Source organism: Ischnura elegans (genome assembly GCF_921293095.1).
Source record: "Ischnura elegans chromosome 13 unlocalized genomic scaffold, ioIscEleg1.1 SUPER_13_unloc_1, whole genome shotgun sequence".
Lineage (NCBI taxonomy): Eukaryota > Metazoa > Arthropoda > Insecta > Odonata > Coenagrionidae > Ischnura > Ischnura elegans.
Window position 1 is genome coordinate 347791 of NW_025791657.1, and position 72089 is coordinate 419879.

A 72089-nucleotide genomic window follows, 5' to 3' on the forward strand; every position below is an offset into this window, starting at 1 on the left:
CCTTAAACCCCCCGAAACCCCCTAATAATTAAAATTTGTATATAAGTAGCCTTTTCGGGTACTTTTCGTCACAATTCCGCCGCTTTTCCAAGCCTTTCCACTCATCGCTACGGAATTGATGTGAACGATTGATGACCCCTGGATTTAGAAACCTATAAACCCCCGGTAAGCCCATATACACCCCCCATAAAAAAAATTTCTCGTGTAAAAAACTTTTTGGGTACTTTCCGTGACTATTCCACCGCTGGTTCTTACCCAAACGACTCATCCCTACCGAATTTATGGAATCGGATGGTGACCGCCAGGGGTACACACATATAAACCCCCGGTTACCCCCCTGAAATCCTCCCAAATGTAAAATGTGTTCCGCCACGTGTCGTCGCTAGGATGACAAAATGGCCGAAATCGCGCTTTTTCCGGGGACCGTCTTTCGGTTTTTATTTTACTGCGCGCGAACCGTGCGTGCCATACGGATATTTAATGCATTTTTTGAAAGCTGATAAATGTGGGCACGTAATTAAGTAAATTTATTAGTTTCCATTTGAGAAAAATGCAGCCAAAATGGCGTGAAAACTGATTTTTCGAAAAAACTTTCATACCTTCCCCTCCCCTCGACTTAATTTTAGGTGTTGGATAACGAAAATGATTATTATATATGCTCATAACATCGACTACGAAATGTAGGTAACAATTTTCTTTCGTCGTCCTTGGTTACTCAGAAAAAAATTAAAGTATTCCGAAAATCACCGAAAATTACGATTTCCATAATATTAAAACAAGGTTTTATCAATTTTAACCTGACCAATTTCTTTTAAACTTTGTAGTTACATACACTTCTTTATTGTCTTTCAGAAAACATGAACGTTCAATAAATGATTCAATGGATTTAACCGCGAATAAATAAAAATGGCGGGCACTACTCACTTTTTTCGGACTGGTTTGCTTTTTATTGTATTACTCTCGAAATATGGATGTCATAGGGCACACTTCTGTTAGATATGACAGTAAAATGAATGTGACCATATAGTATTGTCATCTTCAAACCCCCCGAAACCCCCTAAAAAATTAAAATTTGCACATAAATACCCTTTTCGGGTACTTTACGTCACAATTCCGCCGCTTTCCCAAGTTATCCCACTCATCGCTACGGAATTAATGTGGACGATTGATGACCCCTGGCAGTACAAACCTATAAACCCCCGGTAAACCCACATAGACCCCCCAAAAAATAAAAAAAATCATATAAGTCTACTTTTTGGGTACTTTTCGTGACTATTCCACCGCCCCCAACGACTCATCCCCACGGAATTTATGTGAATGGATGGTGACCGCCAGGAGTACACACATTTAAACCTTGGTATCCCCCTGAAATCCCCCCAAATGTAAAATGTGTCATTTAGTCTCCTATTTGGGAACTTCTCGCAAACATTACGCAGCACTACCCGTCCCCTCTGAGCTCTAGATTCGGATTATTTGGTGAGGGCAAGCCACCGTAAACCATACAGGAAAAAATACCAGAAAACCCCCGATCACCTCCTGGAACATCGCCGAAAAAAAATAAAAAAATTTAAAGTCGCCTTTCCGAATAGTTTTCGTCACAATTTAACCGGTGCCCCTACCACTTATTAAAACCCCCGATAACCCCGTGAAATCTCCCAAAAAATCTGTAATAAATCGCCTCTTCAGGTAAAAGAATCGTCAGACCACTGTTCCGGACCCCTAGGACTTATCGGCACGGAATTTATGAGAACGATTTGTGACCACTGCTTAATAAAACAAGTATAAAACTCCCGGTATTCCGTTGGAACCCCCAGCAAAAAATGAAAAACTTGCCATTAAGTCTTCTTTTATGGGTACTTGTCGCCACTATTACTCCGCATTGCACTACCCTTTACAATCATCGCTACGTGATCACTGTGGACGATTAGTGACCGCATGCATAACACATTAAAACCCCCGAATCCCCCTAGGCACCCCTCTCGGTGGAGAAGAGCATTAATGAGGACTAAGCGGAGCAGCCGCGGGGGGCTCCTCAACCCCAAGGCGGCGAAGCCGCCCCACAACGAGGAACGGCAAAGCAGTTCCGAGGAGTAACTGGCGTAGGCTAGGAGGAGCTTCAGCAACCCTCGGGCGGCGAAGCCGCCCCGATGTTCAAGCGTCGCAGCCGCTGTAGACTCCCTCCATCTCAACTCACACTAAACCCTGGGCGGCGAAGCCGCCTTTCAGGGAGGAACGGCGAAGCCGTTTCTAAGAATAAGTGGGGCGCCTCCCTTCCCCTGGCCGGCGAAGCCGGCCCCTAGCTGAGGTGCGATTATTCGAACTTTAAAAGTCTTCGAGCGACCACAAATGTAGACGGCGAAGCCGGAACCGGGGTTTTTAAGGGGCGGAGCCCCTTAACGAGCGCGCGGAGCGTGCGAGTCTCTATTATATACAGCGCTTGGGGTAACTGACTGACTGATGGATACAAATTCCCGACCACTTCCAGAAGTGCTGGAGAGCTGAAATTTGGCACGCGTCCGGGGAACCCGAAATGATTCGGAGGAAAAATCCGAAAACCGGAAGTTTACGCCACGTGTCGCCGCTAGGACGACAAAATGGCCGAAATCGGGCTTTTTCCGGATACCGTCTTTCGGTTTTTATTTTACTGCGCGCGAATGGTGTGTGCCACACGGATCGCTAATGCATTTCCTGAAAGCTGATGAACGTGGGCACGTAACAACGTAATGTTGTCAATTTCTTCTTAAGAAAATTGCAGCCAAAATGGCGTCCAAAAATTCGTTTTTCTAATAAAATTTCATAACTTCCGCTCCCTTCCACTTAATTTAAGGTATAGGATAACGAAAATGATTATTATATATGCTCATAACATCTTCTACGAAATATAGGTAACAATTTTCTTTCGTCGTCCTTGGTTACTCAGAAAAAAATTAAAATATTCCGAAAATCACCGAAAATTACGATTTCCAAAAGATTATCACATGATTTTGTCCATTATAACCTGACCGATTTCTTTCAAACTTTGTACTTACATGCTACTATTCATTGTCTTTCAGAAAACGTGAACTTTTAATAAATGATTCAATGGATTTAACCGCGAAAAAATAAAAATGGCGGGCACTACTCACTTTTTTCGGGGACTGGTTTGCTTTGTATTGTATTACTCTCGAAATAATGATGTCATAGGGCACACTTCTGTTAGATATGACAGTAAATGAATGTGGCCATATAATTTTGTCATCTTTAAACCCCCCGAAACCCCCTAAAAAATAAAAATTTGCACATAAGTAGCTTTTTCGGTTTCTTCACGTCACAATTCCGCCGCTTTTCCAAGCCTTACCACTCATCGCTACGGAATTGATGTGGACAATTGATGACCCCTGGTAGTGCAAACCTATAAACCCCCGGTAAACCCACATACACCCCCCAAAAAATAAAAAATTTCATAAAAGTCTACTTTTTGGGTACTTTTCGTGACTAAACAACCGCCCCCAACGACTCATCCCCACGGAATTTATGTGAACGGTTGGTGACCGCCAGGAGTACACGCATATAAACCCCCGGTATCCCCCTGAAATCCCCCCTAACTGTAAAATGTGCCATTATGTCTCCTATTTGGTAACTTCTCGCAAACAATATGCCGCACTACCCGTACCCTATGAGATTTAGATACGGATAATTTGATGAGAGCGGGCCACCGTAAACCATACGGGAAAATATACCAGGAAACCTCCGAAGGAAAAATCCGAAAACCGGAAGTTTCCGCCACGTGTCGTGGCTAGGACGACAAAATGGCCGAAATCGCGCCTTTTCCGGGGACGGTCTTTCGGTTTTTATTTTACTTCGCGTGAACGGTGTGTGCCACGTGGATAGTTTATGTACGTTTTGAAAGCTGATGAATGTAGTCACGTAAATATGTAATGGTCTTAGATAATTTTAAAATAAATTGCTGCACAAATGGCGTCCGAAAATGTTTTTTTCGAAACAAATTTCATAACTCCCTCTCCCCTCGTCGTAATGGCAGTTGTAGGATACTGAAAATGATTATTATATATGCTTATAACATCGTCTACGATATCTAGGTAACAATTTTCTTTCGTCGTCCATGGTTTTCCAGAAAAAAATAAAAACGTTCCCAAAATCACCGAAAATTACGATTTTCAAAAGATTGACACAAGATTTCTTCAATGTTTTCCCGACCGATGTCTTTTAAACTCCACAATTACATACATCTGAGCATATGGTTTCCGAAAATGTAAGAATTTAATAACTGTTGCAGTCGATATAACTGTTGCAGTCGATATAACTGCGACAAAATAAAAATGGCGGACACTACTAATTTTTTCCGGGGAGAAGTTTACTTTTTATTGTACTTCTATCGAAATATGGATGTCATAGGGGCAACTTCTCTTAGGCATGTGACCATATGATAAGGTCATCCTTAAACCCCCCGAAACCCCCTAATAATTAAAATTTGTATATAAGTAGCCTTTTCGGGTACTTTTCGTCACAATTCCGCCGCTTTTCCAAGCCTTTCCACTCATCGCTACGGAATTGATGTGAACGATTGATGACCCCTGGATTTAGAAACCTATAAACCCCCGGTAAGCCCATATACACCCCCCATAAAAAAAATTTCTCGTGTAAAAAACTTTTTGGGTACTTTCCGTGACTATTCCACCGCTGGTTCTTACCCAAACGACTCATCCCTACCGAATTTATGGAATCGGATGGTGACCGCCAGGGGTACACACATATAAACCCCCGGTTACCCCCCTGAAATCCTCCCAAATGTAAAATGTGTTCCGCCACGTGTCGTCGCTAGGATGACAAAATGGCCGAAATCGCGCTTTTTCCGGGGACCGTCTTTCGGTTTTTATTTTACTGCGCGCGAACCGTGCGTGCCATACGGATATTTAATGCATTTTTTGAAAGCTGATAAATGTGGGCACGTAATTAAGTAAATTTATTAGTTTCCATTTGAGAAAAATGCAGCCAAAATGGCGTGAAAACTGATTTTTCGAAAAAACTTTCATACCTTCCCCTCCCCTCGACTTAATTTTAGGTGTTGGATAACGAAAATGATTATTATATATGCTCATAACATCGACTACGAAATGTAGGTAACAATTTTCTTTCGTCGTCCTTGGTTACTCAGAAAAAAATTAAAGTATTCCGAAAATCACCGAAAATTACGATTTCCATAATATTAAAACAAGGTTTTATCAATTTTAACCTGACCAATTTCTTTTAAACTTTGTAGTTACATACACTTCTTTATTGTCTTTCAGAAAACATGAACGTTCAATAAATGATTCAATGGATTTAACCGCGAATAAATAAAAATGGCGGGCACTACTCACTTTTTTCGGACTGGTTTGCTTTTTATTGTATTACTCTCGAAATATGGATGTCATAGGGCACACTTCTGTTAGATATGACAGTAAAATGAATGTGACCATATAGTATTGTCATCTTCAAACCCCCCGAAACCCCCTAAAAAATTAAAATTTGCACATAAATACCCTTTTCGGGTACTTTACGTCACAATTCCGCCGCTTTCCCAAGTTATCCCACTCATCGCTACGGAATTAATGTGGACGATTGATGACCCCTGGCAGTACAAACCTATAAACCCCCGGTAAACCCACATAGACCCCCCAAAAAATAAAAAAAATCATATAAGTCTACTTTTTGGGTACTTTTCGTGACTATTCCACCGCCCCCAACGACTCATCCCCACGGAATTTATGTGAATGGATGGTGACCGCCAGGAGTACACACATTTAAACCTTGGTATCCCCCTGAAATCCCCCCAAATGTAAAATGTGTCATTTAGTCTCCTATTTGGGAACTTCTCGCAAACATTACGCAGCACTACCCGTCCCCTCTGAGCTCTAGATTCGGATTATTTGGTGAGGGCAAGCCACCGTAAACCATACAGGAAAAAATACCAGAAAACCCCCGATCACCTCCTGGAACATCGCCGAAAAAAAATAAAAAAATTTAAAGTCGCCTTTCCGAATAGTTTTCGTCACAATTTAACCGGTGCCCCTACCACTTATTAAAACCCCCGATAACCCCGTGAAATCTCCCAAAAAATCTGTAATAAATCGCCTCTTCAGGTAAAAGAATCGTCAGACCACTGTTCCGGACCCCTAGGACTTATCGGCACGGAATTTATGAGAACGATTTGTGACCACTGCTTAATAAAACAAGTATAAAACTCCCGGTATTCCGTTGGAACCCCCAGCAAAAAATGAAAAACTTGCCATTAAGTCTTCTTTTATGGGTACTTGTCGCCACTATTACTCCGCATTGCACTACCCTTTACAATCATCGCTACGTGATCACTGTGGACGATTAGTGACCGCATGCATAACACATTAAAACCCCCGAATCCCCCTAGGCACCCCTCTCGGTGGAGAAGAGCATTAATGAGGACTAAGCGGAGCAGCCGCGGGGGGCTCCTCAACCCCAAGGCGGCGAAGCCGCCCCACAACGAGGAACGGCAAAGCAGTTCCGAGGAGTAACTGGCGTAGGCTAGGAGGAGCTTCAGCAACCCTCGGGCGGCGAAGCCGCCCCGATGTTCAAGCGTCGCAGCCGCTGTAGACTCCCTCCATCTCAACTCACACTAAACCCTGGGCGGCGAAGCCGCCTTTCAGGGAGGAACGGCGAAGCCGTTTCTAAGAATAAGTGGGGCGCCTCCCTTCCCCTGGCCGGCGAAGCCGGCCCCTAGCTGAGGTGCGATTATTCGAACTTTAAAAGTCTTCGAGCGACCACAAATGTAGACGGCGAAGCCGGAACCGGGGTTTTTAAGGGGCGGAGCCCCTTAACGAGCGCGCGGAGCGTGCGAGTTATATTTTATGTAACGGAAATTGTATTCATGTTTTTGAAACTAATAAAGGATAAGTCACGTCACGTGACCTGGCGGTACATACCCACTGCCGAAAATCCGGCCGGCCATCCTTCCCGGAATGTCCTGCCACCGTATGCCTCCTCGGCCTCCTATTCTCTCTTTGATTACGTTTCAAATCCGATGATCGCCACGAGACTCCTCGATGAAGAAATCGGCGGTATGTGAGAGGTATTTTATTGCATTTGTTGTTGTAATGATATATTATTAGTCAGTTAAGCTTGAGATTTCGAGATGTGGAGAGAGAATATGACTTCTAATGTGAGGGCACGTTGTGAGTGAACTTGCCGGTCGAAGCATTTCCTTTCTCATTTAGTATTTATTACAAGTTATAAAGATTTATTTGTCTTTTGCATATATAGTTGATACATTGCCTTATTATTAGTTATTTAAGCTTGTGATTGTGTGAAAGGGAGATAGAGTACGAAATGGAGATAGGACGAACTCGCATCAAGTCATCCCAAATTGCGGGATAGGAACACCGCAAATAGAATTATTTTGCCAGTGGAACTTCACTGCACTGAGTATGAGATTATTGATTGCTGACACGTGACTACTTGTGATCACTTTTTCAAAATTATAACGTTGTCAACCACTTCCCACTGTATACGCAGGCTTAAAAACTTGAAACTGAGAGAATGAGACCAAAATGGAATCAAGAACCTTATAAAAACAACACCTAAAAACGTACATGGCGAGAGTAAAAGATGTAACCAGTTCATTGTAAGCAGATGTTTACATAACTTTCAAAACTTTCGAAATGAGGAGACGAAAGTTCATTGACCGATTGCAAAAATCTATGATTGGTCTATGAGTGAGACAGAGGAAGCACATATATGCCATATTTCCTATTTATTATAAAGATACAATCTTTATACAGACAGACATTATGCTAGATTAAGAACCAAACAGTCTATTACTTCTGCCGGTGACTTTCGGAACGCGCCTTGATTGAAGGCCAGCTATGTATATGCGCTTTTAACGGTAGAAAAGAGAACTAACACTCAGCGAAAGCAAGCCAATCTTTGCTTGCATGATCTTATATTAACGTTGATTATTACAGAGAACTGCAAGGTCAAACGTAATAACACTTTTGCTGTGGTGTATTTTTTCGTTGATGTGCTTATTAGTTGTTTAAATTTTAAAATTTAAACTTGTCTTTCACCGTGAGAGTTATTAATCTATGTCGTACAATCGAAATGTATGTAATTCCCGTGACGAATCTGGAGATCTCAGTGTGTTGTTTGTTGATGATATCCTCGACTATTAAACATATTTAAAGATTGAATGAGTGATTGAATTTAAAACATGAGTCGTACCGCCGGGATTTTCACCGCTTTATCAGGAAGGAATTCTGAGGGTACCGTGTGCAGACTATGCCTGAAGAATAATTATTATTATTACAACATATTCACTTCCAACGTTGCTTACCGAATAACTGTGGAGGATTCCCTAAATGATTTACTCGGTTTACAAGTGAGTGGCACGATACCTGTATCTTATTGATTTATCTTTTTCATATTACTTGCATTATTCCGTGTTATAAGCATCATTTCGCACTTCTTCAATGTTTAGCATGTTGATTGCTATCTTAGGTTGCTGTGGGAGATGGCCTGCCCACCACCCTGTGTCCACTATGTTTGAAAAAGCTCACGGAATTCAGTGTTTTCAAAATGACTTGTTTAGAATCGGACGCAAGGCTGAGAAGAAATTCTGGGAGTGATTGCTTAAGAGTGAGTACTTTCGTTTATTCTCTTTTGAAGACTGGTGCATGGTATGTTTCGGAAAATGTTAAGTGACAGTCCTTGGTTCGTGTCGACAGAAGTGAGAAATCCTGGTATATTGTTATATGTGGATTCAACTAGTTATAGCAATTATATAATTGGATTTACTCAAAATTATGATTTATTATTCAGGGATGCCCTAACTTGAGAAAATAGTATGTTGTACGACTTCTTGAAGGTGGTATAGGTAAGAAACTTTTATTTAAAAAGTACTTGGGTTAGAGATTGAAAATAAATAGAGCATTATTTTTGTTAATTGATAATATTGGAGAAATTTAAAGGCCGTCGTAAATGGTTGACGGAATAGTGAAACTAGCCCCGTTTCCCGCAAGCTGTGTTTCTCAATCTAGGACTCCGTGCGAAGTGCTTGTTATATTGCATGTTTCAGTGGTGATAAGTTTAGACGTTTTGTTGTCTGATTCAATTATGTGTTTGTAAAACAATCAGTGCTAACAAACTAGGGCATTCAAGTTCGCCAACTCATAAAATGCAATGCACCCTCTACGCTATGAAACAATCCCTTTTAATATATTTACTCACTTGTGTTACCGAAGCATGTTTAAATGAGCAAAAACTCTCATACCGTTTTCCGGTAATTGTAAGTGTGAACTGTAAGTTATCCAGTGAGCTGCAAGTTAGTGTCCAATCATAGGTTCAAATGCACGCACACAAAATGTGAATTCTAGAGGGTTTCTTTATGTATAAGAAAACATGCCTGCTGACGGTTCAAAAACTTCTCTCAATTTTCACGGGTTTCTATACGGAGAGATGAGAGGTAGAGTGAATGCATTGGTGGCCCAGTATTTAAAATTACGTTTAAGCTTTGAAGACGATAGTTAGACAAAAAATAGTCAATACAAACGTTTTAAACTATCGACGTAAGATTAAAAACGAAAAGAAAAAAATTTGACATTTATTTAAAGATAATTTTTTAAAGTTTGTTTGTTACTTTGTTACAAGATTATATTACAATTTTTATTTTTGCATAATTTTTTATTAATATGAGTACGCTCTATTTGCAAGAACAATACATGTCACTTCAGTTATCACAACTAATTTTATTTTTGAGTAAAGATAAAGTTTCTTTGAATAATTTGTTAGTTTAAATTGCATTCTGTGTTTCAGATTTTGGTTTCAAATTCCTAGGTTCTTTTTTTATGAATACCAACTAAGGTATTGCCGGGTCTACACTAGTAACTTTAGTGACTACTTTAGTTGGCTCTGTATTTAAGTTGGTAGTGTAGGTGTCACCAGCTTCATTTAAGTACACCTCCACTTAAGTCATCTTAGAACCCAACTTAAATTGCGTAGGCAACTGTTTCCGCACGGTTGAAGCTCTTCATGTGTTGTAAATGGCACATAATACCCTTCTAACATCATCCCGTTGATTATGTTCTAAGTTGTGCTGTATTGTATGATGTGGTTATTGAGCGTTCTATTTCGTTAGTTAATTTCTAGTGTTGGGGATATTAATTCGACTAATTTATTTTGTAGAGTTTCTCGTCTTATTGTTGGTTTTATTTCCGTGAAAACTAATTGCTATGCCTGTTGCTCACGGTGAAACTCGATTTATAAAACTTAGAAACGTTTTAAGGAATTTTAAGACTGACAATGAGACGACGGCAGAGGATCCGGTAAAACAGTTTATTTTCCATGGTGTCATAATCGAAAATAACGTAAACGAATGCACTCAGTAACTTCCCACGCTCTGTTATTGAAACTATTGCATAGGGCTTTAATGTTAGTCCTGGGGATGCCGAGGGAGATAAGATGTGGCGATTTCATTGGACGTGGGAGGAATTAATGCTTGAAATTTAACATCAATGGTTTTAATAAAGCAGTGGAATTTGACTAGCAATAAGTGTTTTTGTTTACGTTATGAATATGTCATTCCACGAAGTCACGCTTAGTAATTCTAAATTCCTCTGGCTCCATCACCTCTCGCCATATAGCGTTCCCTCAGTAACTGAAATCGGTCTTTCCTTTTAACCTTCTAAATCCAAAATGGTTAATTCACGGAGTTTGGAAGTTTATTTCAAATAATATTCGCTTTGGATCAAAGAATCACTAATTGCTCTCCTTGACCTTCATCTGTCAACATAACTGTTTCCCGATATAGACAATCACGGTGCTGAAGTCGACTTAAAGCTCAAGTGTAGCTACCGCACCACATTTAAGATTATATTTAAGTGAAGTCACTTTAGTTAAGTGTGTAGTGTAGACAAGGCATATGCAATGAATGAATGTCAACTGTTTATTTGTTTTACAAGATGTCGAATACCATATTTCATTTATTTGAGATGATTAACCTACATAACAGTCTTCACAATCGTGGCTTGCCATATGATATCCTGCATTTTAGGGGTTGTTGAGGAAAGTTTTTTTGTGTAAAATTGACACTTGTTATTTTGATAATTATGATAAATTTTGAGGTCTGTTTTTATAACCTAAGTATTTTTCAGATAGGTTATTTTGTTAAATTTTTACATTTTGAGGAAAGGTTTTGGCAAGTGTTCCGATTTACTGGGAATGGATTGGTGTTCCACTTTGTAAGTAAATTTTGTTTAATGAATTTTGAGTATGTAGTCAGAAATTATCTTTTGAGCACAGAATGGAATGAATTTGTTATTTTAGATTTTTTTTGTTATACTTCCCACTTGATGCAGATCTTTTGGTGAAGAACTTTTCACCTAAATCTAGGGCTCAAAGAGCATGTTAACTGTATTTACTTTACTGAGTTATGAGATTTGAAAATTAAAAGAATATCCTAAATTGTTAAGGTTTCATCCAACAGTTTATTGATGTGGAAGTGTCAGAATTACCTAAAATCTTGTTTATCTTTGATGTGCTGTACACTATTCAATGCGTTGGCTGTTCAGGCATTGCTCTCTTGCCTGTTGAAATTGGTGCCAAGTATCTTTAACTGCTGTCTCTTCTATGATGTTTTGTGGCTGTGAACATTTTTCTCCTCTTAACCACTTATCTAAAACTCTCCCATCCAACATCAGGATGATAATTTCATACTTTTCTACCTCAGAAAATGGCCAACATATGAGATACACCTCTTCTCTCCCATAGTTCATATTTGAGTACATATAAACAAGATGTCAATTAGAATAAAAATGAATCAAAAACATATACTACATGAAAGGTTCACATTTTAAGACAACACTGTTGAAAATATTTATGTTATGCTTATGTTGCCCCAAGGATGATGTAATACGGCCACTTTGTGAACTGAGTACACGAAGTATTTTCCTGCGTAATTTGGTTTCAGCAGCTATTTAGCTTTTTAGTTATTGATTAAGAGACACATGTCAATTTTTATATAAACGCTTGGATATCACATTGAAAATCCTATTTCATCAATATTAGGAATATGCTTCATTTGTTCACATTGAAGGAGGTGAGTTTATCATAGTTACTTTCTCCACAGTGTATCCAAGGGGATGAGGCATCTGATGAGGAGTTGGGGTCTTCTGCTGACACAAAAGACTTCATTGAAGATGAGATACAAGGCTCCTCAGGTCTCACATGCTCAGTCCAAAGGACTGAAATATACATTCCTGTGTCTGACTCCCAACAACCTGGAGCTAATATGTTGGTAAGTTATAATCTCATCCACAGTGAAACCCTAGTTTAATGACCTTAATTTATAAATATTCACTAGGTTCAAGATGAAATTCGTTTTGCCCAGTGTAACTGAATGCATTTGTACAGGCAGTCACCCTTGCTTGTGTGACTAGGGAGACCAGATACCATGAGGTGAAAAAAGAGGACAGCACCCTATGATAAAAGGGATAAGAGTTAAAGTAGGCCACTTAAAAAACAAAGTCAATTTTATAAGTTGGATCAATAAAATCAAAATGCTGTGTGAATTTACCGATATATTTTTCTGTGGATCTAATTTTCTTAAGCAATTTATGTACTTGTATCAGCTAGTTAGCTATTAACACATTCAATGCGGATGTGACTCCTATGAAAGTCGACAAAATTGGTTGATGAAATAAGAAAGAAAAAGGTAGAGTTTTCACAACATATCTTCGCTTCAAACACTGCTCTTACCAAATGGTGCTTAACCTTTTCGCGCCGAGCTCCTTCGCGGGAAGTTGCTTTTGGCTCTACGAAGGGTTTGAGATTTTCTTTTTCGCCCCATATGGAGTTTTTTTTTGGCTTGGGACTGACCAGGTAGTCGCTTCCTCCCCTTACTGACCTGTCCTAGGGGGGTCTTGGACCCTTTCCTTGGCAACTGGGAATATATAATCCTCGACCCTTTTCCCCGAAGGCAGCCCATCCCGGCGTACTTTTGCGGTCAGTTTATTGTTGCCAGTGCAATTTTAATTTTTTTTAATTGTTACTGTTGCATTAAATGTCAGTTCATCAATGTATTTCTTTCATTTGCAATTCCTGTAGAACTTTTAAAAGAAGTTCTACGGTTATTTTTAGGGTTTTCAGCAAAACGGCACTATATCATAGCCAAATGAGCTTTTCCGAGAAGAGTGAGGTTATCATCTTCCACGTACATATTTCAGTAGGAGAATACTTACACCAATGAGAGTACTTACAATATTAGAGTTATTACCTGGGTATAGCAGTTCTTATTCCTGCAATAGTATGGAATGCTTCTCACAACATGTGTCTACGCAAAACATTCCCTATTGGTACTTTAAATTTACGAATTTTTAGGATATGCATTAATCAGTGTTTATAGCGAAATTTCTTTATAATACCTTTGTATTTAAAGGTTGGTAAGAGGTTATTAAAAATAGCCGCTCTAATTTTTGGCTCACGACAAAGAACTGAGAGAATCGTACTTTATTACATTACGAGGGCTTTTTTCATAGAAGTTAAATCGAATATTCTATCGAATCTCACCGCAAATGTACACTTAGAATGTAGCTAACAGAGTAACGTATATTTTTAGATGTAAATCATTACAATATCGCTCCTATAAACTTGCTAGTAAGTTATAAAAATAGCAATTAAACATCTAACCTTAGCGTCTCCAAAAATTGTTCTAGGTGATGATCAAGTCCGTTAATATGAACGCTAATTTCCGTTTAAAATTTGGAACCAATCAGCAGAACATACAGAATGTAATTCGCATTAGTTTTCAAAAAATGCTACATTTACGTTTTTAGTTATTCCACCTTATGAACAAATAAGTGACCATGAGCACCTTCCTTGAGTGGGACACTGAGAGCCGGAATGGGCTGAGGTAATCCCCACACGGACAATAGGAAAGGGTCGGACCTCTCGCGCCGAGGGACCCTAGTGGTGGTTGGGACCCACTTGGCATGCTTGACCGTGAAATCGTGAAAACACGGCCTCTGGCCTTTTACTTCGAAAAATTCAAGCCGTGAAAAGCCGGCCTTCCTTCTTTAGCATCAGAAAATTCAGGCCGTGAAATCACGCTCTGCGTAGGGAAGAGGTTAAGGTTCGAAAGAGGGGTCCTTGCTGAAGGTCATACGCACAGTCAAAAAACTCAGGAGTTAATATTAACCCTCCGACTCCACCTGGGGTCTTTTTTGACCCCAGGGTTGATAAAATGCCTGTATTTTTTTACTCAATTCAGATTATCTTGCCATGTTACAGATATGCCTTCCCGCATGTTTTGTCTTTAAATTCATGCCATTTTTTAATTAAAATTTTGAGTTATTCACGGATGGGATTATTTTTCCTGAGTGGGGTCAAATTTGACCCCCGGTGGAGACTGTGTAGGTATTAAATTTTGAAACGTATATCTGTGGAAACATAATTGATAAAACGTTTTGAAAGGTAGGTAATCCTTATGTAGGTTTTCATGGTGGGATGAAGATTTAGATGCAAAGTTTCCGGGTTATACACCGCGTGTGTCTTTCTTCATATACAACAGTTTCGCCGACATTGCTACTAGCAGCTTTAGGTCACTGGAGTGCATAGTGGAGGTAGAGATCGTCTTTTATATCATTCATTCAAGGCTGGGCTCATCTCATTAGTCAATCCTTCCTCGTGTATTCCTTTTTTCCCTATAAAACTTTTTCCGGATTTAGTTGGAGCACTCTGTTCAACATCTAAATCTACATGATAAACTCCTAGCCACCTCTAGGGTTTTGGGCAGGGGGTGAGTATTTTTTACTCAACGTACACTCTTTTCCATAAGTTGGGTAGCTAGTTCCCGTCTCTCCTGCTGAAAATGTTCGTAGAATCCAATATCTTTTCCTCCGTTTGGAGCTATATTTTGAATATAATGTATCACAGATATTGTAACGTGGGCCCAGTGAAGATTGAGTGAAAATAGCCACCACCTGCCTGAGTTCTCTCGGAGGGTATCATGTTGATGTATTATCCTCATATTATTTCATGACAAACACTTGGCATTTTCACTCATTAAATAATAACAGCATGGAACGCCTATGTCAACGGCACTATCTGGCCTCTTAGACCATCGTAACCCTATGTCATCAGCAGGTGCATTGAGCGAAGGAAAAAAAAATACTCTAGGGGACAATTTGCCTCAACTGTGATTATGATTCATCACCTTTACTTTGTCACAGGATTTCCCCTTCCGCCTAATTTTCGAACTAGCCACCGCTGTCTATGCGCAATTCTCATGTCAAGGAGGTCAGGCCTTATTTTCGTTTTAGCTCTGCAGGTGCATAGTCCACATGGAAAGAGATTTTTTGGGACCAGTAAAAAACTGTACCTTCAAAACGTTGTAATAAGCATTGAGTTTCATCGGCTGAGCTGAGGATATAGTGCAGATCAGGTACTAAATGAAATTTTTGAGAACAATGACGAAGACATACAAATGGACAGTTGTGAATTGAGTAGTGATGAAGAGGAACGAATTGAAATACAAGAGGATGTCACAGACGTGATAGTGGAAGAAGAAAACTCGTCAGAGAGTTTGAGGACAGTGAAGATGAGGGACATTGCACCACCACTCCACTAAGTTCAAATCGCGTAGAAATTCCGAGGGTGATGTTACCCGCCAAAAGGCAGTTATTCTAGTTTCAACTCAACACCGCTCATTTGATGTTAGTCGTGGTGAAAATAAAAAAACTAATTTTATTTTATTATCATAAAAAATCCGGCGTCGACACTGTAGATCTAATGGCAAGGCATTACTCAGTAAAGCGTAGGACAAGAAGAGGACCTCTTGTTCCATTTATATATTATTTATATTGTAGCATTTATTACTTTTGTTTGAAATTCAAAGAGGTTCAACGGGGAAACAGAAAAGGGAGCAAGGAGAAATTTTTTTATTGATTTGGCAAAGGAGTTAGTAGAACCAAAGATAAGAAGGTAATTGAAAAATCCTCAGACACGAATGAAAGTAATTAGGGAAGCAGTTAACTCTACAGGATTTGAACATTTATTCCACTGCAGCGTAGAAGGGATTTGCCACTACGTAGAAAAAAACGTAGGTGCTGTTCATTTTGTCCGAGAGAATCCGGTAGGTGATGAATCGGAGGTGTGAAAAATGCGGTCTTTGTTTGTAATGATCATTCAAATATCATTATATTCTGCAGAAAATGTGAAGGATTGTAAGATAGATTAGTTGTAATTTCAATACTTAATTTTATAAAAGTAATTGTTCTTTTGTCTTGGGCTGAAAAGAAAAAATTATAAGAGAAATTTTCTGGATTAACAATAATTTTTTGAGTTTTCTAGGATAAATGTTATTGTATTTCAAAATGTTAATATTACTTGATAAAACAATAAAATTGCCTATTTATGTCTTTATTATAATTTAAAACGGTATAATTCAAAATGTCTTGAAAATTAACTGTTTGTTTTTAAATTTACGGCTTGGGGTCAAAAAAGTCCCCAGGTGGAGTTCATGTAAGTATTGCGCAGGTGGAGGCCGAGGGTTAATTATGTACGGAGGTGGATAAAGGACTCCTGGCCTGACTGGCGGAGCCTGTCAATTGAATGTGTTTAAAATAAGATAAGAAGAAAATAGGCATCTTAAAAATAGCATCCTTTCATAATTTAGATTAATAAAAATTGATTAGACCTATAATTTTATATATATATGTATTTCGTGGACCTAATTTTTTGAGCAATTTTTGCATTTTTTTACTGCTAGCAAGATACTGGTTAAGAGATTTCCTATGCACGTAATCAATATTTTCAATGAAAATGACAATTTCCCACTCTTCAAAATTTGCCTGGATATCGAATGAATATCCGCACTATACCCACTGGCAGGTGTTCTATGAATAAAAATGCCCACTGGCTCCTCCCGACATCAAGGTGCAAAAGGGTGAAAAAGAAAGGATGTATGGAGGAAAAGCAGGACACTTGACACGTAGTTGCAAATTCATAATTTGAGAAAAAGAAATTATCAGCATTGTGATTTTGTTTTTTGTTTGTGTATATTACTTTTTCAAGCAATTTTTGCATTTTTACAGTGTTCTATATGTAGATATTTATTGTGGATATGTTTATTTTGTTTCTCTCGGTGGACCATAAGGATGAAATAGGTCTCTGAACACCTATTTAGGTAAAGACGTTTCTGAAAAGTAGGTGTAATTATTAAGCTAAAAGTTATAACAATATGGCTGTAAAGTCATCTATTTTTTTATTATGAGCATTTAAAATACGTCTTACAAGCCATCAAGGAAAAACGTATTTCGCACCGCCGCCATCTTGAATGACGTCAGCTCATGCAATAGTGTTGTTCTTAACCACCTTGACCGTGCACATTATTGAAGTTTACAGCGGAGATATTGTGGTTACTACGCCGTATTTTTCGTGTCGTAGTTATTCCTCGATATGTCGCAGCGTATAGCTTCAAGTACTGCATTGTGCCTAACTGCAGAAATACGACTAGAAATGCTCCAAATAAATATTTTCATACGGTCACCCAAGACGTACAACGAAGATTGTTTCGGATGAGAAGGTGCCGACGACTGTGAATGAATGAAAAAAATTAATTCTAATATTAACGCATTGTTTATCAGATTTGACACAATCCTATACCCACTCATCTTCACCAGTGGAAATTTTTTTCACTTGCTGGCTTTATCCACTTCGAGGGGATCTCTGTCCGACACTTTTTGAAAATATTGTGTTCCTCAAGGAGACTAATGCAACCATATAGAGCAACATTTGAGAAGTTTTACTTTAAAAATAAAATATATATTTTTAAAACATACCTTTCTCGTGTACTATTTGTAACTATCCTTACGAGCAAAAACAGGTTAAATATTTTTAAGATATCTTAGTTTCCATAAGGTGAGGTGGGGTAAGTGCGACTGCGGGGTAAGTGCGACTCCCCTCCAGGAAAATCGTATTTCCGTTCTCGAAGCAGGTGGCGGTCGTGCAACATATTCCACACATTGTTATGAAACCAGAGCCAACGACTTAGTAATACTTATCCCTTAATTTCTCGTTCCACATGCTTAGGAAATATACCTGTCCGTTCATCTCGTAGTCTTAGTTGGTTGTGAGGAGAGTCTATACCGCAGTTCCCTCTGAATCAACGCATCGGAGGTGTTAGGTAAGAACTATATCTTGTTTTCTCTTCTTCATGGATTGGTTTTCCTTGCTTTACTTAAAATTTAGGAACTTGGGTCATTATATTTAGTTTAGATGGGGGTCGCACTTTCCCCGTCGTAACCATTCATTCCTACCTTCCGGGGCAAGTGCGACCCCGTTACCTGAGGTAAGTGCGACCCCCTGTCGCACTTACCCCAGGCTACGAGGTTGGAGTATGGATTGAATTTTTAGTTTCTGTCTAACAGATCTTGCGTTAAACTTTTAGTTTCTGTCTGGCAGTTCTTGCGTTAAACTTTCTTAAATAAATATTGCAAAACACCGATGTTTATAAAACTAGGTCTTTTAAGAGAGTCCTCTCATTAACTCTTATTTTGAAGGTTTATCTGATAAAGATAGCTTACTTCAGTTTGTTGATTGATTATGATAGGGCATTGGATATCATGTCTTCTGACGAGAAGGATGTAGACGACATGGTATTAATGCCTGAAACAAGATAGCATGAGTCGAAAAAGCTTAACAAGTTCGGTGACTAAATATTTTTTAAGATCTCTTAGTTTCCATAAGGTGAGGTCAGTGAGGTGGGGTAAGTGCACTTAACTAAAAATTTTAGTCACCGCAACTCCGTAACATTCAAAGTGGAGATTGGATTCTGGCTAGATTCAGCAGCAAAAAGTCTGTTGCTCACTATGTAGGGAAAATTCTGGAGATTAATGAATAAGGTGATGCCGTGGTTTGCTTTTTGAGGACATTTTTTGGAACTGAAATAAGTTTCACCTGTCCATGGAATGAGGATTCCAGCGAAATACCTAGGGAAGGTGTTTTAAAAATATTAACGAAGACCTCTGTCGGCCGTCGACCGGCCGGCTTACAAATGTTTTTTTTCTTTTTTCAAAAAGTATTTCAAATACTGTTTTAGATTTCAAACTCCCAAGTCACAGGTATTGTGCATTTCAATTTTGCCCAGCCCTACTTACACAATACTTGAACTGCTCTCAGAACTAGCTATGCAATCATTGCAAGAAAGACTGTTAACTTCCACCTCACCGTCCTCCTCAAAAACTCGTGCCTCCACATAATAGGTTGTGCTCGGGGCACACACGAGCTCGAACGATACATTCGTTTTCATTGTGCATAATTTGCACGCAACCAATGGCAATCTGAACATATGTTTAGATTGTGCGAATGGCGTCATCAGCGTAATCTTCTCGTCCGACCCTAATAAATGGAATTTCATTGTTAAATTTCATAAACACATTTAATATGTATTTTACAAGAGCCGGTGATATTATATTTCCATAGCTATGCATATTCACTCCCCGGCTTTCAGCATGCACGTAGCAATTTCTGTTGCTTATGTAAGTAAACATTGCTGCCGTTGTAATTTTCGGCTAGTTTCCGGTGTCAGCCTTGGTGAAACCGGGTTCCGAGGCGTTTGTTTTTTACGATAAAACCTCCGAAAGATATATAAGAAATAAAACCTCACGTTAAAGTCGTTAAATAAACCGAGAAATTTGGTGACAATGCGCAACGCCACTGGATTTCCCACACGGTTGCATGAGCTGACGTCACTTTCCGGCTGGCCAATGGAATTACGTTTTGAAGTGGGTGTGTTTTTGGAACTGTTTCGGTCATTTCTTTTCTAAATTCTTAAGAAAATATGTGAAATGAGTGCGTTAAAGTGGCTTTTATGACAATTTTACTATATTTTACGATTTTTAGTTAGTATTTGAAGGGATATTAAAATTTTGTCCAGAGACCTATTTGAGAAAATACCCTTTCTGCAGTTGTATTTTGCCATGGTGGGCTGAAGAAATATGTGGAAATTTTGAGAGGCTCTGAGTTGCTATTAGCAAATTAATATACTTATTATAACATAATTTTCAAAAAGGAGGCCATTTCCCCATTCTTAAAAAAACCAGTCGAGGCACCAGATGAACAACATCTACAAAGGATTACATGTCTGGACCAACCCGGATGTCTTGTCACCCTATATTAAGGTGTCATTAATGCATTATTTCTTTTCATTTATTTACAGGAAAACCAATTAACGATATTCTTATTCATATTATCACAGATAATAGAACATAGAAAAGAGTAAACAAACATTTAATGAAACCATTAAATAATAAATAAAAATATCTATAAAGAATTGCACATCAATGAACAAAATATGTATGCAGATAGAATGATATAAATATTAAGATATATAAGTGTTCTCTTAGTAGATTTTTTTAAAATTGAGGTCATGTCCGAATTGACATGTCGAGATTAAGCCTAACATCTGGTCACCCTATGTGTGACCATCAGTTGCACAACATGAGGCAAAAAGTCTACCCACCCTAATCTTCTTAAGTATATAGGTAAATCTCAGCTTTGCTAAACCACCATTCTTGTGAGAGAAATGTCAAACGTCCCATGGAGGAGTCCAATGGTGGACTGTCTTAATTCACTTTTCTAGCCTATTGTCTTTGCTACAGCATAGCTGAATCTCAAGATTGCTCTCTTTTTCTTCAACCAATCTTCCTGCTTGACCTCAACATAAGAAGTAGCAAGAACCTCATATAACATTTTTATAAGCAAGGAAAGTACAATGGAGAACCAAATTTAACTTCTTAATTTAGTAATTGAATCTACAATTGATAGCAATTCGAATAATGAAAACATGAAGGAAACATGTTACATCTTTGATGAGTGAATGTTTCTCTCTCGACCAAAGGAACTGTTGCAAGATTCCTTCAACTCTTGCAGTTTCCTCGCATAGTGTGAGTGCACATGCCTCAACCGAAGAAACCCTAGCAAAGTACTTTCATATACTGCAAAGGCTTAGCTGAGTGCTTGTAATAGGTTGTTGTCACTAAAAGCTTATGTAAACATGATTTCAGCCAGCTTGAGTGGTCTCAGGTGAAAGAGGAGGTTTTATTGTAATTATTTATAATTATTTGCATTTTTATTTTGCCCCATTGATTGGCACCCAGCATTATCTTCTAGGAAACTCTGAAAGAGGAGAACGAAGACCCTCTCAGTGAAGGTAAATATACTGAGATATGCACTCTGGATCCAGCTGGAATTTCAAGAAATGCTTTAGACCCATTGGCAACTGATGAATTGGTAAGTTCACGTTTGCTTTGTTAAGCACAGTTTTGCTACTAAACAAATTCAGTCCTCCATGTTATATTCCAATATCATTTGCCATAATAACAATACCTTTTCCCTTCCTTTATCAAATATGGAATAGGAATAGGATTACTGGATTATTTTCTATGTGGAATATTCCTGTATCAGTTGCCAGAAAAGCAAAACCTTTACCTTAACTTTGTCAAATGTGAATAAGTAAACTTGAGTTGTGTCATAAGTCTTCATTAGAACTTTCACAGTTAGTCATATCAGCTAAAGAAAAGCTTCTGGGCTATGTTGCCTTGCAAATTTTTGGGTGGCCTCAACGTTTCCTGACCGATTCTGGTTTCTTTTTCACGGGAGATTAAGGGAATCCAAGTCCCAAAAGTTTTATTCCACTGGCCCAAAAGTTTTTCAACTAACATACAGATGTGTCGTTCTTGAAGAAATAATTCAAAATGAATGGTTCATTGTTCTGAACAGAATTTGGGCATACAGCTGCTCTGATCACTTACCTTAACTCACTGAGCAAGTGAGGGCACTGACGTCATGGCATTTCCCATTTATGTGAGCACAGGAGCACAATGCTCTCTTCCAATCACCACAAAACAGAAGGATGGATCATTATCATAAGTCCTAAGATATGTTTAAGGCATCTCTGCTGTCTGCTAACTATTTCATTGGGATGTATTTCTTCTCTATTATATCTTTTATAACTTTTACTATTCTTCCAGCAGTCCTTCTACAGCTGTTTTTATCAGGCCATCATGTCTCATTATGTGGTCAACTACTGGTGAAGTCGTTCCAAATGAGAAAAACCTTTCATGGTGAACGATAAATCCCGTTGTGTTGGTTCTGGTTGGCTGTATTGCCACGTAATCAGGTGATGCTGTTTCTAGCCAAATCTAGCAAACATGAATTGCTCCCAAAAAAGAATTTATGTAAGGTGTATTCTAACTGTAGCAGATGTGGATGTGGTGAAAACTGTATGGAGTAAATTGTATGTAGGACTCAGGATTTGTCCTTCATTATCTGTGGAAAGGGTATTAGATGTTGGCAAACCAGAGTAGTTGTCAACAGGCATCAATTTCTTTCTGTGAGCTGATTTTAATGGAGCTTGTTATACCATATTTCTCCGAATATAGTCCCCCTCTGAATAAAGTCCCCCCCCTCTAACTTGAGGCTTTAGTTTTGGGAAAAAATTTTGAAAATGCATTTGCATTTTGTACTCCTTCCACACAAGTAGACAATGATTCTAGGTTGTTGATGAAATATGTCATGAGACCATGATGTCTCAAATTATTGCTGATAAATTTGTTGTTCCTTTTTAGGAAGATTTTCTTATGGCTAATTGAAAAGGCAGAGTATATTAATGGGCCATATTTTGTTAGTCGATGAATTTCCCCCGTCTTCCTCTCTGAGGTCAGAATAGCTTTTCAGGGAATTTTTCAATTATGCATACACCCTATATTTGTTGTTTTGGTTGTGATCTTTTTGCTTATAATACCAATTGGTGCAGACCTGTATCAATGAAGTGTTAATTCTCTTTTTTCTCAGAAAGGCATGGGAACATGTGGGTATCCTTCTGTAAAAGCAGATCAGTTCAGTGATGATGGAAGTGGATATGCACACAATAATAGCACTAATGGGGCCACAAATGACCTCGTGTCCCAAGCCTCTGATCAGGTAATCATAATAATATTAGATATTATATACAGAATTATAATATGTATTAGATATTAAAATGAAATGGATAAAAATGCATCGCACGTACGGCTCAGGCATGGGCAACTCTTCCCAGAAACAGAAGGATTTATGATCGCAATACAAGACCAGGTGGTGAAAACAAAGAATTATGAAAAATATGTAATTAAAACTCAAGTTTATTTTATGACAGATGCAGAAAATGTGATAATGCCTCTGAGATGATACAGCACATCACACGTGGATGCACTAACTTATCCCAAAAAGACTATCTGCACCTTCACAATCAAATTTGCAACTTTGTCCACCAGAAATTAGCTCTTAAGTATAAGCTCATATAAAATGGAGTTCCTTATTATAAGTGCACACCTAAAATCATTCTTGAAAATGATCACTGTAAGATCTGTTATGACCGTTCAATTATTACCAATAAAATAGTCCATAGCAACAGACCTGATCTAGTAGTGCAAGACAAAACTCACAACCTAATTCGCAAAATATCACTACAGCCTACACAAGCAAAATAGAAAAGTGTGAAGAACTTAAAAACGAAATTAAGATATTGTGGAAATCAGATAAAGTACACATAAAACCAATCATTATCTCTGCCACAGGAGTAGTGCCTCATTCAATCCATCAAGGTCTTCAAACCATTGGACTGCCAAAAAACTTGTTTACTACAATATAAAAAGCAGCAATTTTAAATACTTGCCGGATTTTCAGAAAAATGTTCGACACAGAGTAAAAAGACGAGAGTACTTGGTGATACCTGTACCTCAACTAAATCCAGCAAAAATACTGTGAACATATCTATTTTTTTAAATAATAATGAAAATAACTATATTTTAATTGGTCCAGTGATTTGTTTTGACAAGCATAAGACATGTCAAGGAGTATGTAAGATACAAAAACAGTACTAATGAAGAAAGAAATAAAATTTTATAGGAAGAAATTCGTCGTAAATATGTATATAGTGTTTTGCACAAATAGTTGTATTATGAATGAACACAGAGGGGTGATGTAATATAGTTAATTTTTGAAGTAGAGGGTGACATGCTGTGTAAGGAGACATTTTACCTAAGAGCTGCAGTATCCTCTTTTGAATTTAGAAAATTATTTTATAATAGGGTCTAGGGCCCCAATGAGGATACTAAACATCACATTCAGGTAGAATTCACCATAATAAATTGGCGTTAATACATCAGTGACTAAAATTTATCTGATTGAATAAAAAAACAAGTAGATGTAATTTTTCTGCAGAACTTCTGAATATGTTGCTCCAAGGAGTCTTCATTATCAAGTTTTACATCCAGATAAGTAGAACTGAAAAATTGTGGAATATATGTACATAAATATTTACAGAGATCATTTAGTGAGGAGCTGGTTGCATACACTGTTGAGTCACCTGCATTGGTAAACCTTAAAATTTCTTAAAATTACATATTTAGATTATTACCTTAAAAAGTTATATTCGTTTGCTTAAAGTAATATACATTTAATACAGTTACTACCTGTGAATCACCCCTAAAAAAGCACCAAATATCAAAATGTTATGATAATAACATGCTAACGATCGTTTTAGGCTTACTTCTTGCATGTAAAGAGGGAGGTAACTTACCCACTGTACTTCCCATTCCCATTGTTGTGTAAACGCAACATTATATACAACAGCCATATTTATACCAGTACTGGCGAAAGTTAGTGACAAAAATGAACATGATCAATAAAGAATCTTAGAACTTAGAGAAAAAATTTCCTCTTGTAGGATTACTCAATAAATCTGTGTAAAATATGATTTACAAGTTGTAGTACTTCAATGCGTCTAAATTTTCAAGTAAAATAAAAATTATTATTTTAGTGAATTTTTTTTACAAAAATAGCTGATTAAGAACAAAAGATATTTCTGAAATTCAATAACCTGATAAAAAAGTATCCTGTAGAAAGGATTTTCCTAATAATTACGATTCAATAATGTTGCGTTTACGCAATGCTTAGGATTAATGGATGAAAGTGATGTTTGGGGGAAATCCTGAATTTCAATTACTGTGAACACGGGCACTTGAGCCCAAATTTTGAGATGTTTATCATTATTTTTAAATTTGTGCACGTCATATTTTAACCATTGCCGCATGGAATTTTTCATGGGTATATTTAAATCAGCGTTCATTACATTTAAATCAGCGTTTATGGGTATATTTAAATCAAGGTTAGGAGAACTGATACAATATCGTGTGTGAATATGTTTGCGTGTGTATACAGTGAAGATTGAATGGAGTGTTGAGTGTTTCCCCCTCCCCCCACGATTCCCCGCTTTCCTGATTTAGGGGTTTATCCGTGATGTGTACGTGACCAGTGATAGGTCCACATTTTTACCAATCCCCTCCCTCCAAACAACACATGTTAGCAGCTAATGGAGGGTGACAAAATCTGCACCCCTCTCCTCTACAAAATGAGAACATGCTTCGGCAAACCACTCTCCCCGTGGTGAGGATTCTAAGAAAACCCGCTTCTTCCCAAGTTTCCCCCAGTTGCCCCAACCCCAGATAACTAACCCAGCTGGGTTGTAAAATACGGACGAATTTCAGCTTGAGGAGACATATCGGTCGCATCTTCATGTTGCAGCCAAAGGCTATGCCCGACAGCTGATTGTGTTGCCTGTCAGGTGGAGGAGAGGTAGAAAGAGAAGAGAATCGTAGAGGTTAGACTGTGAGGTGAAGAGTGGCGAACAAGAGGAAATAGGATAACTGAACGGTAGATTTCCGGTGCCAAGAGGAATAAGGTCAACCCTCGACGACTTGAATTAAATATTCTCTCAGCCCATGGTGAATGCCCCCTGCAGGAGACAGTCGAGGAGGTCATCCGCATCCATGATGGAGAGCCGATAAGTAAAACTGTTAGTATACTCACGTTCATACGAACAACGTTATTACGAAGATCTCGGTTTTGCGAAGCAAATCGTTGGTCCCAACGAAAAGGCCTATCCAAGCTATAGGAAAAGAAACGTTATTACGAAATTTTCGTTTTTGCGAAACTACGAATCTCAGTCCCGGTCCTGGCGGATACAAAATGAACTTTATTACGAAGTTCCACACATAAACTATGGCATTTAGATGCATATTCACTACGCTAAATTTTAATAATCACGCCACGTTTAAGTTCTCTTCGTGCGCTGTGACCAAGAGCGTCAGTTATGGTTATTTCTTCACCATGCGTGCAACACTATGTAAGAAGCTTCATTCATGGGGAATCATGGCGACAGACTCATTACAGCTCGTAAATTTGATCTACAGTTATTTATCTTCCTACGCACATGCGATTTACGAACTTTCAGAGATTTGCGAACTTTCGATACTTTCACTGAAAAATTTCAAATTTAGAATTTGTCTCCTTTTTATTTGGCCGTTGCTACGCGGGGCGGCGTAGAGGAAATCGTACTCTGGGCATAATCTGAACAAAGTATCATTGAATCTGGTGTGAAGTTAGGAACCGTTCAGCGTTTCGCCCGTTGTTCCTTGCCGCGGAGAGCGATTTTTTCGGCTCCTGCTGCATTGCACGTCCAGTTAGTCACAATCGTGAGTTAGCGCACAGTAGTTATGAAGTGTTGTATTCTGCGGGATAGCCGTTCTTTTCAATGCATTGCATACAGTGCGGCCAGCGAGAGTTGTCCGATGACGGTACAATAGGGGGTGCGGATAACCCTTCGCCAGCACGGTTTGCAGCCGATCGCCCTCCCCCATACGCACTTCACACCATCGCCTAGTCATACAACGTTGACAGATGCATAAAGAGCAGCGAAATAAGTCTGATCCACTAAAACATGCCCTTTCTTCGAATCCCCAAAACAAGTGATTCTTCCCCTGGGTCCTTCACGCTCGTCGTCATTTCCGTCTCCTTCCTTCATGGAGCCCTTTATAGGCGTTTCACTTTCTTAACCCTTTCGAGACCGCGGAGTTTTCGTCTTAGCTTGACTGCTGTACCGAGCCCCAAGAGACTCTTCTTTCTCGTGGTATGGAGCATTTTTGGAGGGCATTCGTTAAGAAGTGTCTCGCTGAACCTTTTTCGACCCCTCCACGGTGGGACTCCGCATTATCTCGGACTCCGAGAGTAGTTGTGCTCCCTTCTTTCCGGGTTTACGAGCATACCTGCGGCATTGGTTCGCGGTCAACTTATGTATTGCTTATATGTACTTAGCAAATGGATAATTGTTACTTGCACGTAAATTACAGACATGGAATATAATTCCTCATTTTTATCTGAGCATTGTCCAATTTTAAACGAAGTTCTAAGGCCATTATCAAAGCATTTAACGCAGCAACAATTTCCATGTTGATGTTTATACATAGCTCGAGATATAAGTTAATATTTGTCGTAGAATTTCGTATAAAAATTGTAAACGCTGCTCAAAAGACAAACAATTCAATTCTTAGTCTATATTTGTTGAGAAATGAACAAATATTTATTTCGAAAATTGACTCTATAAACAATTGTATGACCGCTGTCCCTTACCGCTGAGAGGGGTTATAAAAGACGAAGGGTCCAGGTACCTGCTCCCGGATTCGGAGGGTTAATCCTAAACCCCGAAGCGTTGGGTCCCGAGACAAAGGCGACCTAAACCCACGACCGTCCTGAAAGGGGGAGAGCTAGAAAACGTATATATACGGGTTTCGTTTTCTTGACCTGGAAAATCTCACACGTATATATACGCCCGTGGTCTCCCGGGTCAGGAAACGTCCACACGTATATATACGTGTACGGTAGGGAAAAGGTTAATTGGCAACGCTGCCCCGACCTAGACTATTTGTAATCTGAAAACTCTCGGGGGCCGCACCGTAGGTTTATCAACTTAGGAACAATGTCTTGGAACGCATCTAGTTCGTAAATCGGACTTACTGTACTCGGGAGAATATCCACCTTCGATTACGTCATAACGCATGCCGAAACTGAAACAAAATTTCTTGTTTTTATATATTTCCGCGTAATTTAATCGCGTTTATCACATACGGTTTATTTAGAAGATTCCTAAAAGAAATGATCTAACGAACTTCGTTATTACGAACCTCCGGTTTTTCGATCTCGTGGAAATTGTATTAACTAGAGTCAACTGTATACCACATGACTTCCCCCGCCCCAGTTAAGAAGATTCACGGAGAAATTCCCTATATAATCAAGAATAGAAGGACAAACTCAGAAAAAGACCCGTTGCCCCGCAATATTTGTACATTGCATTTTGTTTATTCTTTTGGCCCCTCCCTTTTTCCCCAGAAAGGTGTGCATGGACGAATATTATATTTTATAATCCAGGACAGTGTATTTTTGTGAGTGTGTTTGGGATTAGTGTCGGTGTTGTCCCTTCATTTGTTTTTGTATTCACGCCGGAGGTTCTCAAGAATTTAATTTAATTTTAGAGATATCATTTGTATTTGGTAAATATGAAATCTGCTTACTTTCAGCCTATTGATACAGAGGATGGAGAACTGGTTCAGAATCCCACAATGGCCATGGCGTCTATGACAGAGGCTGAGGGTGAGTGATCTTTAGTGTTTGAAAATGACTCTTCACTGAAAAGACTTATAACTAATTCTAACTAGGCGAATGTCCAAGAACTGAATCTCAAAATGCAATTAAATTTTGCAAACACCACATAACATTTTTTATATATTGTTTCTTTTGTCTATCTTACAAATGAATCCATGATCCAGATGATCTTTCAGACTCAGAACTCAATAAAATTAAGATTTTTTTTCGTACTTTTTTTCTAAACTCTATTTTACAAAAGCTAGTTTTTTGTCAGTTTTGTCATTAAGTTCAATGAAAATTTTTTTATTACAAGTGTCTCGACCCCGGGTCCTTGGCGTGACAACTTTAACCACTTGACTTATGCTCACCAGAGTGAGTCTTATACATGAATATTTTTGCCCTGTAAATTTAAAACTGCATTTCAGTTTAAACTATTTGGTTATATAACCCCATATGGGGGCTGATTCAAGGACCGCCCCTGGTGTTGGATGCTTCCCTAGTGAAGGATGTAGCATCTGTATTTTTCATCCATGTATACATTCTTTAGTTTATGATTTATAGTTCTGCTTGAGAATGTAATCAGGTCGGCAAATGTCTAATAAAATTTTCGTCATGGTTCTGGGACATTAACCAATATATGCAGTCATGTGCATTCATATGAGAATTCCAGTGTACTTTAACTAACAATTTTGCCTTTAAGACTGGGTTATAGAAAAAAATTCCCAATAAATTACTTTTTAAGAATAATAAGCATAAGTTTCCAATAATGTACCATGTCAACTGTGGTGTCCATAGACAAAATGAACTGTTTTGTGCTCTAGGCAACTGTGCTTTAATAGGCCTAACAGTTGTTCATGGAAAAAGTGAGGTAAGGAAAATAACTGATTTGGCTAAAAACGGGCTAAACTCAGTTTCAATGCCTTGTGTGCAGCAGTTGTAGTTCTGCAGAGTAATGACAGTGGGTTACCGGGCCATGCTTACTTATTCTCGTTAGCTAAGATTTCAAGGTTATAGCTTCATCCAAATTGTTTAAGGTGTTAAAGCGAAGTACAAGGCATCACCCTCTTTGAGGATACATGTGGACAACCTGGAAATCAGGTATCTGTGCCAATTTTTAAGCTTTTCATGATAAGTCTATGAATGGACAAAGTGAGGATATAAAAAAATATTCTTACAGACTTACTCTTGAATCAGGCTTCATGGTATTTGCTTACTAGACTTAATCCATGGTGAATTCAACCCTGAATACTGGGTCACCCGGTGAAACCAGAGGATTGTAGATGGACTCAAGACGGAGTTGGGAAGTAGTGTGGGGGAAGGCTGCTGATATGTTACAGAATGTACTGTCTGCCATTTCAGTGCGTCTTTGCATGCAAAGACTTTTATCAAAATGTTGGATTCATTGTGCGAACATGACACTCTTTTTATCATTTTAACATTCTGTGTAACTGGTCTGTTCTAATGGCTTTTGAAACAAATCCGTTCTGAACCATCCAGACTCTCAAACTGAGACTGGCAGAAAGAGATATCAGCAGAACTGTGAGAGCACATTCAAAGAGAGTTAGAACCCTACCCACTCTTCTCATATGGGTCCATTTGCTGAAGCCATAATATAAAATTTCGGATCCAGATCCGATTCCCTCCGCTACTTTGGATCCGATATATCTGATTAAGGGCAGTAACAGCAGATATTTGAATATGATGCATCCCATCTGACCACCCCTATACATTATATAATGGCATGAGGTATGAGATAATTAATTTCCTCCTTCCTTTATACTTGAAATAATTTTGTAAATAAAGCAAGGTGTTGTGGTTATGCAAGTTTAGTTGGAAATGGAGAATAGTGCCCCTGAGAGAATGTGATCTTCAATAACTGCTATTGTTTCTCATACGAATATTTCTTTTTTTAATATATGTAGGCCTTGAAAGTAAGTTCTTATAATATGCCATATTATTGGCCCTCCATCTTCCTCTCTATGATTTATTATGCTGGCAATGATGATTTTGTGAGCTTTAGTTACCTTCTAGCCCCCAAAGTTATTGTCCATTTTTATTGTATATTGCATATTTTTAGTCTTACATTGCTAGAAAGTATTTGCATTTAATAATGTTGGGAATTGTTTCAATTCAACATTATGTGTATGCATGCCATTTGTAAATTCCGTTTATGTTTACTTCTGTGCATGAAAAAAGTACATTGAGGTGTTTTCTGGAGTTGATACTTGAGGTTAGTATGCAAATACTTAGCTCAATTTCTCTGAGGAACAGTGCCGCTCAATATGTGAAGAAATGTATGGAAACCACCTTTACTGACATCTTGTTAGGTGTATAGCATCAAAACGAAGGATCGGTTTTAAGTAGCTTCCTTGGTATCTGTCTAATGGCTCCTATAAAATAGTTCAACAAATCATAGATTTCATCCCTGAATTTGCTTATTTTTAATGCGAATTTCTTTTCTAGAGTCCCCAGTTCCTGAAAGAGCCTCAGCCTTGTTTGCAGGGAATAAAAATGAGAGGGAAGTGAGGATAAGCTTAACTGTAGATGGGAAATCATGCACAGGTAGTCCACACACAGCAAAGAAGCCTTATTCATGCGGTGAATGTGATAAGTCTTTCCCTAAAAAGAGCCGCCTTGTCCTTCACATTCGAACTCATACGAAGGAGAAACCGTATCCATGCAATGAATGTGATAAGTCTTTCTTACATAAGTCTTCCCTTGTCATTCACATTCGGACTCATACGAAGGAGAAACCTTATTCTTGCAATGAATGTGATAAGTCCTTCTCTCAAAAGGGTCACCTTGTCTATCACATGCGGACTCATACGAAGGAGAAACCTTATTCTTGCTATGAATGTGATAAGTCTTTCTCTCAAAAGAGCATCCTTGTTAGTCACATTCGGACGCATTCGAAAGAGAAACCTTATTCTTGCAATGAATGTGATAAGTCTTTCTCTCAAAAGAGCACCCTTGTCCGTCACATTCGTACTCATACGAAGGAGAAACCTTATTCTTGCAATGAATGTGATAAGTCTTTCTCTGAAAAGAGTCACCTTGTCAGTCACATTCGGACGCATACGAAGGAAAAACCATTTCCATGCAATGAATGTGGAAAGTCTTTCACTGACAGGAGCACCCTTGTCCGTCACATTCGGACTCATGCGAAGGAGAAACCTTATTCTTGCAATAAATGTGTTAAATCATTCTCTCGTAAGAGTTACCTTGTCTGTCACATGCGGACTCACATCAAGGAGAAACCTTATCCATGCAATGAATGTGATTAGTTTTTTTCCGAAAGAAGCAGCTTTATCTGCCACATGTAGATTCATACTAATGAGAAACCTTATTCGTGCAATGAATGTGAAAAGTCCTACACTACCAAATAAAACCTTGTCTTACACATGCGGGTACACCGGAAAGAAGCCTTATTCTCGCAATGATTGTGAAAATACTTTCTCCTGATAGATACACCTTTTCTTTCATTGGTATTCCAATAAATTGGTCTAATTAATTTGTATTCATTAGCAATTAAGGTAAATAATTCTTAATATTAAGAGTTTTGCTTGTATGAAATGAAAAAAATCTCCCATAATGTTGAAAATAAGAAAATATTCAGTTAGGTCTGTGACCTTATTTCATATATTTTAAGTATATTTATTTTGCTACATTTTCAAGGACTTTTATAAGTTAATCCCATATATTTATCTGCTATTGTTTTTACTGGTAGAAAATTATTTATATTTAAAAGTAAGACAAGCATTTCAACACTTTCAATAAAAACTTGAGGCACTTTGTCTCAAGAATGATTTTCAAAATATTGTCTATAATCATTGTGTGATTAATCAATGTTTAATTGTCTCATCAATGTCAGTTGATATAGTTCTTCTGTGTAATTTATATTTAAATATGATGTTAATAACAATATACGATTGATAAAGAGAGTGGTTAAATGAGTGACTGGTCTGTTTTAATTGTTGATGTACCCACATGCCTTTCAGTTGCTACATCAGTATTGGGTTGTAGTCTGAATGGCTGCACCACAATCACACTCCAATTATTTGTTCAAATGACAATAATATGTCCTCTTGAAACCATTGCTAGCCATGGTTAATGCTAAAATGATATATGCAAGGAATGTTTTCCTCAGGTGAATGGCCATATATTTCCTGGTAACTGTCCCATTTATAGGCACGAAACAAATAACTTCCAAGATGTGTACAAATAAATTTTTTAGATAATTTTTAGGTATTACACGCGTGGTTTTGCGTGTTGAGATATATCAGTTGAGATGATTACATCATGGAGAAAATATTTATCGTAAAAATTGGACAAAATACGTATTTTTTATCGCAGGGAATGAAAAGCACGGTTTCTAAGTCCGCAAAGGCATTGCTGTCATATTGATTTTTTGGAAACGAAGTCTGCTTGCACTACATTGTGATACTGTATTACGTTCAAGTGGTTGTCTGTATTCACCGCTTTACAAATATCTTACCGTCAGCGTCAAAATGATGTGCCGCTGCAGTTTGCAAATTTATATCTAGATCTTGGTGAATGCCATAATAATGAATAAAAGGACATTTTTTAGGAAATTTAATTATAAATCCTTATTTCTTTGTTATGAAAATTTCAAAATTCGAGACACGCGAGTGCGAGTTTTGTTGTAAAATAACGAAAATGTTTCGTTCACACTATCGAGTCCTATATTACTAGTTAGCATTTTGTTGTAATATTTGATGTATGAGTTCCCAGGATCTAAATGCAGAGAAAATTGAATAATACTTAACGTTTTCCTTTCAAATACAAGTTATATTTCTAAATATATGAACAAGTATAAAATATCAAAATTCAATAATCTAAAACGGTTGAAAATTTTAAAATTTCAAAAATGCATGGTTTTTTGGCAAAATATCAGTAGTTATTAACCCATTACGCCGAGTAAATAAATACCTAAAATATACAATTTTCTCTCTTCATTTTACCAAATAATATTCTAAAAAATTTAAATTGAAAATATGGGCCTTCAAAATAAAAGAATTCCTTGTGGTAAAGAATAATTGTTGAGTTTTCACAAATTTTGCGGAATTTGCTATTCATAGGCTGTTGTGCACCCGCATTACCATGTATTGCTCTTTCGTAAGAATATACCGTTTTTATTTTCGGATATAAGGCTACGCCATTTTTGCCAAGTGTATGGCTTATATCGTAATATTTGATAATAATATTCATTTATTTTGTATTGGTTCAACGTCGGTTGCCCGGATGAAAACCGCGAAAACCACCCACAAATGATAAACCTCCTTAAGTTGCCAGTCAGGACGATTTATTGAAAGATTTAATTTAGCATTACAATAGATGCAGGGGATTCCCGTTCGCAGCTTGTTTCGTGGAGAAGAGATCCAAATTGTAGTAAGGCGCGTGACGACTCGGTGGCAGGTGAAGGTAGAGAAATAGGTTTCGTAGGAATACCCAAAGAAAAGCAAGGGCCTTTTCATTCAGCATTCGCACAAATATATTAAAAAATAAGAAACATCTTGCATGAAATTTTTAACCTGATGAGTTAAATGATTGGGTTAGTGATGAATGGATGAAATAATAAATGATTTATGCAATGGACATTTGAAATTACCAAGAAACAGTAAAAAAATATGTAAAAAAAGCCAAAATGTATGCCGTTAAGCGGACTTATTTCAATTATTAAACTTCGTTACACTTTTTATATCTGGGAAGTAATAAAGTCTGTCCCAATTACACATTTAAGTTCCGTTTATGACTAAGTCTGAGCATAATGAGAAAAATCACTGAGGCGTCGAATTGCACAAGGTGCCTTAACAGTGGCGTATTGCTGCATACGGGGACAAGTACTTGTACACATGGGTGGTATCACTGGGGTCTGGGCAATATAACTTTACGTGACCTGGATGACCACCGGATGACTCCATTCCTTGGTGCCGTGGTTCGGGCTGGACGCAGGCTCGTCTATCTTTGTGCGGCCTCCTATTTTCTCGGAGACGGCAATTTGCGCGGCCTGGCTGCCCCTGGAACCTCCATGGCGACCACCTTTGGATACCGGAGTTGATCGTCCGACTTGTTTTCCCGTCTTACACCGCTCGCTACCATATGTCTTCTGCCTCGTAATTTCACTTTTTCTCGTAGTGCAATCACTTTCTGGATATCGCACAGTCAGCAACACAATTAAGGATTCCCTTTTTTCTTGCGGTGCATTCGGCTTATATACACCTCCAAGGGAAGTGAGGACGCACACGCATACACACAAAAAATGAAAATAGGGGGATACCTTGGGCATTCGTCATAGCTGACCTTCACTCACACCGACTCACTTACATCCACTCCACCTTGCATACTTGGGTGAAAAAAGGGAGGGGGAGGATAGGAAACGGGTGAGGATGGTGAACGAGGAGGTGAAGGCCAGGGTTGGGACGGCCGCAACCGTCGCAATATATCATGTTTCCAATGAGATTCTGCATAATTGAACCTAAAGTCTATAAAATAGGCATGTTTACGGTTTGAAAGAAATGAGTCATAGCGAATATTTTTACATGAGACCATGAATTTCACATTTTTTCATTGGCATTAATTTTATCATTGCAGATTAAGCCATTGCAGATAAACTCTATGGCAAAATTCGTCCCTTCTTACTAGACGAATCCGCGAAGAATTACATGGCCTTTCTGTTTATGGACGTAAATTGCATAGGGGTACGTCAACTACTCATTCCTTTTCTTCACTTTTCAGATGCGTCCCTGCTAGATACGACTTGACGTCTACCAGTGACATTTACTTCCGTTACATAACGTGTACTATTTCCAGGCGGTAGTGCAAAAGCTGTCCAGTAAAATGATCGAATAGGACCTTTTTTCCCTTGAATTCCAGTACTGTAATTTGAATTCCTATTTCGTTTAGGTCCTCACCTGCAAGGTATTTATATACTCCCCCGTAACTCGAGGCTGTGGAAAGTATTTATTTTTTTACTTTAACGTTTCCTTGCGCCCAATGGAAGTGCAGAACTTGTAATGCTGTCTACTGTGACAACGGAATTATCTTTCCATCGGGCATTACTAAGACCTACAGCTTCATGAAATGCTTATTTTCCTTGTCCTCTCAGTCCTATGCCCATAGTTTTACTAAATTCTATCAGGCACTTCTCCGTTATATTTTCACGGTGAAATCGATGCACCCATGTAAAAATAAAATTTACACTTGTATTCAGTTTCTGATCCCAAAATGAAATACCATCAAGGAAATATTGAATTTTCTGCAAAAGGTGAACTTCAAAATGATTTAGCGTCATTCATGATTTAATTCAATTCATTTATTTACGGGATAACCCATTAACCATATTCTTACATATAGTTTTACATATGATAAACAATACAAAATACTGAACAAACATGCAATAAACCCAGAAAAAGAAGAAAAAAAAATCTATACAGAATTGCACATCAATGAATAAAACATGTAGAGAGATACAACAAAATAAAATTTAAAGTATAAACATGTTCTCCAGTAAAAAATTTAAAAAAAAGTTCATCTTTGCCACAGGTGACATTTGAATCTGGAAAAGGACATAGAGAAATCGTAACTTTGGCCGAGTCTATTAAAATTCCTCATCATTCTGGATAGCGGGGAGTTAAAGGCATAATTTGTTCTATGGTAGTTAATAACAAATGGGTGCGGATTTCTGGAATTATGTCGGGGTGCGTTAAAATTTACTAAAGAAAGAAGAAAGGAACAGTCAATATAAGAATTAATAATTTTGTAAAGGAATAGGGCATCAATGGAGGAACGCCTGTCAGATAAGGATTTCAGATTTAAAAGGGATAGAAGATATGAAGTATTGTAATCAGAATGAGGTATTCCTAATTTGAAATTAATAAATTTGAGAAATTTGTTTTGGACACGTTCAAGCCGTATTGAGTCTGTATTATAATAAGGTGACCAGTTTACAATAGAGTATTCTAATTTTGAGCGTACCAGAGCTATATAAATAGTCCTTAAAGCATGAAGATTGTTAAATTTTAGACAGGTTCTCTTTATGAAACCTAAATTCTTTAGGGCATCGCAGACAGTTCGGTCTAGATGTACCTTGAATGAGAGCTGGCTGTCAAACCAAACACCTAAATCACAGACAGCAGTAGGTCTACCTAATACAGTGGAATTAATGGTATACTCATGAAAGTAGGGCGTGCAAGAGTGATGGAAAGTCATTACACTACATTTTGGTACATTGAGTGATAACTCATTTGCATCAGCCCACTGCACTAGTTGGTCAATGTTTTTCTGTAGCACAAGAGAATCCTGCAGGGAAGCAATATGCTTATAAATCTTTAAGTCATCACCAAAGAGCAAGAAGTTAACGTCATCGAATATATTATAAATATAATTTATAAAATGACAAAATAGTAAAGGTCCTAGATGACTGCCCTGAGGTACACCAGATAGACAGGGAAACGGCTCAGAGAAAACATGATTAATACGGACCATCAGAGATCTGGATTTTAGGTAGTTCTCAAACCAGCTTAAGAGCTTGCCATGAATACATAAGGAATTCAATTTGGATATCAGTAACTTGTGGTTCACTCGATCAAAAGCCTTACTGAAGTCAGTGTATATCACATCAGTTTGATAATTGGACTCCGAACCACTAACTATAAAATCTTGCAGCACCAATAGATTAGTTGAGGTTGATCGACCACGCATAAAGCCATGTTGCTGTGGTACTATAATATTTTTGAAATGAGGAGTAATTCGAGAAACCAGAATTTTCTGCATGATTTTAGGTACACAGGAGAGAGTTACTACAGGCCGGTAATTACTAATATCAGTTTTATCACCAGTCTTAAATATAGGTGTAATGTAGCTTAATTTCCAGTAAGAGGGGAAAAGACCATTATCTAATGAATGGTTGAAGAGCAGGGTGAGTGGAAATGTGAGTGATTGCGATCAATTCTTAAGAAATATCGGTGGAATACCATCTGGCCCTGATGATTTGTTGATATCCAAATTTACTAACACATTCAACACTTCTGAAGAAGTAATTTTAAGAAATCCCAAATTAATAGATTGAGTGTCGCTAGGTACAGAGCTTGCACTATTTAGGGTAGTGTATACTTGGGAAAAATAGTCAGCAAAGAGGTTAGCAGAAGACTTTGGGTCAGAAGAATGAACATCTCCGTGGTGCATTTGTTTAGGTAATTGATCCGACCCAGACAAGGTTTTGACATATTTCCAGTAATACTTCATGTTGCAATTTATGGAATCCTCAATCATAACTATATGATCATGATGACACTTCTTAATAAGATTTTTACACTGAGATCGTAGATTGGAGTAAGATAAATAGTCAACCCTTGAATGTGATAATTTGTATATTTTATGGGCTTTCTTCTTGGCAATTATCTTTTCCTTCAGGTCTTTAGTAAACCAGGATGGAAATCTATTCTTACTTTTTTTAGATTAATTAGAGGCACAAACTGATTAACTGCACTGTTCAAAATTGAATAAAATTCCATCACAGCATTATCAATAGACATTGACAATAAGGGTAACCAGTTAACAGCAAAGAAATAGTCGTTGAGTAGAGCATAGTTGGCCTTCCTAAAGTTAAAGAATGAAATATCACAAGAATCAGGTACAACATTAGAATCAACATTGAAGTGGTGGATGGTGAACATCAGCAGTTACAAGTGGATCATCACATTCAATGGAAATATCATTAATGTTTGAGAGACAAAGATCCAAAATGCGTCCATTTACATTAATCACCGAGTTATGCTGAGACAAACCCAGAAACTGAAGCGATTCGTACGTAAGTTTCCCAGTGGACGAGTACCAGTCTGGGAAAATACCTAAATTACTTGAAGGTAAGATATTGTCCGGGAGGTTGTAATCACCAAATACTAATACAAAGGAATCCGGATATTTCTGCAAGTACCTGTCAATCTGCTCAAAATGCTCCTCGTAGTGTGCTAAAGGCGATGCCGGTGGGAAGTAAACACATCCAAGAATCAGTTTTCTATGCAGTAAAGGTAACATCACAAAAATATGTTCAATGTTGTCACTATCAGACGGCAGCGTATAAGCAGGCAATCCAAGTTTCACTGCAATCATAACACCACCCCCGCGAGTTTTTTTCACCATTAACAAGGGGTCTATCTTTCCTAAATATATCGTAATCAGCAAATCCAAGCTCAGAGTCGTGGATATGAGGAACAAGCCAAGTTTCTGTTAAAAAAAAACAAGTCCGAATTCAAGAGAGGAACATTCAGTCTTAATTCATCAAGTTTGGTCCGGAGACCTCGCACATTTTGGTAAAAGGCGAGGAAAGATCTTGTTGACCTTACTACTTTGTCATAATGTGAACAATACACCCCAGCCCTCAATCTAGGTAATTTTGACCTTAACCCTCGAACATTCTGGTGATAACAGTTAAGAACTGATGTGTTTATACGTTTTTTGTGGATTTGTTTACAATTTTTGGGACACCGTTCACATACTTAATCGTGATGTCAGACTCACCAGAAGAAAGACGAGTACTCAGTTCTTCACGCACTTTGTTTATGTATTGCCTTTCCGAGATGGTCTTATCTCGCGAAATAGCAATATTTTTCAGTGGCCCCTCAGGGTTGCTTGATTTTAACGTGTTGAAAGCCTTAAATAGATCTGTTGGTTTGAGACCCTCGTTTAATCGTAACTTCACCGGACGGTTTTTCCCGTTGACGACCTTACCTAATCTATGCATAACGACGTTTCCATTTGCGATTCTAACTTGCGACTTATGTGAATTACCAGAGTAAAGCAATGGAATAGGTAGTTAAGAGGTAATCATATAAAAAATTACTCTTGTATAAAATACATCAAGGCCAAGTAAACACTGACAGAGGTGATGCTCTAATAACTAGCTATGTGGAGCAACATCAAACACTTGCTCATAAATAAATAGTACAGATGACACCCTATGGAATCAGTTTTAACATAATAGAAGTTCAATATGATTTATACTGAGCGTTGAACTTGAATATAGAAAAAACAGACAACAAGTTTGAAAATTTATGAAAAAATACATTTTGCTACTCCAGATATATTCTCTCATTAAGCAAAATACATGGTGACACCACAATGCCAATGCAGAAGATGATTGCTGTGAATATAACTCTGCACATGCTTCTTCTGCTTAGGTTATTTGGACATGAAATGCAGTAATTGTATCTAATCGTTGTAGAAGTCGTTCCATTATATAGCCATCAATTCATAACAAACATGATACAACAGGCAGCATTGAATCTGGAACAAAGGAATAATCTTGGTGACATCAACTGAGTGAACTTGAGTAACATATAAGAATAAAACAAATCACCACTGGTATTCACATAACATGCATTTCAATTTAATGCACAATATATGCACTGCAGAACACCTTGGTAAGAGGACTATCCACTTAGAAAATAAAAAAAGCTAATCCATACAATATTATGGGCCGAATTCAGTACCAAAATATTCTTAAGCACTCTATTTAGGAGGATCTGAATTCAAGATATTGCCCACCCTGTTCCTCTAAATGATGCAACAAGATGATGAGCCCAGATATGAAGAAACATTTATGCACATTATTGAATAAGACACTCAAGTTTAATGCAATAGAAGCATAATTATAATAGCATCCAAAGTATATTAATCAAGAAACGATACTGAATTTCAAAGTGTCAGAAGCTACCTTAAGTTTTTTGTCAATACAAAATGGATACAGTTAACTTGTATTGACATGTATCCTGTATTTTGATGTGTTTTATAAAGCAACAATCAAGTTATCCCCAGCAATGATGGGTAAGTGCCATGAATTCCCTAAAATGTTCTATTTCAAAAATATATTTTTCTTATCGGGAGAAAAACAACCTGCACATAAAAAATGTTTTAATTTTTTAACTTACTATGTACTAGATTCATGTTGTAAATATTTGCTTGTATATACAATACAGTTAACACAAGCATTTCATCACACTTGAAGGATGACCCAACACCGACTACCAGAGTCGTGAAAAGGAATTTTTTTACTTAAAATTTTTTTTAACAACAAAGCAAGCAAAAAGCCATGAATTTTATTTTTACAGGTGGTGGGTCATACCTTAAGGAATATTAGAAAAAATAATTTAGCTTGATTCAGATATTGCCTCAGGTCAAAATTTGATGTTTTATAGAACCATGTTTTTGGCGCAAAATTTTCTAAAATCTTATGAAACACATGAGTTTAGAGAATTTCCAGTATCCCTTAGGATATTTTTTAATTAGTTTTTGGAATCCTCATGACTTCTCTGGTAAACCTGCAAACTTTCATGAGAATCAGATGGAAACTATGGCTGAGACAAATTATTTCCCTCTGGAGGTACAAGTGCCTCTGGAGACCGCATTCATTGAAAAACTGCAGTTTCACCCAAACTTCAAATGGTCGTGAAAAAAAAACTATTAGAGATAGCCAAGAAATATTTTACACTGTTTCATTCCTACATGGAAGGATGAAAATTGCCAAGTATTATCAAAATCCGAGTCGGTGGGTGTCATGCCTGGATGAACTGACATGGAATGACCCAGTCTTCAAAAAACACTTAACCTATCCTAGAAACAAGACCTTGGATTCATCCAGCCTTCGACTATGCCAAACATGAATTACACACAGGTGATTTTTTCCAAGGAAAACTATTGAGAAACCACTGGTCAATGATTTTGGTTTCAAACAAAAAATTTGCATCATTTCACATTTTAATATAGCATTGAAGTACTCTCTCAAAGAAGTAAACAAATAGGACTTAAACAATGAAAATAGCAATGACGTACTTCTTAATTAATTACTAAAAAGTCCTCTTTATTTTCTTCCTTTAGCCGCAGTAAGTTCAAATATGGTATCACAAAATGAAGGTAGTTTCAAAATCATTTGAATTGTCAATATCAGCAATGTTTTTGATTTGTAAATTAGTTCACAGACCCCAAGAATACAATGAAGCTATGAAGGGAAAGTAGAGATATCACTTGCTTGTGCATGCTTGCCACTTCTTACTTTGTACAAAAGTGAACCAATAATTAAAGAGTATGTTTAATTACCACTTCCTTTTAATAATAATACTTCAGGCAGCGCCTGACACTGAGAACCTAAACTATTGAATGGACGATGAGGATACATAAATGCTTTGTTGATGCCATTCCCTAATAAATGCCCTGGCATCACTATCAATCCACCAGTTGTTTGTAAGAAACATTTCCAATGAACCCATTTATAAAGGGATCGATAGTACTTGTACAATCATATTTTTACAGCCTAGAGCTAATAGGTAATTGTCTCTCAGGCTGGTTAATAATCTAAACAGGACAGCCGTTAGCGCTACTTTTGAATAATTTCATAATTTAATCGTCGTAAGAAGAGATAAGTGGGCAGTGAAACTTGTGCTATTTGTTGAGCGTAGGTATGTGGGTGACAGCAAAGGACAATGGAATTGAAAATGCTACTCAAGATGAACAAAAGAAAACAAAGCCCAGCAACCAGATGACTGATAGACAATAACCCAATTGAACGGTGCCACAATACTTCGTTATCACCAATAATAATACCGTTCATCACAATGCACTGACACTGATAACATCATAAACACACTCTCTCAGCAAATGCCAATAGTATGAATAACAGAACAACCTTAATACGTACATACCACACTCGATGGCTCTTCAACTTCAGCAAAGGAAAAGACTTTCAATTCAAGACCGGCAATCGAATATTAGAGGTCTCCTCTTGGTGTAATAGGCTTCGGACGATTCGCGACGCCGAAAATCGTCGGAACATCATTGGGCTTTTAATATTTTCCAGCCTCTCTTCCGAGCGGATTCAAATTTTGATTCGTATAAGTGCACCTGTGGCAAGGAAAACTCGCAGGAAAATGTTTTCATAATGATTAAATGGCTAAATAAATACATGCATGTAATATATGTTGACTATAATATTAATTAAGGAAGGTTTCGCGGCTTATATAAATCGCATGTAATTACAAGGTGTAAAATCCAAAATGGATTCGAATGCAATTACCTACAAACATTCGTTACCAACAACATATAGTTCCAAAAGGGACATGAATATTACATGATTTCAGTAAGTCTTTAATGAAAACTGGTATTATTGATTGTATCACTCGTAAAGTTCCTCACGATATTTCAAACGTGAAGGCACTTATATGTTACAGGTATAACTTTCAAGGACACTTACAAGTATAACTTTCACGCGACGAAATAATAACAACTTACCACATTCCATTGTGTGAATAAGTTGCGTATTCTAGTTTATTGTTTAAATTAATTAATTGAATGTAGCACGGGTTAATTGTATCAGTATTACGACACTATCAAAGTTTAAAAACCATTGACACAAATAACCTTAAACCTATACATGAAAAACTCTCAACAATAGCAGGAATTATTATGCACTCTTTTCTGTTTACATTACGTATGCAACGTAAAACTGATTGGCAAAGGTATTAATCTTTGAAGTAAATCACAGCCTTTCATCAAACTATGCCGAAACTAAGTAAGAACTTGATCTTCATATGAACACTTACCCAATACATTGAATTACATCAACTTCTAACTCACCTCACAAATAGTGGAAGACTGCTATGGTTGCCACTCATCCATCCCCCACATTTGTAGCCATTTAGCCCTTACCGGAGGATTACAAGGAAAAACAAAAGCGCGGAACACATCCCTACAACTAATGGAACAGTTTGGTGCAGAAGAACCGCCCATCTCTCTTATTTATCAATTACAAAAATGTAAAAAAACTGCACCAACTCGACGTTACGCCTATGCTACAACACAGACCGCCATTAATGATGAGAGTGAAGATGGCCGACTGCGACGACTCAACTTCGTAGTTATTATATGGCAATATAGAGGACTCTGGTCCACCATTCGCAGGGGTGACCCCTATTTATAACAATCTTTGCTTAAAAATTTCAACTTGAAATTGAAAGAGGCTTAACTTCCAAGGAAAATAAATACAACCTATGGGTGAGATATTCGACACATGAGGGTACCACTCACGAACGCACAGGTGTGAAAGATGTGTCACCCCACTGTCCAAGAAGATGGACTTAAAGGTCAAACACATTGGGTTCTCGACGGTACAACGCCGAGTGAATTATGTATCACATGGGAGTGAATATCGTCGCAGCGGTCCCGTCATCTGTAATACTAATCCCTATTATTTGAGCATAGTCCATCAAAGGCAATAATTATGCTGTAAGAAAAAAATTATAAATATCTTCATCATTAAAGCATGAAAAAATGTAACATAAGAGATGAAGATAAATAATAATAACTAATAAAAAGAAAAAAAATCTAACTTAGGGTGCTTTCCAATCACCTTGCGCAGACTAGCTCACATCGCAACAGATTGAAACACACTAGCGCACATTGAAACAGACGATTGGAACGCATCTGCGCTGGTGTGTTTACAAATGGTGGTCCGATCGGCGGCAAAAGTTGAATGTTCAAATGAACGTTCACGGTCTCGAACCGGAGACGTTGGCCATGTAAGTCAAATTCTCTGCCTACTAGGCTATTACGCCGTTAAAGTGTGTTAGTGAAAACTAGTGCTAAAAATAAAAAAATTGCCTCTGCTTGCAATTTGGTAAGGACGAATTCTGATGAAATTAGCGAAGAGAAACTAAGTTTTCGAATAATCACCTTCATAACTTGCTGTGGTTTTATAAAAGATATGATATTGAATCCTATACATAACGCAATCTAGGCGTATAAGTTTTAAAACACTATATTTTCCTGATACTCTGATGTCAACAAGCCTGCTTCAAGTCACCTTATACATACACTTAATAGAAAACAGGTTCTTAAACTACTAACCAACTGTCTTTGTGAATGTTTTAACATAAGTTTGTATTATTAAGTTATGTCCGGAAGATCTAACGGTTACAACTATGCCTAAACACTTAATGATATTGAGATGAGGAAACTTTCTCGAAGATTGGCGCGTAATGAGACATTCCAATGACTGAAAAAACTATATATTCACGAGATAAAGGTTATGTTATTCGTTCGTTTATTTCATAATGTGATATTCTTTCGATTTTATAACAATGCCATGGGTATTCGTTTGCAAATCTCGATAAAAAAATGTAATTCCAGTGTCAACAGAGCCAATTAACAGAGTAGCAACATTCAACACAACAAGAAAATTATTGTTATCAAGTAGTTATCTACGTTTATATGCTCATTGATACTTACTATTATGTATTTACAAGTTATTTTCAAGAGGTTACAAGTTTAGTATTACTTTTTGGCATTAATAATATGTCACATGAGAAATTGTTGGAGTCATTGGTTCGAGATTTTCCTATTAAAGTTAAAACTACATTGTCACGAGATAAAGGTTATGTTATTCGTTCGTTTATTTAATAATGTTATATTCTTATGAATTTACAACAATGCCTTGGGTTTGCAAAACTTAAAAACAACATGTCATTTCACTGTCGACATAGGCTATTTCCACCGTTTAAACACTCAGTGAACAAGGAAATTCGTGTTTTCGAACTACTGCATATGTTCATTTACAAGTTAGTAACTACCAAAGTGTGTTTAGAACATTATTTGGAAGATCATATGATTGTTTTACGTTTTAAAGATTAATATTTATGTAATTTGAGAACTTTCCGGAAGAATGGTTCAAAGTAACACAATCAAACGGACGCAAAAACTCTATGTTCATGGTGGTGGGATAATCATTTGTTTTTCTACTTCATATTGTGATATTCTTTCATTAACATAAGGATATCCTGGCTTTAGATATTAAAACTTCTGTAATTAATAGTTGAAGGACTTATATTCCACTATTTTCTTTGGAAGGTACAACACGGAATTCCGTCTTCACACATATAAAATAAAAAATTCAATAACGAATGTTTTGGTTCGATTATTAACAAATGGTTATCCAGGGTGATATGGACGACTCAGTTTGATAATAAATTGAATATGGTTTGTATTTTTATATTCTTGGTAATTAAAGTGTTATTCTTCCTCCTCTCTTTATAAAAAATTCCACTCAAAAACATAACTTATAAAATTCAAATGAAAAAGTTGTTTTCTAAGGCTTTCTTTCGAAGATAATTTTTTGTCATTAACGTATTTTTCTGAGTAAATATCAGTTGAAATATTATGTATCATTTACAGAGATAGTTTCTCACCTTATCTACTCTTTGCAGACTTGTTTTAATGTTGCTTTACCCATATGCCTCTAAAAATTCTACCATTGTATAGTCGTTTAATTTGTCTCATCAACACCGTGCACTGTGCTTTGTCCCGAGGGCATTAATCGCATTAATATTACTTGCATAGTCTTAAATGAAAAGTTTACTCCTACTTCCATGCTACTGCCTGTGTATTTCGGAACGCACCTTGATTAGAGGCCTGCTATGCATATGTACCTCTATCGGCCAAAATGTAAACTAAAGCTCAGGGAAAGCAAACAAATCTTTGCTTACATGATCTTATATAATCGTTGTTACAGAGAACTGCAAGGGCAACCGTCTAATTTATTTTGATGTGGTGTGTTTTTCCGTTGTGGTGCTTATGAGTTATTTAAATTTTAAAATTTAAACTTTCTCTTTCACCGTGAGCATTCTCAATATAGGTGATATCATCGAATCGTATGTAGTTCCCGTGACGAATCTGAAGATTCTGTTGTGTGTTGATAATTTCATCGACGATTTAACATATTTAAAGATTGAACGAGTGATTGAAGTTGAAACATGAATCATACCGCCGGGATTTTCAGCACTTCATCAGGAAGGAATTCTGAGGATACATTGTGCAGACTATGCATGAAGAATAAAGATTACTTTTACAACATATACACTTCCAACGTAGCTTACAGAATGACTGTGAAGGATGCTATAAATGGTTTACTCGGGTTAGAAGTAAGTGGTTCGATACCTACAACTTAGTACTACTTTAGTACTTTATTTTTCTTTGTCATATTGCTTTAGTTATTCCATGTGATCAGCATCATTTCGCACTTCTCCAATGTATAGCGTGTTGATTGCTATCTTAGGTTGCTGTGGGAGATGGCCTGCCTACCACCCTGTGTCCCCTATGTTTGAAAAAGCTCACGGAATTCAGTGTTTTCAAAATGACTTGTTTACAATCGGACGCAAAGCTGAGAAAACTTTCTGCGGTGAATTGCTTTAGGGTGAGTACTTTAGTTTATTCTCTTTTGAAGACTGGTGCATCGTATGTTTCGGAAAATGTTAAGTGAGAGTCTTTGGTTTGTTTCAACATCAGTGAGAAATCCAGTTGAATCATTATTTGTGGATTAAACTTGTTATAGCAGTTGTTTGATTGGATTTACTCAAAATTGTGATTGATTATTCACTTGATGCCATAACTTAGGAAATAGAATGTTGTATGACTTCTTGAAGGTGGTAAATCCAACTTTATTTTAAAAAGTGCTTTGAGTAGAGATTAAAAATAAATAGAGCATTATTTTTGTTAATTGATAATACTGGAGTACTTTCAAGGCCGTCGGACATGGTTGACGGAGTAGTGAAACTAGCCCAGTGTCCCGCAAGCTTTGTTTCTCAATATCCATGCGAAGTTATTTTTACCCTGCAGTTGGTGTTTTTGGTGGTGATTAGTAAAGGCGTTTTGTTGTCTGATTCAGCTATGTGTTTCTAAAATAATTATGGCTAACAAAGTGGGCCATTCAAATTCGTCAACTCATGAAAGGCAATGAATTCAACTACGCAATGAAACAATCCCTTAATTTAATAAATCTACTCACTTGGGTAACGGGTTATTCCATGTCAAATCAAACAATATTTTGAACACATGACACCCACCGACTCGGATTTTCATAAAACTTACCGTGGTCTTACATTTTTGTATGATTAGAAATTGTGTGCAATTTTAGCCTCCAATTGTCATTTGTTAATGAAATGTGAGCAATTGAAATTTGGGCGTGACCCCTAAAGTGCCGCAACGTGCAACACATGGTGATTTTTATTTTCATCCATAACTCCATTCCTGTGAGATGAAAAGCTATGATTTTTTTTTCTAATGCTAAGTGATCCATAATGATCCCACTATTATCTTTAAATATTCACTGCATGAAGTAATTCAGCTGCAAAAAAATAAAGTTTACAAAAAATCTCCCTTGCACTATTTTTCATTATCAGCATCCACAGGGAAAGGCCATGCGAGTACAGACTCCTGGTTTAGTTTAAAATAATCACTAATGTATGAGCAAAGATCCTTATTAAAAAAAAATCGTGAGTCCGGCGTTCCTTTTAGTAAAAAAAATACTCGTTCATGTTCACGGGAAAAAAATTGCTCTTTTTCAAGGCACGTAGAAATTAAACAATTTAGAGGAGATATAAGCTAATACTCATGATTAAACAATATTGGATCATGCATTATCTCACTATAGTGTATGCTACTGGTTCTTAGAGTAGGAAACACAAAGGCAATCATGTGAATGTACTCCCCAACGTACTGCTAATTTCGTGCTTTCAGGACTATTCCTATTAAGCTGTATCTTCCATGATTAATGGGCACCTGAATAGTATTGTATAAAATGTAAAGCCAGAAGAGAGCCATCAGAAAGTTTTCCAATTTCAGTCTACGTGAAGTTAATTAATTTCTCACTCATATGGTGCTGTCTTAGTGATATCCTGGTTGAATTTCAGACTAAGTAACTCATGTTAGTGTGACTGACAGCTAGGCTTAAATTGTAACATCTCTTTTTCACATTGAGGTCTGTCATGCCATGTCAGAGATAGCATTGCATGGTGTTGGCAAAGAACACAATTCTGAATGTCACAAAAAGAACCCAAACTTTTATTTCAAGGAACTTCCAGAAGTGGACAGAGAATCAATTGCCCTGCTGTGCAATATTCCTATTTCATCACTGTTGACTTGTGTGATAATAATGAAGAAGCAGTCTTCTACATTATGTCACGTTTCCACTCCATCTGGCCTGAAACCTTCGATTATATTGACTTGTGTGCTCTCATCATCTTCATTGCTACTTAAAGAAATGCGAGTGTTATCAGCTTAAATGCCGTACCCCTTGGCCATACATAAAGGTCCTGTGAGGACCATACCTCTAAAAAAAGTCTAAGTCTATGAGAGCAGCGGGCATCCTGGTGAAGCCTGGAGAAAAATTTTGCTGTAGGTGTGACTAGAGGATTTCCACAATTTGTAAAAGTGAAGTTGTTTCCAATGGCAGTGAGGAAAGCAAGAGAGAACTTACATCAGTTAAGTCTGTGGTGGAAAGTGATAGAAAATAAGAAGAAGCCAACTGCAGCTTGGAGGCTTTAGACTGCTCTCCTTTGAAATTATGTACAATCTTTGTCTCCTCACAGTAGACACTCATATGGAAAAGGAAAGATAACACAGGCTAAGCATTACCTTGTTTCTAAAGTGTCTGGTGTATTGAAATTAGTGAATCCATCCCTGGAAAATATAAGTAGTAATGATGATGAGAGTGACCTTCAACTCATCAAGCGAAAGGCAGCCAACTTGGATGGCCTGCTGACTAAAATTAAGACCAATTGCCAAAAGTTAGTTGGCAGGGTAAAATTCAAATGTTGACCATGGCCCCTTTATCCTGGTCTAGGAAAAGGATTATTAGTGAATTTAACGTTTCAGACTACACTGTGAGACAGTCAAAAAAGTTACTTGGTTAGAAGGAAATTCCTGCTATGCCTTCACCATGTGCTGGGAAACTATGTCTAAACTCCACAGAAGAGCCGGAGAAAATTTTTTACCAGCTTTACAAGAATCCTATACAGATTCCTGCAGGGCTATTCAGTAACTGTTTACGCGGTCGCGAAGACGAAAGATTTCGTGACGGGATCGCGAAAATCACATTGTTGCTATTCTGTAAGCCATTTCGAACATTCCGCCGCGTAAGTTTCGTGCTTCAGTTTACGCGACGAGAGTTGTCAACGAAAACTCAGTTTCCGCCGCGTAAACAGCAGACCGCGGAAGACGACGGGGCCACATACTGTTAATATATGACATATATTTGCTTTGCCATGTAAACAGTGGTGTTTATTGTGGTTGTGGACGTGACTTTATTTCTTGCAAGTAATATTTTTGCATATTTAACTGTTAATTTCATGTATTTTAAATTATTATTGTCTTGTATATGCTTCTCATATTCTCTTTTCGGAATACATACCTATTGGAGTTGGAGGTGTTGTAATCTGTCATTGAGGAAATGTTTTATATTTTTCATATTTATCGTTATCACCCGCTTAATTGCATATCTCAATATTACTCTATTTATTTTCAACCGTTTATCAAAGTGAATACTGAAGTTGAAAATGTGTCGTCGCATCTTGTTTTTAAGCCGTGTGTACAAGACATTTTCCCGTCGTCTGTTTCGCTATGAGTGTAGATGATGTATGAGCGTAGATGTTTTAAATGCTTTGTTCTACTTTGCCCCGGGACGGTTACAAAGTTGGGAAGATATTTGCTGGTTAAGAGGAAACGTATGTGTTCCATTCATGAATTTGCTGCTGCGAGTCACCTTTGTAGTGTTAGTCAGTGCTTTCCCACTTCGGAATGCAGTGTTACTCTATGAACACCAGTGTATATGCAAAAGGAGTATGTAGCGGGATTCAAGAACTTAGGATACAGTACAAATGCTACTTTTAATATCCACTAAGAAGGTAAACAACTCGTAGTATGATCATAAGATTATTTTGTTTCTTCTGGTTTGAAAGGGCTCATGTTCAACATCAATGCTAAAATAACATGAATGAATACTGCGCTCTACAGTCTGTATATACAGTTGTATAAGATATTTTTGGATGATGAAGTTGGAGGGACATAACTAGCAGAAAGATAGCTCCTCTGCTGATCAATATTTTTACTCAGGCTGGCGATGTATAAATATTCACAATTATTGCCATACAGTGGATGTATATTTTTTTCTCTACGTTGTGATGGCTATTGTTTTAACTAATCAAATACAAGATATTGATATTGAAAGGATATAACTGATAGGTGAATCGATTTTGTGTGTTTATATTAGGTCCTTTTCGCAAATGAAATGTGCAGCTGCTGTGGCTGGAGGTTACCATGTCTAAACAGTGGATAGGTAGATGCTTGTATGACAGATAGACGTTTGTAGGCATGTTATTTATGTACAACATAGCATAGTGGGTACAACTTAAATTATTTTACCAAGTAGTCGTTATTGAGTATACTACTGTTTTCAGTGTCATCTGTCTTGCGACAAAAGATGACTGTAAGTAATTCTTGACATAAGAGATTTGTTATGTTCAAAATGGTTAGTATATACTTTGGGGACATATGTCGTTTTTGTGATATCCATCATACAGGATGTTTCCTTTCGATTATGCCTATGAGTCCATGGCATGACTATGATTATTATGGAAGAGAGAGCGAGAGTATTTATTCAATGGCCATTATTGTGATGGTCCCTATTAAAGAATTGAGGCAAGTCAATCATCTTATTTGTATTGATTGTGGATAGTGGTGAGAGGATATTGTCTGAGAGACAGATACCCGTTTGTGCCTGCTGCAGTATCATGATGGAATGCAGTATATAAAGGAATTGACTCCCACATTCTAGCCACTCAGAACCCTAGATAAGGGTTCTGGCTTTTAAGGCTTTTATGTGAAATGACTCATAGTAAATCTATGAAATAAGACAGCCAATTACTTCATAATGTGCTACAGATAGATATATTCTTCCATATAACATTTTGAGACCATTTATTGTTTCTGAGATAACAATTTTAATGTTCTCATAAGGTGAGGTGAGGCTAACCTATCTTCATTTGAATGTGTATCGTTAATTTATTTAATGATGGAATCTGATTGAAAATTAATGGTGTGGGAGCCCTAGAAATACTTAGGAGGAGGAGAGAGATGGAAGAGACAGTCTTGTGTGAGGGAACTAATGAAATTATATGACCCTTTTGTATTAACATAAGAGGTATTTCAGGGAAAATATTGGATAAAGATTTAGCTTGGAGACTAATAAATATTTTATGTCCCCCACATGATTCCAGCTCAAAGAGCTCTTGTAGTACCAATGCATTTGAAGGTATAGTACTAAACCACATCAACCACTATCCTTATAATAAGTTAGTGAAAATTGTACATGGAATACCTACCTAAATCTAGATATTTTGTGCACTGCATTTTTATGGGCATGGCAGCTACTGGTAGTGACAATAATTTGGGACTTGGCCATCCCTCTGTCAGCAGAGAAGTTGAGGGGGTTACAGAAGCAGAGGATGCTCCTCCCATATTGACCAAAGATATATAATTCCCTTAAAAAAAAAAAGACCTGAGTAGAGTATAATATAATTAAGCGTGAATTGCAGCTGATGTCGATGCCCATGAATTTTTGTAACAAGTTGTGATGAGCCCATTACTGTTTACATAGCATTTTCCAACAAATGTATACTGTTGGAGAATAATCAAACCAACATTATAATTTATTTTAATAATTTGTCATGGATTAGACCTTGATTCTGAAAATTATTCACTTGAGTGTTTTAAAATCATCATGGCCTTATATGCCAGTCCTTTTCAAATTAATTGGTGATAATTGAGGTATTCCTACAAATAGGCCTAACACAGATAATGGGTATTAATGCATTCACAATAAGGGATCCAGTTCCTTTCATTAAATTTCCTGCATTATAATATGGCATGATGTAAGTAACCGATTAATGGAGATGTTGCTCCAGATGTTCATGAGCTTTACCTAGATTGTTTCCATTAGTATGGGATCAGAAACGTAGCATTCCAAAAAATTTGGTGATAATGCCACTCTTCTATTCATATTACAAACTTTTACCAATTTACAGCTACCCACCCCCTGTAATTAAATGATTCATATTCACTATAACATGAAACCCATTCTGCATCCACAGCTCAAGTCTCTTGTAACTACTCTCATCCCATATGCTATGTAAACCCACTCAGAAGCATATTACCTAATAACATGCTTGTGAGCACAAGCTCTTAATCAATTTGAAATGTGTTGGTAACTGATACCACCTCCAGAACTATGGTTGTATTTCGTTATTCTTTATAGTTACTAAATAATTACAGGTAAGCTCAAAGGAAATAAAGTAAGAGAGTATCATTTCTAAGTCATTCCTATTTTATTTAATAGTAATTTTCAAGCATAATTTTTTTCCAGATTATCAGTTATGTCGATACATATATGGAATCAATCAGCCATGCATAGGGAAATGAAAGGTTCTTGGGAGATTGGATATCAGTGTTTTTTGTTTGGAATAAATTTGGGAAAATAATCATCTGGTACATAATTAGCATACATTATATGATATTAATAATATATTGGAAGAAATGACCTTCATTTTTTAAAGGTAAGCTCCTTGCATCGAAAAGAAAGAATATTTATATCATATATGTATGCTTATGCACTGAATATATTAAAAACAGTGTAATGAATGATAGGAGGCTTAGGTAACCCACACCACCACTGACCCCTGACTGGAATACTATGTGGCAGGCCAAGTACCCCTGAAACTTATTAAACTGAAGCCCATGTGCTGGTTATGAAGTCTATTGAGAGGTGCATGGGGCTTCTTAACTCTAGGTTCAGATCATTGCTGAGACATTGAGTGCTGGAGTGTACACCAATAAAATCAGGATTGATAGTTAATTCTTGTGTTGTACTTCATAATATGTGTGTAGGGGCTGGTTTTCCCTTCCCAGATGAGGCTGATTATTATGGAGATCCCAGCTCTTGCAGAGTCCCTAATTAATGGAAGAGGCATATTAAACAAGGCCAGAACTATTAGACAAGCGATTATTAACAGGTTACCTAATGCATTGGTAAATTTCAAATAGATACACTACCATTGCTTTTGTTGGTGGTCAAACTACGGTTTTCCGTCTTAAAATTAATCATGGGATCCTTCATAGAAGGCATACCCGGTATTTGCCACCAACCTCATTAGAATGGTCTAAAATGAGAAAAGAAATATTACGAATAGGTCATGTTTCATCCATTATTTTTTATGCCTTTTTCTGTTACTTGCATAAGACATAATTTCTTCCACTAGGTAGAAATTTCCCTTACTGTTTGGGTCTCTTAACCTTCTTGATTGTGAGGTACTTCAGGGTAAAAGTAGAAGACTCATCACTATAGTCATTGTGAACATTGAAGTCAGGGCTGCAACGTAATGATAGGCAGTCCGTTGTAAATAGATTCTTATTTTTATCTATTTTGAGGGGTTTAGTTCTTCACCTTATTTTCCGTCTTCTTAGCACCCTGTTACCAGCTCTTATCCCGTAAATTATCCTTTCTTATCTACAGTCTTCCAATAATTAAGCAAACTATTCTTAGGACATCGCTGGCTGTTGATAATAATTTTCAAAACATTTTACCGCACTCATGAGGACCGTTTACATTACTATTTTCATTGCCTATAACTAATTATCTGGCCAATTCTGCGAGAAACGATATGACGAAACTGACTACATCAATTCAAACACTTGTATTATCATTAAAATAGGTCCATCAAAGCAAAGGCATAATAACGCCAAATTCCTCACATTTACAAGTTTTTATCCCAATTACTCACTGTAATCTTTGGTTTCAATCGCATACACATTTCCAACGCACTCACCTTCAACATTAATATACACCTTGAGCTCTCACTTATATTTAAAAGTGTACAACATTCTTTTCATTAATCAATGTTATAATTCGCAATAACATTGCACTTACCAGCCGAATCTCGCTCTATTTTTGTTTGTCGAGGACAATTGCATGCCGATTTTCTCTGATTGGCTCGCAGTGACGTATTGCAGGAAAACTTCGGGTATCTTCGTCTTCCCCCACTACCGCGGAGGGGAAGGCACGAAAATGTTTTCGTGAAGCCTACTGAATAGCAAATTACGCGATTTCGAATGTTTACGCGGCGTAACCACGTAAACGGAATCTTTCGTCTTCGCGACCGCGTAAAGAGTTACTGAATAGCCCTGCTGGAGTCAAAGATAAAGTCAATGTGAGTAAGAATGAGTAGGTATATGGAGAAGAGGTTGATTTTATATAACCTCAAGAAACTATATGTGCTCTTCAAATAGCAATATCCACAAGAAAAAATTGGGTTCTCCAAATTTTGTTCACTTCAGCCAAAATGGTGTGTGATGGTTGGTGCTTCTAAGGCTCATTCAGTTTGTGTTTGTGTCATACATAAAAATGTGAAACTGCTAATTAGTGCCTTGCAATTGAAGGAAACATAAGAAGTTGATCGCTATCATCATCTGTGACAAAAACAATGCAGATTGTATGCTCAGAAAGTGTTTTTACTGTCCAGATCCTTCCAGGGTAAAGGATATCATCATTTCTTAATTTTGTGAATATGACCCTTCTGATACAGTGAAATATGTATAGGCAGTGGGTTTCCACAGATAGAACAGAACTTCAGTTGTATATATCATCCATTGATGAACTCTTGGACATTCTATGCCTCAAAATGAATAAACTGATATCACATTGCTACGTGACCTAAGAACAATCCTCGTTTTTTAAAATAAGATAAGAAACCCTCAGTCATGAAAAGGCAGTTATCGGAATGGAATTTAGTGAAAAATTTTCATTTTTAATTCAAGATGAAGTTCAAAAATATCAATGGACCAATCTATCATGCATCATACACCCTTGCTTGATTACCAGAAGAAAGATGGTGCACTCACTACCTTATCTCATTGTTTCATATCTGATGACCTAAACTATAATGTGGCCTTGGTTATGGAAGTGCAATGTCACCTGATAAAATTTTTAAAGAGAACTTCGCCTATGATCCAAGAGGTTCAGTACTTCACAGATGGATGTGCTGGGCAATATAAAAACTGCAAGTCTTTTATAAATTTGTGCCATTATTATAGTGACTATGGAATGAATGCAACCCGGTCTATTTTTCCACAAGCCATGGAGAGTCCTCTTGTGATGGTATAGGAGGTACCATTAAACGAATGGCATAGCAAATAACAAACAGCACCGGGATGCATGAATTCTGTAGAGATAATATGAAAAACATCAAAATCCATTACATTAAGTTTAGTGATGTGGCTTGGTCACATAGTAAACTTCTTGAAAGATCCACCAAGGCAAAAACAATTCCAGTCGGAACAAGAAATTTCCATCATTTTGTGCCTTTATCAGATAGAAAAGTCGCTGCAAAGTTCACTGGCCTGGATGATGAGTACAGCATTATATTTGATTTTTGTTCTGAAACAGTGGATTTCCCAGATAATTTGGCAGTTGGTTCATGTGCAATGTGTATTTATAGCAAGCAGTGGTACATTGGAGCAATGAAAGCTCTCAACCATGAAGATGGTGATATTTCAGTTAAATTCATGATACCTAAAGGGCCCTCACCTTTATTCTCTTGGCCAGGGAGATATGATATTTGCTGTGTGCCACAAGGGCACTTATTGTGTGTGCTTAATTCTCATGCAACCACAAGCTCTAGGAGGTCATACTACTTCTTGAAGGAGGAAGTGGACAACATTAAAAAAAAAAATTTAGACATCATGAAAAACAATGAGACATCTTGGAATGTGGTCAGCCAATTAAAAAGAGAAGGCTCTCTTTCAAATCAATTGGTAAGGCCATTAATTTAATTTTACTGTTTTTGCCTAAATTTCCAATGATATAGAATGACTAAATGAAACATTGAAAATAAGCATTAGGATGAAATACCTGAGAAATTTCTCAATTCAAATGATTTGATGACGGTTCCTTTTGACATTTGATAACGTACATTCCTGTGATGTCAATACATCTGGATATGAAATGTATTTGGTTTTTGGACACAGATTAAAAGATATGTAGAATGTAATAGTGTAAAATGGATCAGGCATTTTTTTAAATTAAAACTCCCTCTGCTTGAATAGTTCTGATAGCACGAAATTAGCAGTACGTTGAGGAGTACATTCACATGATTGCCTTTGTGTTTCCTACTCTAAGAACCAGTAGCATACACTATAGTGAGATAATGAATGATCCAATATTGTTTAATCATGAGTATTAGCTTATATCTCCTCTAAATTGTTTAATTTCTAGGTGCCTTGAAAAAGAGCAATTGTTTTCCCGTGAACATGAACGAGTATTTTTTTTACTAAAAGGAACGCCGGACTCACGATTTTTTTTCATAAGGGTCTTTGCTCATACATTAGTGATTATTTTAAACTAAACCAGGAGTCTGTACTCGCATGGCCTTTCCCTGTGGATGCTGATAATGAAAAATAGTGCAAGGGAGATTTTTTTGTAAACTTTATTTTTTTGCAGCTGAATTACTTCATGCAGTGAGTATTTAATTATAATAGTGGGATCATTATGGACCACTTAGCATTAGGAAAAAAAATCATGGCTTTTCATCACACAGGAATGGAGTTAGGGATGAAAATAAAAATCACCATGTGTTGCACGTTGCGGCACTTTAGGGGTCACGCCCAAATTTCAATTGCTCACATTTCATTAACAAATGACAATTGGAGGCTAAAATTGCACACAATTTCTAATCATACAAAAATGTAAGACCACGGTAAGTTTCATGAAAATCCGAGTCGGTGGTTGTCATGGCCTGGTTGATTTGAAATGGAATGACCCTAACCGAAGCATGTTAGAACGAAAAAAAAAACCTCGTACTGGTTCCTGCTAATCATGATTGTGAACTTAAATTGAGCTGAAAGTTAGTGTCCAATCATAGGCTCAACTACACACACAGAAAATGTGAATTCTTGAGGTTTTCTCTATTTTATAACAATATATACCTGCTGATGGTTCAAAAACTTCTATCGATTTTCACGGCTTGTTATACGAAAAGATGAGAGGTGCAATGTGTATAGAAGTGGCCCAGTATTTGAAATTAAGTTTCAGCTTTGAACCTTGTAGTTGCAAAAAATGTCATTACGAACGTTTTAAACTACATACATAAAACTAAACTCAATGAGAAAATGGATGTGATGTATCTTTTAAGTATCAATTTGTTTAGTTTGTTGGACAGTTACTTTGTTACAGGGTAATGTTTACATTTTTATTTTAGGAAAAATGTATATTGATATGAGAACATTATATTTGCTAAAACAATGTATGTCACTTCTGCTATTACAAATAATTTCGTTTTTGAGCAAAAATAAAGTTTCTTTGAATAATATATTAGTTAAAATTGCATTCTGCATTTGAAATTTTGATGTTTTAAAATCCCTAGGTTTTTTTCTTTGAATAATAACTAAGATGATTACTGAATCTGATATTCTGCATTTTTTAGGGTTGTTGAGGAAAAATTTTTTGTGTTAAATTTTCACTGGTTATTTTCATAATTATAATATATTTGAGGTCTGTTTTTTTAACTTCATTATTTCTTCAGATAAGTAATTTTGTTAGAAATTTACCTTTTCAGAACAGTTTTTTGTTAGTGATTCTCTGTACAGGGAATCGATTGGTGTTCCACTTTGTAAGTAAATTTTGTTAATGAATTAGTTGTTTTAGAATTTTTTTCTGATAAAATTTCAACTCTATACAGGTTTCTTTGGCGAAGAATTTTTTCACCTTAATCCAGAGCTGAAAAAGCTTGTTAGCTGTATTTACTTTTTACTTTACTAAGTGATGAGATTTAAAAATATAAAAATCTCCTAAATTAGTAAGGTTTCGTCCACCAGATTATTGAAGTGGACTTGTCAGAATTTCCTAGATTCTCATTTGACTTCTTAGCTATGCCGTACACTATTCAGTGCATTGGCTGTTCAGGCATTGCTCTCTTGCCCGTTGAAATTGGTCCCATTAATCTCTAATTGCTGTCTCTTCTATGATGTTTTGAGTCCTAGAACAATTTTTTTCTACCTTTCTGCCTTAGATAGTGGCCAAAATATGAGATATATCTCTTCTCTCCCTGAGTTGGTATTTGAGTACATGGAAAAAGGAGTTCAATTCCAATAGAAATGAATGAAAAACATACTCCACATGAAAGATTCACATTGAAAGACACATCTGTTGAAAATATTTATGTATTTCCTTTCTTTCATGCCTCATGTATATTGTAATACGGCCACTATGTGAACTGATTATACCAAGTATTCTCCTGCTTAATTTGGTTTCAGCAGCTTTTTAGGTTTTGAGTTTTGGATTAAGAGAAACATGTCAAGCTTTACGCAATGCTTAGATATCACATTGAAAATCCTACTTCATCAATATTAGGAGTATGCTTTATTGGTTGACTTTTGAGTGGATGGATTCTGAATCACTGTTACTCTCTTCACAGAGTATCCAAGGAGAGGAGGCAGCTGATGACAAGTTGGGGACTCCTGCTGAGACAAATGGCTGCATTCGAGATGAGATACAAGGCACCTCACATCTCACTTTCTCACCCCAAAGGACTGAAATATACATTCCTGTGGAAGACTCCCAACAACTCAAGTCTAATATGTTGGTAAGTTTTATTCTCATCCTCAGTGGAACCTGAGTTTAATGACCCTAAGTTGTTGACATTTACTCGGTAGTTTGACGTAAGTGGCTTTGTGCAGCGTAAATGGATGCATTTCTACAGGAAGTCACCTTCGCTTGTGTGAATAGGGAGACCAGATGCCATGAGGTGAAAAATGCAGGAGAGCTCCCTATTAAATGAGCAATAAGAGGAAAAGTAGGCCAAGTGAAAAATAATGACAATTTTATAGTTTGGAATAGTAAAATTAATTTGCAGTGTGATTTTATATATTTTTCTGTGTATCTATTTTCCTTAAGCAATTTATGTATTTGTATAAGCTAGGTAGCTATTAACATATTCATTGCAGGTGCGATTTTCAAGGTCATCAGAATCGGTCGATAAAATAAGAAAGACAAAGAGAGAGTTTTCCACAACATACCTTCAGTTCAAACAAGGCTATTTACAAAAGGCGCGCATGGTTCCAAAGAGGGTTCCTTGCTTAAGGTCATACGCACCATCGAAATACTTGGGAATGGATATTAGTTACTTATGGAGGCGGAGAATGGTCTTGTGGCCCGACTGGCAGAGCACTTGTATTGACCAGCTCCATACATTGACTTGGACGGGACTACATCAATTGACATGTTCCACACTGAATGTGTTAAAAATGAGATAAGAAGAAAGTCAGCAACTTGAAAAATAGTGGCAATTTCAGGATTTAGAACAATATAAATTAATTAGACCTATGATTTTGTAATATTTTGTGGACATGATTTTCTCAAGCAATGTTTGCATTTTTACAGCTACCTGGGTAGCTGGTAACAGATTCACTCTACACAAAATCATGATTTTCAATGAGAAGGAAAATGTCCCATTCATATAAAATCCAACCCGATGCCAGACAAACATCCCAACTGTACCCAATGACAGGAGTTCTATGAATAAAAATGCCTGTTGTCTCCGCCCGACATCTGGTGAGAAAGGGTTAAAAGGAAAGGATGCATGGAGGAAAAGCAGGACACCTGGAACATAATTGCAAATTCATAATTTGGAACTAAAGAACTTAATTAGCACTGAGGTTTTGTTTTTTGTTTGTGGATCCAACTTTTTCAAGCAATTTTTGCATTTTTGACAGTGCTAAGTTTTTAATTTTTAATGAGGCCATGTTCAAATCCACCATGAATGCACTCTTGTGCTCTAACCAGCACTTTTTGATGGTCACATTTGGGAAGTGACATCAGATTGTGCGATTCCAGTCAACTTTGGTCCTGCTCTGAAGAGCGCATAAGTTGAAGAGCAAGACGAAAGGTGAGGATTCACCCTTACTTGCTCAACACAGGTAGAAATATCTGTTCATTATGTGAATACCGATAGGATATGATTTGAGGCAGTGAGTTGGTTATTTAAATTGTTCTTGGTGAATCGAGTAAATATCAAATCCAAATTAATCTAGAATAAATGTGAATCTCAGTGTGTCCAGCAACTGCAACAGCAACAGGAAAATCGGGATTTATGCAAGAATTTTAAGTGTCTAGAATTATGCATTAAATATCATGAAAATTTTCTCCAGCCTGAAAATTAAAATTCATTTCAGGCATAATTTTTCAAGCGCAATTGCCATTTTCTGGCATAAAATGTTTGTCGTAATCATAAATGCAGTAGCTGAGTGGAATTTTTACAGCTGCATCGAAACGTGGAATGTCAGACAAGAGTATGGAATTGAAATTCCTTGCACTCTTGTCTCAAGTAAGATTCAAAAACTCAAAGATTAGGACAGATGATATCAGCATTTACTTATGAGGTTGAAGTAGCTTCTTTGCTTGAATAGTATAAATTTAAATGATTAAATTAAATTTGATGATGAAGTGTGTGTTAACTGATCCATTCCTTGGCCTTATAAATTTCTTATCTATCACAGTAATCACATAACATCAACCTGAAAACTTTCCCTGGAAAAATCATGAATAGTGGAAGAATTGTTCTGCTTTGGATGGCTAGACACACTAAATCTTTCAAATTACTGCATTTAAAGTGTTATGATGATATCTTTTCACAGTAGTTAATATTTTTAATTTTAACGTCACATTTATTAAATTGTTTTCTGATTTAAAACCTCTTCAATTTGTCTGAACATTACCCTGTACGATATTTGCTGTCCAAAATTAATTAAGTTATTGTGAAGTGTAATGGTTACATTTGGTGCCACTCCCTGTTGCCTTAGCCGCATTTTATACGTCATCACTTCCCCGATTCCATTTAGTACAGTAAAATATTGCAACACTTAATGAACAACAGCAATGACTGTCTCTTACCGCGAATATGCTCCAGTCAACTTTTTTTTCAGTTTGAAAATCGCCACCCCACAGTGGTGGCACCACTTGCAATCCGAGCAGGAAAGAGCAAAAGAGTCCGCAAGAGTGTAAGAGCACAAAAGGGTTGGGTGTGCACCCTACAGATTGGACCACGGCCTGAGGCAATGTTTAGTTTGTTTCTCTTGGTGGTCCCCTGGGTTGAAATTAGAGAAAGTACCCTTTCTGCAGTTGTATTTTCCCATGGTTGGGTTAAGAAATATTCAGAAATTTTGTTGAAATTTCTGAGTGGCTATTAACATATGCATATATTTATAATAATGATTTTCAAAAAGGTAGACTTTTCCCATTCTTAAAAAATTGCCAAGCATATCAATATAGCCTATTAAGGATGACACCCCTGGACCAACCCGGATGTATGCTCCCCCTATATGAAGGCATGATCAATACATTATTTCATTTCATTTATTTATGGGATAACCCATAAACCATATTCTTATGTATAACATCACAGATGAAAGAACGTAGAAAAAATAACACATTTAATGAAGCCATTAAATAATAAATAAAAAAAATCTATAAAGAATTGCTTATCAATGAACAAAATATTTAGGCAGATACAACAATATAAATGTTAAGGCATAAAAGTGTTCTCATTTTTTAAAATGGAGGTCATGTCCGAATTGACATGTGCAGATCAATCCGAATGTCTAGGCACCCTATATGTGACCATCAGTTGCACAACATGAGGCAAAAAGGCTGACTGCCTTAATCTATAGTTGTATATACCTAAGTAGATTAAAGCCTTAATCTACTTAGGTATATACATCGATCTGAGGTTTATTACACCACCATTCTTGTGGAAAAAATGTCACATCCCATGGAGGAGTCCATTGGTGGTTTGTGTCAATTCTCCTTTCTAGCCTATTGCCTTTGCTTCAGCATAGCTGAATAGCAAGAATACTATATTTTTCTTAAATCGATCCGCCAGCTTGACCTTAGCATAGGAAATAGCCAGAACCCTCATGTAGCTTTATTATAAGTAAGGGAAGTACTATAAATAACCAAATCCATCTTATTCATTTCGTAATTGAATCTACAAAAGATAGATGGATAAAACATTAAAATAGCCTTCAATAGTAATGTAAACATGAAGGAAGCACGTTTCCTTTATGTTGAGTGAGTGTGTGTGTCTCTCAACCAAAGAAACTGTTTCAATGTCCCTTTCACTATCACAAAATTTATATGCGTTGTATGAGTGTTTGTGACTCTTCCGAAGAAAACCTAGCAAAGCACCTTCATCCATCGCAAAGGCTTCCTCTGAGCTGAGTGCTTAAAATGGGTTTCCAGTTTAGAGGCTGGGGTTGGTCACTAAAATGGATTCTTCCCTTCCACCAACCAACAAAGTATTTGTTTTGACCTGCTACTTGATCCTTACGTTACGGCCATAGGCGGCTATTTTCATGTTTCATGATTGAAGCTGTAGATCTCGCTTTACCTGTCTCAAGCACTATTTGACGTGTGCACGAAGGTGTAGTCAAAATTGTGTCGTGTATAGGATGGAAACGCTAGAACACATGCGTGAATGTGAGATGTCAAAATAGTCCCTGTTTTAATTCCGTTCATGCATTCGTGCAGTTACATGCCATTTTAGAAATAAATGCCATTCTAGCCTGAGCAATTCTGTGCCTAGTGTAAAACGGCCTTATCAAAGATTTTGTATGTTTGGAATCTTGCATCACTTGTATTTTTCCATCATTGTGCCATGCCAACTGCATTGATACCCATAGATGTAAACAGCCCAGAGAAAAATCAGTCTATGATCTAGAATATGGAAATTCTATTGCCTGGAATATTTTTCTATCCTGTAATAAAATTTCTGTAACATCACTTTTTTTGTAATATATCTATAGATTTTGGTGAGATTTACCTGTAGTGTATACAAATATTTGATGAAAAGAATTTTTCTCATGGAACGTCTTGATTTGCTCATAATTAGGAAAAAAATTACTGAAGTAAATGTTTGGTTACGGATTTAAGGTGACAATGTCATGGTAGACTTCTTGCAATTCTATCTGAAGATGGATTCACTGATAATGAGGATTTTACTTCTCCTCATTGCAAATAATGAGAAAACACTAATCTCTCTGCACCTATTGTTGCGCTGTGGACATTTTTTAAAACAAATAATAATGCACTACAAATGACAGTATAAATTAAACCTTAATGGGATGGAATCGTGTCTCCTATATGTTATCCCGTTGACTATTATGCTGTTTTCACTCTCCACTGGTAGCATCCAAGCTGCATTCTCATTACTTGAGTGAGAATGAAAGTTCAAGGCAGACATCGTCACTGCCTTGATTCCAACGTACATCTAGTGTCTCGATGATAACATGGTAATTGGTTATGTGACTTGTATGTGATCAGGCATTATTACTGTATATATATTTACATGCCATAAATCAATAAAGGGTAGCTCTTACCATGACCTCTCATAGGTGCCAAAAGTTAAAAATATTAACCCTGCAACCGTACACCTCCATTTCTGTTACATTAACCGTACAATGGGGTACTGAGTGCCCCTAAGAGTTAAAATGCGTATAAAATGCAAAAACTTATTATTATTCTAAAAAACATTGAAAACGCGTTATTTGGGCCTTAAATTATTGCAAAAACATAAATTTAATTTCTTGTTTTAATATTTTATTAAATATAATAAGAGAATTAAGAAACCTTACATTTTCTATCAAATTCTTTTAAAGGTGCAGATTTTTTTTCACTTTCTGACTTATCTTCAAAATTCTCAGGCTCAGAAGAACGAGCTAACTCACTTAAAATATCCTCTTCAGTTCATAGCCTATCCATGACCAAATCAGTGAAAAAATACTTCGGTAAAATTCCAAAAAATCTACGAAAACGAAATATACACACTTGAATAAAAACTCATACTAACCGTACACTGGGGTACTCAGTGCCCCAAAAACGTTCCAGAAAAGAAATGCGATGTGCAATGGCCACAGCAAACAAAGTAACTTACAGGTCGTAAGGGTCAAATAAAAGTCACGGGAGCCGGCTGCAGCCAGTGTTGCCAAATAAAATTTACAGCAAAGTTAAAATTCTCAGGGGCACTGAGTGCCCCGGTGTATAGTTCCAGGGTTAAGATACATTTTATATAATTTTAAAGTATGGTAAACTTTTCTTCCTAGGCTCACTGATGTATAAATTTTCCAGATAACTACATACATGTAATGGTTATGTGTGCCTAAGAAAGACCTTGCTAGCTACCTGCCCTGGTATTTGCTCTAAGTGGTCATTATTGATGCCTACCTTGTACTTACAACTACCTTCATGGCAGTAGCCTTTGGTAAATCGAAGTTACTATTTTTAGTGATTGCATTGCAATCATCACTTTTTGATGGTATTGATGACGTTTTGTTTCTGGGGAAAGAAAGCTGTCCACGTTAACGCAGCAATAAACTTAAGAATGTTTTGTTAAAATCCAGATGTTGTCGCTTCAGGCAGTGTGTGACATGGGTTCACAAAATTTGCTACTCGGGCCAGTGATGGTAGAGAAACACAAGTTTCATGGAAAAATGATCAATGAAGAGACATTTCATCTAAAATTTTAAATGGGGTGATAAAATCCATGTGATTCAAACCATGTCAATGCTAATTATTGTGATCCTAAATACCCTATTGCATAATTCGGGAAAAAATAAAGGCTCTGCACTTATCACCCCTTCATCCAGAAAGACATATTGAGCCGTAATTTATTCATTATTAAAAAAAATCGGAAATATCTGTCGAAATTCATGTAGAGCAAGAAATAAACTATGAATAGGGAATAACCTAATTTTCAGTCTCTAATATAACTTAATTTGCTGCTTATTTCATTCTATAAAAACTTTTAAATAATTATGCGTTTCATCGTACTATTTTGGTTGTACTTATGTTGACTGATTATTTTTTAATGTCTGACTCACCATGGTCCACAAAAAGCCAATTAACTGAAAAATAAAGCATCAAAGCAATTTTGGATAGTACTTAGCGTGAGATTCATGCACCCATGCCGGTCATTGTTGTTATCAATTTGAAGTTTAAGGTCTTAAGTTGGCTAAATCAACATAAAAATTAGGGTGTGTTTTTCTCCATTTCAATTATTGGGAGATGTGCTGTTTGATTATGTATTGCTCAGTGTTTTAGTCATACCAGTGTAAATGAAGCGAACACATATAGACTGGTCTCCACAGAGGTTATCTGCAGTTGATCTCTCTAGTCTGGAACTGGAAATTTTCACTGCTTTTGAAGATCATGTTCCTCAAACTACCATTGCATTCAAAGTTGTTACCAGAATTTTTCAAAAATTTATTTATTACTTAAATTTCTGATGTGCTATTAATGTCATGACAATGACAATTAGCTGCCGTGTTTTTAGGGTGTAAGGCATGAAAGCATTATGAGCTGTTTAGTTAAAAAAATGGCCATATGTAGGCTTGATAATGCACATGTAGGGCAAGATCAGTTTATGCTGAGGCTGATGATGTTCCAAGGGTCAGGTGGACCTGCAATGTCAATGAAACAAATGGCCCTTATTTGAAATAAATATGAACAAATGATGACAATAGCTTTATCTTTATTGATTGATGGAATTCAGGACTTCAAAGTCCTCTCCTACAATCAAGCTGAGGACACGCAAATATTCCAAGTCCTGGGTGGGGTTATGCCACCCATTTGGGATTCAAACCTGTAACCTCTGAGTTGAAAGGTGAAGAAGTTACCCACTTCTACTTTGGCTAGCACATTTAGAAGCATTCCACACCAAGGTGTGCAGAGTAAACTGGTCATGTCTACCATTTCATTTTAGGTTGTCACTAAAATCTTGTGCAAACATGATTTCAGCCAGCTTGAGTGGTTCTAGGTGAAAGAGGAGGTTTTATTGTTGTTATTTATAACTATTCACATGTTTATTTTGCCCCATTGATTGGCACCCAGCATTATCTTCTAGGAAACTCTGAAAGAGGAGAACGAAGACCCTCTCAGTGAAGGTAAATATCCTGAGATGCACACTGTGGATCCAGCTAGAATTTCAAGTAATGCTTTGGACCCATTGGCAACTGACAACTTGGTAAGTTCACGTTTGCTTTGTTAAGCATGTTTTGCTACTACACAAATTCAGTCCTCCATGGAATAATGCAATATCATTTACCATAGTAACAATACCTTTTACCTTCCTTTATCAAATGTGAATAAGTAAATGTTACATGTGTCATGAGTCTTAATTAGAACTTTCACTGTTTCTCATGGTGTTGGCTAAAGAAAAACTCTTCCACTATGTTGACTTGCTAATTTTTGTCTACAATCTACGTTTCCTGACCTATTTTGGTTGCTTTTTCAAGGAGGATTAAGGGAATCACAGTTCCTTAAGTTTTGGCCCATTAGTTCAAAATTTTTTTTAGTAACAAAGAGATTTGTCATTCTTGACGAAATCATTCAAAATGAATGGGTCATTGCACTGAACAGAATGGGGGCATACAGCTGCTCTGATCACACACCTTTGCTCACTGAGCATGTGATACCATCTTTGGAGAGGGTATTGGATGTTGGCAAACCAGGTTGGTTGTTGAGAGGCATCAATTATTTTCCATGAGCTGATTTTGATGGAGCATGTTGTGTATTCAACTTTGATTGCAATGAAATGTTGTGATTCCTTTAATGGATGAAATCAACATTTTTGTACTCCATCTGTACATGTAGAAAAAATTCTTGGTTGCCGATGAATGATGTCATGAGACCATCATGTCTCAAAATATTGCTGATAAATTTGTTCTTCCTTCTTTAGAAGATTTTCCTATGGTTAATATGAAAGGTAGAGTAACTTAATGGACCATTTTTTTATCAATAAATTTATCCTGCCTTCCTCTCTGAGGTCAGAATAGCAATTCAGGGAATTTTTCATTTAAGCATACATTTGATGTTTTGGTTGTGATCTTTTGCTTCTCGTACCGATTGGTGAAAACCCATGTTAAGGAAGTGTTAATTCTCTTTCTATCAGAGTGGCATGGCAACATGTGGGTCCCCTGGTGTAAAAGCAGATCAGACCAGTGATGATGAAGGAGGATGTGTGCACAATTATAGCACGGATGCGGCCACAGATGACCTTGTGGCCCAAGCCTCTGCTCAGGTAAGAAGCATAATAATAATATTTAAATTGGTCCAGGGATTTGTTTGGACAAATATAGGACATGTCAATGAGTATGTAAGGTACAAAAACAGTACGAAGGAAGAAATCAAAAAATATTTATGTGAAGAAATTCATCATAATTATAAAAATACTTTTTTGTGCAAACATTTGCAGCATACATGTACACACAAGTTTGAGGTAATATAGTCCATTTTTGATGTAGAGTGAGTCATGCTGTTTATGTAGACATTTTACCTATGAGCTCCAGTATCCTTATATGAATTTTGAATAGTATTTTATAGTTGGTTCTAGGGCCCGAGATGAGGATACTAAACATCACATTCAGGTAGAATACACTATAATAAATTGAAAAAAATACATCAATAACTAGTTTCTCTGATAGAATAAAAATACAAGTAGATGTCATTTTTCTGTGGAGCTTCTGAATTTGTTGCTCCTAGGAGACTTGATTACCATGTTTTACACCCAAATAAGGAGAACTGAAATTTTGTGGGATATTCATCAACTTTTACTGGAATCAGTCAGTGTGTAGCTGGTTGCATACAATTTTGAGGCGCATGCATTAGTAAACCTTACAATTTTGTAAAATTATTGAGATTATTGCCTTAAAAAGTTATATTAGTGTGCTTAAAGTAATACAAATTTAATACACGTACTACTCATGATACACCCCTAAAAATGCACATTAAATCTAAATGTTATGATAATAGTATCTTTACAATCGTTTTAGGCTAAAGAGGGGTTTTTAATCCTCTGTACTTTGGATTAGATTGGCAGTGGAATGAGTAAAACTAGCAGTTATTATTTGCATGCAATGAATGCTCCTTTATACTCCTTAGCTATTTATTGACTGGCTCACTACAGAATAAAAACCTGTGCTATACCGACATGGAATTACAACCCCTTGGATCACGGTAGTAACCTTGGTAGGTGAAAGAATGGTAGGGTAAATGTCAAAAAAAGCAGGGACTATGATTATCACCTGCAAAACGCAGAAGAATTTGAAAAGGCTACCATGGAAATTCAAGGTTGGTAGTAAGTCCAGTCATTGCAGTACGATGAGCTAACAATGTGATACATTGTAGTCAAGTGAGTAACCACATCTCATCCATGTCTCAGCAAGGCATGCTTTGTATTTTTCTGTACTCTTGTGAGTGATCTGCCCAAAATTGAATCTTATATCTATATTTTCAAAGACTAATAAGAATTTTGAGAGTGATAAAAACATCTAGTGGAAAAATCCTCTGAATACAAACACTTTTTGCTTGCATCGAAAATTAGTCAAAGTAAACAATGATAAAGGCAACAATATCTTGAAGCAATTCAAATAACACATGAATCTCAGTCACATTGAGGCATTAGACAAATAATTGTTCACACAGTAAAATTGATATTTAACTTGTTACTAATCCTACATTTTCTTGATAAGATGAGAGTTTTTTTTTCTTTTTCGAGTTCTGTGACAGATAATTGTACAAATATTGCATGTAAATGTATAACACAAGCTGTTAAGGTGTTAATATTACAGAAGTGTATATTTTTAGTTGGTGTGTAGATATTTATCAATAGTATAAATAGGAATCAATTTTTTTGTAAACTCACGAAGCTATATCTATATACCTGTATCCCTGTTTTATAATGATGCTGATTTTGGACTCATATGCTGGCACAGGCCTCAACATCTTCCCAAGGTGAAGAGGTGGATGCTGAAGGCACAAGAGCCGTTGTGATAGACCTTGACACTCTGCTGGTTTTGACCAAGAAAGAACTATCTCCCAAGGAGACTGATGCCACTGAGGTATGCAAGAAATTCTCAGTCAATTAAATTAATGGATGAAAGTGATGTTTGGGAGAAATCTTCAATTTCAAGTACTTTAAACTGGGGTACTTGAGCTCAGGTTTTGAAACCTTAACAAATTGAAGTACTTCAATGCTTCGAAATAGGCAAATTTTAAAGTAAAATAAAAATTTAGAACGTAGGTTTCCGTGGCGATGGTTTGATCTCTGCATTTCTTCAGGTTTTTTTTTCGTGTCAGCTGTTTGGTTGGCAACAGTGTCACTGGCTATCCTGCCAGCGTCTTCAGGTCGAAGGGCCTAAAGACCTGAAGACACTGGCAGGATAGCCAGCGAAACTGTTGTCAACCAAACAGCTGACACGAAAAAAAAAAACCCTGAAGAAATGCAGAGATTAAATAAAAATTATAATTTCAATGAAAATTTTTACAAAACTAACTGAATAGGAATGAAAGATATTTCAGAAATTCTGAAAACCCAAGAAAAAATTATCCTGCATAAAGGATTTTTCTAATAATTACCATTCAATAAAGTTGTGTTTATGCAATGCTTGGGATTAATGGGTTAAATTAATGGATTAAAGTGATGTTTGGGGAAATCCTGAAATTGCAGTACTGTAAACTCGGGCCTTTGAGCCCAAATTTGGAGATCTTTATCATTATTTTCAAAAATAGGTTAAATGTATTGTAAACCATGCCCCTTGGCATGGTTCATGGGTAACTTTAAATCAGCATTCACAAGGTAAGGAGAATTGATTCAATATCGTGTGTTATTATGTGTGTATGTTTGTGCGTAGTGAATATTGAATGGAGTGTTGAGTGTTTCCACCTCCCACCTTAGTTGCCCACCTCACTGATCTCGACTGATTCACGTATAAGATGCAGATGGTATTCTTTCATCTTCCCGAATACCCATGTAGCGTTATACATTATTTCTTACGCAGCAATTCCCAAAAACAACCACCAACATTAATAAAGGAAGCTGTGAAAATCTTCATACGAAACTTAACTGTTATTTTCAAAAATAGGCACAATGTATTGTAACCTATGCTGCTTGGTATAGTTCTTGCGTAACTTAAAATAAGCGTTCACAAGGCAAGGAGAACTGATTCAATATCGTGTGAAAATATCTGTGTGTATACAATTATGATTGAGTGGAGTGTCGAGTGTTTCACCCTCCCCCCACAATTCCCCGCTTTCCTAATTTTGAGGTTTTTATGTTATGTGTACGCGATCAGTGAAATGTCCACAATTTTCCCAATCCCCTTCCTCCAAGCAACACCTGTGAGGAGAGAATGGAGGGTGACGGAACCTCCACCCCTTCCTTCTGCAAAATGAGAACATGCTTCAACAAACCCCCCTCACCGTAGTAAGGATTCTATGAAAACCTGCTTAAATGAAAATACAACTCTCTGGTTAATAAAATACAGACAAATTGCAGCTTGAGGAGACATATGGACCCCGGCTTCAAGTTTCAGCCAAAGGCTATGCCCAAGGGCTGATGGTGTCTTGCCTGTCAGTTGGAGGAGAGGTAGAAAGAGAAGAGAATCGTGGATGTTAGACTGAGAGGTGAAGATTGGCAAAGAAGAGGAAATAGGAGAATAGAATGTTAGATATCCCGGACCATGAGGAATAAGGTCAACCCACGATGCCTTCAATTAAATATTCTCTCAGCCCATGGTGAATGAATGTGCTGCAGGAGCAATCCGAGGTGGTCATCCCCATCCATGACAGAGAGCCGATAAGTGAAACTGTTATCCCACATGACTTCCCCTTAGTTGAGAAGATTCACAAAGAAATCCCCTTAATAATTAAGAATAGAAGAACTAACTCTGAAGAAGACCTGTTGCCCTGCTATATTTGTACCTTGCCTTTGTTTATTCTTTTGGCCTGCCCTTTTACCTCAGAAAGGAGTGTATATTTTAGTATTTAGGACAGCACATTGTTGGAGAGATTTTAGGATTAGTGTTGGTGTTGTCACTTCATTTGTTTTTGTATTCACGCCAGAGATTAACAAGAATTTAAGATTTTAGTTTCATTTTTTTATTATTTTAGACATGTCATTTGTGTTTGGTAAATCTGAAATCGGCTTACTTTCAGCCTACTGTTGTGGAGAACGGAGAGCTGGTTAAGAATCTTACAATGGCAATGGAGTCTATGATGGAGGCAGTGGGTGAGTGTTCTTCAGTGCTTGAAAATGACTCTTCACAGAAAAGACTTGTAACTAATTCTCACAAGGGAATATTCAAAAACGGGATCACAGAATTCAATCAAATTTTGAGTTTGTATTTTTTTCATAATATATTTCTACACTCTATATTGCTAAAGCTAATTGTTTGCCAATTCTATTTAGTTCATTGAAAATTTTATTTTTTTATTTGGCTCGACCCCAGGTCCTCGGTGTGACAACTGGGCACTTAAACCACTGGACTAGTACTCATTCTTTGCAAAGTGGCTCTTATACATGAATATATTTGATCTGTAAAATTTGAACTGTATTTCAGTTTAAACAATTTGCTTGTATAACCCCATATGCAGGCTAATTCAAGGACAGCTCCCAATGGACTATATATAGCACAAGAAAATTTAAGTGAATTCTGAGACCCTGTTTTTGGACGCTCCCCATGTGAAGGATGTAGCATCTATATTTGTCATCCATCTATACTTTCTTTAGTTTATGATTTATAGTTCTGCTTCAGAATGTGGTCAGGTTGGCAAATATATAGTAAAATTTTCATTA

General features: G+C 36.9%; 1 protein-coding gene across 2 annotated transcripts; it reads left to right on the top strand.

Moving 5' to 3' along the window:
- Nucleotides 1-7928: 7928 nt before the first annotated feature.
- LOC124172586 (zinc finger protein 436-like) lies at nt 7929-32460 on the top strand. 2 transcript variants are annotated; one of them, XM_046552028.1, is made up of 7 exons: nt 7929-8389; nt 8509-8646; nt 12134-12301; nt 21175-21294; nt 22858-22986; nt 28455-28527; nt 30985-32460. In XM_046552028.1, exons 1-7 carry the CDS (start codon nt 8222-8224, stop codon nt 31803-31805), a joined length of 1617 nt encoding a protein of 538 aa, XP_046407984.1. In that variant the 5' UTR covers nt 7929-8221; the 3' UTR covers nt 31806-32460. The 2 variants fall into 2 exon arrangements, with proteins under 2 accessions (XP_046407984.1, XP_046407985.1); XM_046552029.1 differs by lacking the exon at nt 30985-32460 and adding an exon at nt 28835-30972 and having other exon boundaries at nt 7932-8389.
- The last annotated feature ends 39629 nt before the right edge of the window (nt 32461-72089 follow it).

Bases quoted from the DNA above. Each gene is read 5' to 3' on its own strand.
- LOC124172586 (XM_046552028.1), top strand. From the start codon at position 8,222: ATGAGTCGTACCGCCGGGATTTTCACCGCTTTATCAGGAAGGAATTCT. The intron at 8,647-12,133 runs GTGAGTACTTTC...CTTTCTCCACAG, and splicing joins CTGGGAGTGATTGCTTAAGA to TGTATCCAAGGGGATGAGGC. The intron at 21,295-22,857 runs GTAAGTTCACGT...CTTTTTTCTCAG, and splicing joins CATTGGCAACTGATGAATTG to AAAGGCATGGGAACATGTGG.